The sequence below is a fragment of the Halichoerus grypus genome, chromosome 14, assembly GCF_964656455.1.
Source record: "Halichoerus grypus chromosome 14, mHalGry1.hap1.1, whole genome shotgun sequence".
Taxonomy (NCBI): Eukaryota; Metazoa; Chordata; class Mammalia; order Carnivora; family Phocidae; genus Halichoerus; species Halichoerus grypus.
The window spans coordinates 65,748,443-65,820,531 of NC_135725.1; the positions used below are offsets into that span (position 1 = coordinate 65,748,443).

The 72,089-nt window shown below is 34.5% G+C and overlaps 1 protein-coding gene and 1 non-coding gene across 2 annotated transcripts; both read left to right on the forward strand.

Annotated features, from left to right (window-relative positions):
* Window positions 1-27,057: 27,057 nt before the first annotated feature.
* Window positions 27,058-48,834, forward strand: CYLC2 (cylicin 2). Its single transcript, XM_078061295.1, has 6 exons — window positions 27,058-27,245; window positions 44,994-45,034; window positions 46,240-46,361; window positions 47,797-47,995; window positions 48,125-48,190; window positions 48,269-48,834. The coding sequence occupies exons 1-6, from the start codon at window positions 27,058-27,060 to the stop codon at window positions 48,832-48,834; spliced, it is 1,182 nt and encodes a 393-aa protein (XP_077917421.1).
* A 21,624-nt stretch (window positions 48,835-70,458) lies between these two features.
* On the forward strand, window positions 70,459-70,561 carry LOC118538151 (U6 spliceosomal RNA). The gene has a single exon (XR_004918467.1). It is a non-coding gene; the product is annotated as a U6 spliceosomal RNA (small nuclear RNA).
* Window positions 70,562-72,089: the final 1,528 nt, after the last annotated feature.

Genomic DNA, 72,089 nt, shown 5'->3' on the forward strand with positions numbered 1-72,089 from the left:
AGAAATTTAAGTCTGACACAAAGCAAGCAGAGATGAACATATTATTGTAGGGCTGAGTCATTATTGAAATATTAAAGTTTTTATGAGTATGATTACCAAGCCTCTGAGAAAACACTGTTTTCCTATTTCTCAAAAGATGCACATATCCTCAGTCAGCAGTTCATCATTCAATAATCACCCTGGACCATGGTTCATAAATCTAAAACGAAGTCATCAATACTATCCCATAAAACACCAGTGACATTTTCCCTCTATCAATTTTAGGGAGAAACAAAATATTTCCCAGATAACTAAACCCTTTATGTTATGACTATGATTTCCTAGTCTCTTCAGGTAGAAACCTATATTCTACACTTTACCTATTGGCATTCTTCTTAAACTCCTAAGTGCTTCATTTCAGTTAGCCAAAAAATAACTTCCTATCCTTCAGTGGAAAACACTTTCCTCTGATGAATTCATTTCGTCTAGCTAAATTCAAAGTAGTACACATTTGTCTCTTTTCACCTGTTTGCTGGAGCAACTCAGAGAATGAGGTATGTTATGATAACCTGTCAAGACTCATTGTCTGAAAAGGGCCAAGTTCTGGTAGTTTTGAGGATGACATGCAAGAACTCTGACAAGGTATTTCATTCATTTTGTCACTTTTGTTAATAACACTTTGTTGACTACTGATATCTAAATTGTGCCTATCATTGCTCCATTATCAAGAGATAATGTCTGCATCCTCAGTTTGTTTCTCAGAGTCCATCGTCTCTCATGGTTCATCTCCCCCTCCGATTCCCCCCTTCATTTTTTCCTTCCTACTATCTTCTTCTTCTTTCTTTCTTTCTTTTTTTAACATATAATGTATTATTTGTTTCAGAGGTACAGGTCTAAGAGGGCACATATTGAATGGAGCACTGGGTGTTATATGCAAACAATGAATCATGGAACACTACATCAAAAACTAATGATGTAATGTATGGTGATTAACATAACATAATAAAATAAAATTAAAAAAAGAGATAATGTCTGCAAAAGAACTGTTCTAGATATCTGGAATGCCTGCAATAAAGGGAGAATGACATCTCCTTCCCCAAATGGAAAATTCTAAATTACTAGATGTACTGGAAATATCCTAAAAACTAGAAACAGGAGATTTGCAATAGTTTGAAGGCAATGATGAATAAAACAAAACTGCATCTTACTTGTTCAGATCATTCAATAGACTTTTTACACTAGTGTTACAATATATTGTCATTGTCCACTCTCTTATATATCACCCCCAAAACCACTAACTGTAAGATATGGAGGGCAGGGATAATAGCTCATCCTCTCTTGAATTTGCAGAAATTGGTAAGACACTAATACCTAAACCATGGTCATTAAATAATAGTGTAATACATCCATATTGGTGTGATAAATGTATTTTCCTTTTCTTCCTCTTTTCATATCATACTTAAGGTTATGTAAAACATTCTTCCAGTCATTCTAGGAATGATTCACTCTCTGTTTCAGCCTAAGAAATTAAAACGTAAGCATTTTTAGCTATTTTGTCAGGTGATCTTCTTTGGACAAGCAGGGAAGTGCTTTTTTTTTTCCTTGTGTTCTTTTGTATATGTGTGTGTGTGCACACGTGTGTGTGTGTGTTGTTGTTGTTTTTATTCGTTTGTTTGTTGTAAGAAGGCTTAACATTGGACCTATCTTCTTGACATATTTTTAAGTTCACAATAGGGTGCTGTCAACTCTACGTACTATGCTGTATGGCAGATCTCTAGAACTTATTCATTTTGTGTAATAGAACTCTTATACCCACTGAAAAAGCAATTCTTATGAACCATGTTTAACATTTTACTTCCAAAATGCCCAACAAAATAATCCTTGAACATTTATTATATATCAAGCACTAGCTACGGACACTCTTTATATAAAATTATATTTAATTCCCACAACAGCCAAAAGCAGCAGTTATAATTAACAATTATTTAAAGTTATGATCACAGGTGTAATAAAGTTTTAAATTCTAGAGCTGTGCAAAAATAACTCAGATAAATTCTCAGATATGAAAACAGTTATAAACAGATTTCTGGCTTCATATACTTTCACACACATGTAGAAAAATATAGATCTACTGTAAACATCAACACTTGCATACATAGTAAGTATGAATCTTATTCCTTCAAGAATTAAGGAACACTCAGAATAGCAGTTGTAGAAATCTATATCCATATGTACTCTACAAAAGCCTGCATTTAATTTAAAAATTTCTCTTTCTGTATTGTTGAAGTGTTACAAAAGGAGCACTTCCGTTTTGTAGGTAATTATGTGACAAATTAATGATAGAGGCTTTATGACCATCCTCTTGGAAGAAATAAATAAATGCTACAAATAACTGCTCACATATATTTTTTGGAAATAAAACAGCTTATTTCTATCATTCAAAAATCTTTCAAGAAGGTGTGAATGGTTATTTGACATTGTTATGGGAATTATTAAGATATAATGATTTTTCATAGTCACTACAGAGTAAATCTATATCCAGGTACGTGTATTATAATAACCATTCTGTAAGGCTGCATATCATTCCCTTACAAAGAAACTTAAGATCAGTTTTAGCTAAGATTAGGAATTTTGAGCCATCATTATTAATTAATCTAATTCAATTGTCTGTCTCTCCTTATTTTTAAGATGAAGATGTTATAGTGGATCAGTGTTTTTAAGACAGCAATATATGACCTGCTTCTGGGCTACAGATTTTGATAATCTCTGACCAGTATTTTAATTTAAGTGATAAGCTAGAATGTATTGAAATTAGAATAGAATAGAATGAAAATGAAAGTATGGTTCATGTATAACAAGCATAATTTTTATAATAAACTTTTTTTCATATTCATATATTTATATGAGTATACCAGTCAAGACAAATAAAAAGTATATTGTTGTGGGTCATGATCAAAATTTTCCAAATCACTGGTTTTTGTGAAGAAATAGATTCTTTTGAGAATCAGATGAAATTTATGCATATACATTTCCATACCAATGAATTATGATTTCCCAGAGGTCTTCCATGGATTAATCCCTTTTTGAACTGAGAAATGCAGGTCAAGTCACAATAGAGTATATGTGTCCTAATTGCTTTTCTAGCTTTAAATGTTCTAACAATGGTACTTTTGAAGTTATTAAATAGCCTAAGGAGGAGACAGGTGTCAGATAAAAACCATTCATTATAATGAAAATAAAGAAGGAAAAAAACCCCTGGAATTTTAGCTGAAATGGGCTTAGGTTGACTTAAGTTGGGAGGTGATGAAAATGTAGCTGAGCTGAAGAAATAATATATCTAGGAGATGTGTAGTGAGGAGGGTATAAATGTGGGGCCAATGTAGGTTGGTAAGAAACCAGTGATCTTTATTCAATACCTATATATCAAGCTACACTATACATTAATAACATAAGAACTAAAAACTACTGATATATCAATGAAAAAAAGAGATAAAAATTCCCCTTTGTGAGGGGCGCCTGGGTGTCTCAGTCGGTTAAGTGTCTGACTTCTGCTCCGGCCCTGATCTCAGGGTCCTGGGATTGAGTCCTGTGCCAGGCTCCACGCTCAGCGGGGAGTCTGCTTGTCTCTCTGCCCCTCCCTACATTCGTACTTGCTTTTTCTCTCTCTCTCTCTCTCAAATGAATAAATAAAATCTTAAAAAAAAAATCCCCTTTGTGGAGCATGTGTTCTAGTGGGACCCGTGGAGAAAAGTTGTGTGTAAAAATAATTTTGTAGTTGAGTGCTGATAAGGCAGGCATACAGATTGTAGTAAGATAGATTTATGGAAACAGTACTATGAACCAGAGAAGTTTAAATTAATTTGGTAACTTTAACAAGAAATAAAGGAAAAGACAGAGTTTGTTTGCAAACACCTAACATAAAGGTAAGAAAACAATGAAAAAAAATTTGAAGATTTATTCATTTTTTTTAGGGAGAAAGAGAGAGAGAGAGCATGAGGAAGGGGGACAAAGGGAGAGGGAGAATTCTCAAGCAGACCCTGAGATCATGACCTGAAGCTAAATCAAGAGTCAGCTGCTCAACCAACTGAGCCACCCAAGCACCCTGAAAAATTTTTGATATAATCAAGCTATCATTTTTGTCTTACACATAACATTAAAATCTTCCCTCAGAGTGTAATTGCATTTTTATCCTACAACATTGAAAGTTAGGTGAAAAAAAAAGAGTCTTAGGGCTACCTAAATACTACTTTGGAGAAAAGACAATATAATTAATTATCTATCTGACAGAAAGACCAATAGCATATATAAATCTACATAAACCAAAGGACAAGAAAGCTGGCTAAAATAACAATGAAAAACAAAATTTTCAAGGCGCATGTCCTCAAGACTGCTGTCAAGTATGTAATTTTCAAATAATAAATGGACTTATTGATTATTTTAACCCTATATAAGACATCTCAAACATTCTGTTAATATACAGATATGCAGACAAAAAAATATTTCTTACAATTAGGATTAAGTTTTTCAATAATGCCAAAATGGTCTAGTCAGTAAGAAAAAAATTAAAAATTAGTTTTCAACTCCCAGAAAATATTGTCATGCTATATAAATGTCATGTATATTCACATATTTTAAATATTTTATGTATAGAATGGAAAATCTAGTATTTTCAGCAAAAATGAAATCATTTTACAAATATAAACTAGAAAAAAACACAACTTTGGAACAATTAGACATCTGTTGTACTGTTTGTTTTCTCATTATATTCCTTTTTAAAAAGTTAACACAAAACTTTGCATATTTGATGTAACACAATTCGTCAGATGTAATTATTTTAGCATTTTACTGACTTCTATTACAGTTTTAGAATAATGGATGTTAATATTTGCACTTGAGAACAATTTAAGTGAATCATTGATATTTTATAAAAATAAACAACTATCATTTACCCATATTCAATCTAATTTTTCATCTTTGAATAAAGATATGCTAAACACATACCCATACCAATCCTTACATTCATATCAACCCTTCTCTGCTGTGTGATACCATTTCTTACACTTCAAATTAGAAATATATTTATATATTTATTTTCATGTATAGACTATCACCTGCTAGGTGGCAAAAAACATATCTTTTAAGTCATTTTTTATTGGTTTAACTTTTATTGTTGTTCTTTTAAAATTGCTGTAAATTTGTTGTGGCATCTTTGAAAAATGAGTAACATGTTTGAGAAAACCTCAGCTATCCTCCCTTGAATCCTGGGAAACAACTGTTAAAATTTAATTAACTCTTGAAAAATATAGTTTTCTTATTTCTACTATTCCATTCTGTAAAATGAGCATGTTTAACTTTTATAAGAACAATATCATTCATTTTTATTATTTAAACTTTAATGTATTAATTTTAATATCATATTATATTTTTATAGATAACTTTTCTAAGTGAGTACAGGAAAACTCCTATTCAGCATGAATGTATTATTTTTTTTTTTGACCAGAATTCTATAGTCAATTTCTTACTCAAGGTTAATCCCCAAGAAGTTCTTAGTGCTTCTTGGATGGATAAAAAGATTTAGGAAGAGACTTCTGTTGTTTGTAAGGTAACATTATGCTAAAACTTATGCTCAAACTAATGGGCTTCTTTTACTTTTACTCAGCACTTCACCTCATGAAACTATTACTCCCCTATTATTGAGTCTTGGGCATTCTGAAGAACATTAGACAAGAAATGGGAAGGGAAACTATTACCCTTACACACTATAATGCTGTCCTTTGTAGTTTATGTCTTGCCCTACCTAATCTCAATTTAATCCATACCATAACCCCGTGAATCATGTTTCCAAATTATGAAAATATTAACTTTACAATGCCAAATATTAACTTAAAGAAGTCTAATTCTGAACCTAAATACACTCAGATGGGTAGATTTTAAATGGTCACTTCCTCTAATTCTCCTCATAAAATATCCTCAAGGCAGAGTAGTTGTGAAAGACCGACACTGGACTGTAGCACGAATGATCTTTTATAAGTCAAATGATCACACCTCTGCTTAAAATCCTCCTGTGACTCTCATTTAGCTATTGGAGGATTGCGTAAGAAATCTCTCCTGCTATCTTTATGTTACATTGGTTTCCATAATTTGTTCATCACTTACAACATCAATTGAAGCAGAAAATATCATTTAAAGTCATTAATAATATTGATAAGAGTACAAGGAACATAACCCATTTCTGCCAGTCATTATGGAGGTATGTATGTAAAACTTCAACATTCATTACTCAGGTTGCAATTATTTACTTACACACACAAAAATCTAAAGCGAAAATCACTTCCACCCATGATTTTTTGCCTCAATAAAAATGTTGATTTGGTAGAAGTGGACCTGAAAGGAACATCGTTCATTAATTTTCTTTGACACATGGGAACACTGAAACCAAGATAAGAGTCTTGTCTATGTCTCATGCAGGGTGACAGAGACACTATGTGGGAACCTATATATAACTCCTGAATCTCATCCCAACACACTATTCACACATGGCACTATTTTGTCTTGCTATACTTCTAAACTGTGCACTTGCCTCCTTCTCTACCATCACCTAAACTTTTCTTTGCATACAGACATTATCCCAAACCTACTCCTATCTCAATCCCAAACTCATCTTCCAATACCTTTTCCTTTCTTTCAGTTGTTCCACATCAAACTACTTTTTTCACTCCTTGATTGTTTATGCTTCTATGGCTTTATAAATGTTCATATACTTCTTGTCCTTTGGCAACCAGATTAAATATTAACTTTTTATAAAACATTACACTGTATTGTCTGGGCAGGGTTGGTTCTCTGTGATAACATAATCTCTCAGACTTGCTTCTGCAAATAGAAAAATTATGAGTTATATGTACAGTGGTTAAAAGAACTGATTCTGGAGCCAAATTACCTAAGTACAACTCCTCAGTCTGCAATTTAATCAAATGTTGCCCTTGGGAATCAGGATAATAATAGGAATGGCAATGGAAACTATTTAATTTAAATGAATTAATAAAAAAATGTAAAATAAATCTCTGATTTTTATTTTTACTTTTATCATATTTCTCTTAAATTTGTGTATAATTACTTGCTTCCATGTTTCTCTATATTAATATATTCAAGGAAACTTATAATTCTCATGTTTGCATGTCAAATAATACAATTCCTGATGTGCAATAGAAACTTAATAAATATGTGTTGTATGAGTGAATAACTGGGCATCTGTAACCCTATAACAAATGAGCTAGCCAAAAGTGGTTTCTCTAAAATCCCATATTCAGAAATACTATGTCTTGACATTCACAGTACAAAAGATGCTTGGATTTGACAGATATTTGCATTTGGAGAATAATCCCCAAACAAATAAAACAGATGTGTTTTAATACCAGAGTTGAATGGAGTATTTGAAAAAGAAGATTCTGCAATCAAGAGCTAAAATCAGTTCTTTTCAGGGCAATGTATTTTGTTTTATCATTGTCATTTATATCAGTTTTTCTGTACTTGGCATAGCAGAAAAAACAAAATTTGCACATATTATATCTTGCATGTTCTAAATGTCCCTTTCACTCAGTTTAATCACTGTAACTTAAGTAAGCCAAAAAAAAATTGTAACAGGAAGAAGATATGAAGATAATTAAATTTGCAGCTAAGCACAAAGGAGGGAAAGCAATCTCCTAACTATGCACTTTAGATAATTTTCCAAGCCAAAAAATGATTCATGGATAAATGTCATTGATGACAAACTGTATCCAATAGCATTTGCATTCTCTTGGTTGTAAGAGAAACATGAAATATGGTTAAAATGTATTAAAGATGAACGAAGAATTATTATCTAATAATTTTTAGTTTCCTAGATTACTCCTTATTTCAAATGTAGTATTCCAAAATTATGAATAAATTTTAAATGTAGATTTTCCTATATTTTCCTGTGTAGATTCTCATTTTAATACAGGGAGAAGAAAGAGATATTTTCATTTTTCTACAAAAAAAAAAAGACTACTAATAGATGTTTATATGTACATGTAGCAATAATGACTCACTTTATGCCAACAATCTCCTATAACAAAATTAAATAGTCATTTACAAATTTATCAGGTCATAGCATAAAGCAAGAGTTTTCAGCATGGTCCCCTGACCAGGAAGAAGCATTATATCCACTGGGAACTTGTTAGAAATTCAAATTCCCAAGCCTACCAGAGAACCATTAAATCAGAAAATCTGGAGTTGGGTCCCAACAATCAGGATTTAACAGGTCTTTTAGATGATTCAAATATATGCTAAAGAAATATTCCCAAATTAAAAGATGCATATTGATGCTAGCATTAAATGGAGGAGAGTAGATGTATGTTAATTCTCCAGTTTAATGGAGCACACTAAATCACTGGTTTAGCCATGTAAAGTTCTTAAACATAGTATGAACTTGTTGAATTGCCATAAATCATTGTGTCAACTATACTTCAATTAAAAAAAGTTCTTAGAGATAATCAATAATCATGTCTATATTTACAGATAAAATTTTGAGAAGAATGGTTAGATCTTTTATATACTGATACAAGTTAATCAATATTTTGGAATAAGCTTTTTCTATGGCAGTATCTTGATTTCTTCAATATGTCAAAATTCATCATACCTGGAAACAATCTAACTTTATTATTAAACATCTGTTTAATGAGACTACTTTGACACTTAACTTTGCAGACATTTGATCAAGGGGATGTAAGCCCAAACTAACTGCCTCTTTCAAATTCTAAGTTGTGTTTCCAGGAAGACAGTGGTGAAGATGCCGGCACTTATGTACTTGACCTCTTATTCAATAGCTTATTTGGTTTCCAATTATTAATTTATTCAACAAATGTTTTTTGAGCATTTGCTTTACTCTAGGCAGTAGGTAAGAGGCAGACCTCTCCTGATGCTTCCTAAACAGGTGACATCAGCTTAAAGAAAGGAGATTCTTGAGGGTCACAGAGAAGTCACCTGTTAAATTTCCTTAATCCCTGTGGATTATGACGAGGTAGTTTCTAAATGGATATTAGTTATCTTCAGGTTTTAAATACAGAGCATCAATATATATTGATAATTCACAAATACATAAAAAGCTATGAAGTTTGCTTTTGGCATCAGTCATTATATGAAGCAGGATAATACTTCATTTGCTTCTCACTGATAATCCCTCCTTATTTATTTATTTATTTATTTATTTATTTATTAAAGATTTTATTTATTTGACAAAGAGAGAGAGAGGGAGAGCACAAGAAGGCAGAGAGGCAAGCAGAGGGTGAGGGAGAAGCAGGCTCCCCACAGAGCAGGGAGCCCGATATGGGGCTCGATCCCAGGACTCTGGGATCATGACCTGAGCTGAAGGCAGATGCTTAATGACTGAGCCACCCAGGCACCCCTCCCTCCATATTTATATGTTCATATTTGATGTGGAAGTTCAAAGGTTACTTCAATAGTAATAGTTCAATAGTTCTACCTTCAAATCCCCAGATACCTCCTGAAACCCACAAACTGTGTGTAATAGGCAGTGAACTGAGCACATGACAAAAATCTCTAATAACTTCTCGACACATAGAAATATTAGACAAATATATTTAAATGAATACAGTCATGCTTGACACCAGAAATAGAGATTTTACCAAAAGAAAGCTACAAATGGAATTATATAGATTTCCTATAGAAGCCTGGATAGTTACATAAGAAATGAATGGGAGTTCTGTCCCTAGACAGATGTGCATCAGGATTCTGGTAATTTGGGAAAAAAAAACAAAAACAAACAAACAAAACCCTAACTAAACTAAAGGAAAAAAATAAGGACAAATAACCACAAGCGTATAGATCTGTTTGAACAAGATATTTTATTTTGTAAAAAATAATTATGGTACTAGAAAGATCTAGTTTTTTATACTCAAAACTTTGGTTTATGGATTTTTTTTTAAGATTTTATTTATTTATTTGCGAGAGCATGCACATGAAAGAGAGAGAGAGAGAGAGAGAACTTGCACAAGGCAAGGGCAGGGGCAGTGGGAGAGAGAGAAGCCGACTCCCCGCTGAGCAGAAAGCCCAACTTGGGGCTCTACCCCAGAACCCTGGGATCATGACCTGAGCCGAAGGCAGATGCTTAACTGAGCCAGCAGGTGCCCCAAAACTTCAGTTTATGTTAAGAGACATCACTCATCAGTAAATATGAGTATCTTGATTTCTTCAATATGTCAAAATTTTGACTTTATTTTTTTTTTACTTTACTTTTATCTATAGTTTTTACTTTAATCTATAATGCCTCTTCAGTTTGCTTTTCTGGGGAGTAACTTTATCCCTAGCTAAATTATGCATTTTTTTCTAGTATTCTCATTACATTTATCTTTTGCAGTTTTTACAAAATTTTTTTATTCAAATTCTAGTTAGTTAACATACAGTGTAATATTAGTTTCAGGTGTACAATACAGTGATTCAACACTGCAAACAATACCCTGTGCTCATTACAAGGGCACTCTTTAATCCCTATCACCTATTTCACCCACTTCCCCAAACACCTCCCCTCAGGTAACCATCAGATTATTTTCTACAGTTAAGAGTCTGTTTCTTGGTTTGCCTTTCTCTCTCTCTCTCTCTCTTTTTTTCTTTTTCCTGGTTTGTTTCTTAAATTCCACATATGAATGAAATCATATGGTATTTGTCTTTCTCTAACTGGTATGTTTCACTTAACATAATACTCACTAGCTCCATTCATGTTGTTGCAAATGGCAAGATTTCATTCTTTTCATGGCTGAGTAATATTCCATTGTGTATATATACCACTTCTTCTTTATCCAGTCATCATTGGATGGACACTTGGGCTGTTTCCATATTTGGCTATTGTAGGTAGTGCTGCTATAAACATCAGGGTGCACATATCCCTTTGAATTAGTATCTCTGTATTCATGGGGTAAATACCTAGTAGTGCAATTGCTAAATCATAGGATTGTTCTATTTTTAACTTTTTGAGAACTTCCATACTCTTTTCGAGTGGCTGCAGCAGTTCACATTCCCACTAACAGTGCTAGATGGTTCCCCTTTCTCCACATCCTTGCCAACATCTGTTTCTAGTGTTGTTGATTTTAGCCATTCTGACAGGTATGAGGAGGTATCTCATTGTAGTTCTGATTTGTATTTCCCTGGCGATGAGTGATCTGAGCATCTTTTTATGTGTCGGTTGGTCATCTGCATGTCTTCTTTGGAAAAATGTCTAATGTCTTCCCATTTTTTAATTGGATTATTCATTTTTGGTGTTGAGTTTTATAAATTCTTTATATATTTTGGATACTAACCCTTTAGCAGATATGTCATTTGCAAATATCCCCTCCCATTCTGCAGGTTGCCTTTTATATCTTTTGCAGTTTTATAATCACCTTTGTTTATCAGATTATATCTATGTATATATTGCTAGAATCTACATTGAATATTTGAGTTTATCTATGAGAATTTGGTGTTTAAGAGGAAAATTGAGACACTGGGCATTATTTCTGGTACCAAGAGACCATTTTTATCTTAAAGAAGCTTTCTAGTGTTGATTAGCTGATATATATGAAGGAAGCATAAGATCCCAGTATATGATACTGGTGAGCATACTTCTGAAAAAGTAGGTTTAGATAGCATTTGTAAAATCATCTCTTTTACTTTTCTTTATAATGCCCTCCCCATAAACTGTAGAATGTGGGTTGTTATAAATTTATAGAGCATAATTAAGTAAGAGAAACTGTTTATCTGATTTGTCTACAATGGGCAGGAGAAAAATAACTGCAAATGACTTATGACTAAAGAGATATGAATAGGTGCTAATGAATCACACATGGGAATATGTGATGGATATTTTCTGATAACACCTTTGCATAACAGTATCAATACATAGGAGCAAGATGGCGGAGGAGTAGGAGACCTGGATTTCGTCTCCTCTCAGGAATTCAGCTGGATAGGGATCAAACCATTCTGAACACCTACAAACTCAACAGGAGATCAAAGAAAAGAATAGCAACAACTCTCTGAACAGAAAAGCGACCACTTTCTGGAAGGTAGGACGTGCGGAGAAGTGAATCCGAGGCGACATGCGGGAGGATAGACGGCGGGGGAGGGGCCTCCGTCAGCCGCTTCTGGCAAGTGATAGAGCCACGGAGCATAAAATCGGAACTTTTAGAAGTCTGCTCCGCTGACGGACGTCACTCTGGTGGCGAAGTGGGGGGTGGAACCCTCGCGGGACAGTGTGGTCTCAGGACCCTCGGGGTCACAGAAAGACCGGGGGTGCCTGAGTGCGGCAGAGCTCCCAGGTATCGGAGCAGGGAAGCCGGCTGCAGAGACGGAGCCCAGGCGCGGGCTCTCAGCTCGGGGTTGCTATAAACCGAGATCCACAGCACAGTCGGGCCACTGCTCCTCCAGCAGGGACCCAACAAGCGGCAGATCCGGGGAGACTCACCTTCTTCCCCCAGGAGGAGAGGTGCGAGAGCGCACTGCGGGGATCTGCTGGGTTTGGAGACTCCACCCGGGGTCGGATGCCAGATAGAAAGGCGTGGTCACAGGCCGGGTGAGCGTGGAGTGCGGCCGGAGACCGGGGAGACGGGAGTGACTGACTGCTTTTCTCTGGGGGCTCGCTGAGGAGCGGGACCCCGAGTTCTCGGCTCCGCCAGGGCGGAGACTGGGAGGCCGCCATTTTCACTCTCCGCCTCCAAAGCTGTACGGAAAGCTTGCAGGGAACAAAAGCTCCGGAGAACAAATCCGAGCAGATTACTTAGCCCGGACCGGCAAGGGCGGGGCAATTTTGCCTCCGGCAAAGACATTTGGGAACCACGGCAACAGGCCCCTCCCCCAGAAGATCAGCGAGAACAGCCAGCCAAGACCAAGTTTACCGATCAATGAGAACGGCAGAACTCCAGCGCTAGGGGAATACTGCACATAGAATTCATGGCTTTTTTACCATGATTCTTTAGTCTTTCAAAGTTAATTATTTTTTTTAACTGTCTTTTTTTCTTTTTTCCTTTTTTCTTTTTTTTTGAATTTTTCTTTTTCCCTTTTTCAACCAACATCTTATCAATCCCTTTTTTAAAAAAAAACATTTTTATTTTTCATTTTTAAAGTCATATTCTATCCCTTCATAGTAGTTACCCGTATTTTTGGCATATATATATAAGTTGTTCTCTCTTTAAAATCTTGAGATAGTTTCTTCTAACAGATCAAAATATACTCTAAATCTCTAGTGTATGGTTTTTTTTTACTCCCCTGCCTGATCACATTCCCTCCCTTTTTTCTTTCTTTTTTTTTTTAATCCTATTCTTTCTTTTTTCAAACAACTTATCAAATCCTTTTTAAAAATTTTTTATAATTTCCATCTTTACAGTCATATTCCATCCCTTCATCATATCAACCCTTATTTTTGTACATATATAAGTTTTTCTTTCTTTAAAATTTTGGGAGGGACTTTCTTTTAACAGACCAAAATACACCCAAAATCTAGTGTGTGGCACTAATCTATAATCCAGCCTGATCATATTTGATCACATTCTGTTTTTGTTTTGTTTTGTTTTGTCCTGCTTTTGTTTGTTTTTATCTTTATCTTTTTCTTTTTTCTTTTTTTCTTTCTTTTTCTTTTTTCTCTTTTTCCCTTTCTTTTCCCACTGCTTCAGGTCTTTTCTTATTTGTTTAGAGTATATTTTCTGGGGACGTTGTTACCCTGCTAGCATTTTGTTCTCTCATTAATCTATTCTCCTCTGCACAAAATGACAAGACAGAAAAAATCACCTCAACAAAAAGAACAAGAGGTAGTACCGACTGCCAGGGACCTACTCAATACGGACATTAGTACGATGTCAGATCCAGAGTTCAGAATCATCACTTTAAAGATACTAGCTGGGCTTGAAAAAAACATGGAAGTTATTAGAGAAACCCTTTCTGGAGAAGTAAAAGAACTAAAATCTAACCAAGTAGAAATCAAAAAGGCTATCAATGAGGTGCAATCAAATATGGGGGCGCTAACTGCTAGGATAAATGAGGCAGAAGAAAGAATCAGTGAGATAGAAGACCAAATGATGGAAAATAAAGAAGCTGAGAAAAAGAGAGATAAACAACTACTGGATCACGGGGGCAGAATTCGAGAGATAAACGATACCATAAGACGAAACAACATTAGAATAATTGGGATCCCAGAAGAAGAAGAAAGAGAGAGAGGGGCAGAAGGTATAATGGAGCAAATTATAGCAGAGAACTTCCCTAATTTGGGGAAGGAAACAGGCATCACAATCCAGGAAGCACAGAGAACCCCTCTCAAAATCAATAAAAATAGGTCAACACCCCGACATCTCATAGTAAAACTTACAAGTCTCAGAGACAAAGAGAAAATCCTGAAAGCAGCTCGGGAGAAGAGATATGTAACCTACAATGGTAGAAACATTAGATTGGCAACAGACTTATCCACAGAGACCTGGCAGGCCAGAAAGGACTGGCAGGACATATTCAGAGCACTAAATGAGAAAAATATGCAGCCAAGAATACTATATCCAGCAAGGCTGTCATTGAAAATTGAAGGAGAGATAAAAAGCTTCCAGGACAAACAAAAACTAAAGGAATTTGCAAACACGAAACCAGCCCTACAACAAATATTGAAAGGGGTCCTCTAAGCAAAGAGAGCCTAAAAGCAACATAGACCAGAAAGGAACACAAACAATATACAGTAACAGTCACTTTACAGGCAATACAATGGCACTGAATTCCTATCTTTCAATAGTTACCCTGAATGTAAATGGGCTAAATGCCCCAATCAAAAGACACAGGCTATCAGATTGGATTAAAAAACAAGACCCATCGATATGCTGTCTGCAAGAGACTCATTTTAGACCCAAAGACACCCCCAGATTGAAAGTGAGGGGGTGGAAAACCATTTACCATGCTAATGGACACCAAAAGAAAGCTGGGGTGGCAATCCTTATATCAGACAAATTAGATTTTAAACCAAAGACTGTAATAAGAGATGAGGAAGGACACTATATCCTACTTAAAGGGTCTATCCAACAAGAAGATCTAACAGTTGTAAATATCTATGCCCCTAACATGGGAGCAGCCAATTATATAAGGCAATTAATAACAAAAGCAAAGAAACACATTGACAACAATACAATAATAGTGGGGGACTTTAACACCCCCCTCACTGAAATGGACAGATCGTCTAAGCAAAAGATCAACAAGGAAATAAAGACTTTAAATGACACACTGGACCAAATGGACTTCACAGACATATTCAGAACATTCCATCCCAAAGCAACGGAATACACATTCTTCTCTAGTGCCCATGGAACATTCTCCAGAATAGATCACATCCTAGGTCATAAATCAGGTCTCAACCGGTACCAGAAGATTGGGATCATCCCCTGCCTATTTTCAGACCACAATGCTTTGAAACTAGAACTCAATCACAAGAGGAAAGTCGGAAAGAACTCAAATACATGGAGGCTAAAGAGCATCCTACTGAAGAATGAATGGGTCAACCAGGAAATTAAAGAAGAATTAAAAAAATTCATGGAAACCAATGAAAATGAAAACACAACTATTCAAAATCTTTGGGATACAGCAAAGGCAGTCCTAAGAGGAAAGTATATAGCAATACAAGCCTTTCTCAAGAAACAAGAAAGGTCTCAAGTACACAACCTAACCCTACACCTAAAGGAGCTGGAGAAAGAACAGCAAATAAAGCCTAAACCCAGCAGGAGAAGAGAAATAATAAAGATCAGAGCAGAAATCAATGAAATAGAAACCAAAAGAACAGTAGAACAGATCAACGAAACTAGGAGCTGGTTCTTTGAAAGAATGAACAAGATTGATAAGCCCCTGGCCAGACTTATCAAAAAGAAAAGAGAAATTACCTAAATCAACAAAATCATGAATGAAAGAGGAGAAATCACAACCAACACCAAAGAAATACAAACAATTATAAGAACATATTATGAGCAACTCTATGCCAGCAAATTAGATAACCTGGAAGTAATGGATGCATTCCTAGAGATGTATCAACTACCAAAACTGAACCAGGAAGAAATAGAAAACCTGAACAGACCTATAACCACTAAGGAAATAGAAGCAGTCATCAAAAATCTCCCAAAACACAAAAGCCCAGGGCCAGATGGCTTCCCAGGGGAATTCTACCAAACATTTCAAGAAGAATTAATACCTATCCTTCTGAAACTGTTCCAAAAAATAGAAATGGAAGGAAAACTTCCAAACTCATTTTATGAGGCCAGCATTACCTTGATCCCAAAACCAGACAAAGACCCCATCAAAAAGGAGAATTACAGACCAATATCCCTGATGAACATGGATGCAAAAATTCTCACCAAAATACTAGCCAATAGGATCCAACAGTACATTAAAAGGATTATTCACCACGACCAAGTCGGATTTATCCCTGGGCTGCAAGGTTGGTTCAACATCCGCAAATCAATCAATGTGTAACAATACATTAACAAAAGAAAGAACAAGAATCATATGATCCTCTCAATAGATGCAGAAAAAGCATTTGACAAAGTACAGCATCCTTTCTTGATCAAAACTCTTCAGAGTATAGGCATAGAGGGTACATACCTCAATATCATAAAAGCCATCTATGAAAAACCTACAGCGAATATCATTCTCAATGGGGAAAAACTGAGAGCTTTCCCCCTAAGGTCAGGAACGCGGCAGGGATGTCCACTATCGCCACTGCTATTCAACATAGTATTGGAAGTCCTAGCCACAGCAATCAGACAACAAAAAGAAATCAAAGGCATCCAAATTGGCAAAGAAGAAGTCAAACTCTCACTCTTTGCAGATGATATGATACTTTATGTGGAAAATCCCAAAGACTCCACCCCAAAACTGCTAGAACTCATACAGGAATTCAGTCAAGTGGCAGGATATAAAATCAATGCACAGAAGTCAGTGGCATTCCTATACACCAACAACAAGTCAGAAGAAAGAGAAATTAAGGAGTCGATCCCATTTACAATTGCACCCAAAACCATAAGATACCTAGGAATAAATCTAACCAAAGAGGCAAAGGATCTGTACTCAGAAAACTATAAAATACTCATGAAAGAAATTGAGGAAGACACAAAGAAATGGAAAAACGTTCCATGCTCATGGATTGGAAGAACAAATATTGTGAAGATGTCAATCCTACCTAGAGCAATCTACACATTCAATGCAATCTCCATCAAAATACCATCCACTTTCTTCAAAGAAATGGAACAAATAATCCTCAAATTTGTATGGAACCAGAAAAGACCCTGCATAGCCAGAGGAATGTTGAAAAAGAAAAGCAAAGCTGGCGGCATCACAATTCCGGACTTCCAGCTCTACTACAAAGCTGTCATCATCAAGACAGTATGGTACTGGCACAAAAACAGACACATAGATCAATGGAACAGAATAGAGAGCCCAGAAATGGACCCTCAACTCTATGGTCAACTCATCTTTGACAAAGCAGGAAAGAATGTCCAATGGAAAAAAGACAGTCTCTTCAACAAATGGTGTTGGGAAAATTGGACAGCCACATGCAGAAGAATGAAACTGGACCATTTCCTTACACCACACACAAAAATAGACTCCAAATGGTTGAAAGACCTCAATGTGAGACAGGAGTCCATCAAAATCCTAAAGGAGAACACAGGCAGCAACCTCTTCGACCTCAGCCGCAGGAACTTCTTCCTAGAAACATCTCCAAAGGCAAGGGAAGCAAGGGCAAAAATGAACTATTGGGACTTCATCAAGATAAAAAGCTTTTGCAAAGCAAAGGAAACAGTCAACAAAACCAAAAGACAACTGACAGAATGGGAGAAGATATTTGCAAATGACATATCAGATAAAGGGCTAGTATCCAAAATCTATAAAGAACTCATCAAACTCAACACCAAAAGAACAAAGAATCCAATCAAGAAATGGGCAGAAGACATGAACAGACATTTTTCCAAAGAAGACATCCAAATGGCCAACAGACACATGAAAAAGTGTTCAATATCGCTCGGCATCAGGGAAATCCAAATCAAAACCTCAATGAGATACCACCTCACACCAGTCAGAATGGCTAAAATTAACAAGTCAGGAAAGGACAGATGTTGGCGGGGATGCGGAGAAAGGGGAACCCTCCTACACTGTTGGTGGGAATGCAAGCTGGTGCAGCCACTCTGGAAAACAGTATGGAGGTTCCTCAAAAAGTTGAAAATAGAGCTACCATATCATCCAGCAATTGCACTCCTGGGTATTTACCCCAAAGATACAAAAGTAGGGACCCGAAAGGGTACGTGCACCCCGATGTTTATAGCAGCAATGTCCACAATAGCCAAACTGTGGAAAGAGCCAAGATGTCCATCAACAGGTGAATGGATAAAGAAGAAGTGGTATATATATACAATGGAATATTATGCAGCCATCAAAAGGAATGAGATCTTGCCATTTGCAACGACGTGGATGGAACTGTAGGGTATTATGCTGAGCGAAATAAGTCAAACAGAGAAAGACATGTATCATATGACCTCACTGATATGAGGAATTCTTAATCTCAGGAAACAAACTGAGGGTTGCTGAAGTGGGGGGTGGGGTGGGAGGGATGGGGTGACTGGGTGATGGACACTGGGGAGGGTATGTGTTCTGGTAAGCGCTGTGAATTGTGCAAGACTGTTGAATCTCAGATCTGTACCTCTGAAACAAATAATGCAATATATGTTAAGAAAGAAAAAAAGAAGAAGAAGAATGTAGCAGGAGGGGAAGAATGAAGGGGGGGAAATCGGAGGGGGAGAAGAACCATGAGAGACAATGGACTCTGAAAAACAAACTGAGGGTTCTAGAGGGGAGGGGGTTGGGAGGATGGGTTAGCCTGGTGATGGGTATTGAGGAGGGCACGTTCTGCATGGAGCACTGGGTGTTATGCACAAACAATGAATCATGGAACACTATATCTAAAACTAATGATGTAATGTATGGGGATTAACATAACAATAAAAAAATTTTAAATAAAAAAAAACAGTAAAAAAAACAGTATCAATACATAGAATTGTTTATGTCTAATCCTTCCACATTAAATGTTAAAATCCCCTACATATATGTATAATGCAAACAATTTTCATGTGTCTTTCTAGATGTTCTCTATTTACTTTCTTAGTTCATTAATTTTTTTAACTCTCTTCTGTGAACTTTGGTGATTTATGCCAAGGTGGTACCTTTGTCTGCACTGATATGATTACTGTTGAACATTCTTATCCTCTTACTCTGCTACTACACATAGTTTATAGGTTCATAAATCAAGGCATGACATAACATGATTGACAAAAAAAGAAGACTACATAATAAAACAACTTAGCGTGGAAAAAAGAGCTAACTAAAATTACAAAAATTGTGATTTAGAGTGTACTCTCCTCTAATATCTGCAGGTGCTGGGGCAAGAATACAGATGTACGCCCACAGGCCATATGACTAATTCTATTACCTGTAAATCAAGTTAAGACCATGGCCCCACCCAGGATTCCTACTCAGGGCCAAGTTGCTCTACACTTTTGCTGATCCAAGAGCTGACTCTGATTTTTTTCATCCTTACCCCTCTCAACCTATTCCTACAAGCTCTTTGGAGAACTATGTATGTACAAGTATACACACACATACACCCACATACACACACACACACACACACAAACATACACACACTAGAGAGCTCAATCAGCCCTGATCCTCTGACCTAAGGGCAAATTTGGTTTAAGATTTCTCTCCCATGAGTTTTGTTTGATCGAACTGTCACTGAACTTTCAAAACATTCTTACAAGACCAAATTGAAAAAAATATATATATATAGAAGTTTTTGTATTTCTGCTTGTGATCCAGAGAATCCTCTAAATTCAATGATTTATTTTGAGAAGCAAAAACAAAAATATGACCAGTTTTGTAACAAAATATTAAATATACATATACAGAGTTTAAGATGATTCCACAAATGTAGACAAGAATATAGAGGTATAAAATATTTTATAGGCAGAGAAATTATTAAAGCATCACATTTGAAAAGTTGTTATATCAAAATGGTTTAAACATCTGCCATTTTAATTTGCAATGTGATTGATTTACTTATTTTTATGCAATATGACTATCTTTCTGTAGTAGTGATTTTTCTATTCAGTGTTTTAAATTCAGACTTAATTATTCATGTCATATTCTAATGACATATTCTAGGTCCCTCAATGCTCCTGCATTTATTACTTGGAATTCTTCTCTGAGGAAGTTGTCTCTTCTCTCTTCCTTAATTTATTTATCCAACTATTTATGAACTCACAGATATTTATATTATTTCATGAATTGTAGTCCAATACACATGTTATTTTGTTGTTCAAATTGTTCCAGATTTTGCTCTTGGAAGCTCTTTCAACTTAGCTTCTATGTGCTTTCAACCTATCCCAATCCTTTTCATTGAGCAATTCAGTTTTCATTTTATTTTAATCATGCAGGGGTTTCAAGTTAATGATAAGTCCAGCAAATATGTAAAACCATATTTATAAAATCATCTCAATTTAATAAGTATTTGTGTGGAATAAATTATATTCCATGATTTAAAAATCTATTGATTATAATTTAACACATATTTTTGTGATATAAACTATATATTGTGTTGTCTCTGTGAAGTGGGGAAAAAGAACAAATTCTAATGTATATGTTTGTATTTTTAAATTGCTTTCTAGCATGAGTAAGTTTTAGTTTGATACTGAGAAAGAATATTTTAAATTGAAAAGAAGTAATAACATTCTGGATAAGTGGCAGACTTTTTCTTCAGTTTTAACTTCTTAAATTTGACCTATCTATGAAACATTTTCAAAAATAAATAAATAGATATGTAAAACCAACAGCTGGCAGTGAGTTGCTATTAATATCTTGGTTTCTAAATAAAGAACCAGGGCTCCTCAGAAAAAGTGTTTGATTTTAGAGCCAGAGAAAGAAAAAATACAGATGAGCCTAGAGCAACCTGTGGAAGTAAAAAGTAAGGACATACTCAAGCAAAAGTATGGGGCATGTTGAAAGCACACATTGTGGAGAATTTTACAAAACAATAATGCAGCATGCCTCAGAAGTGCCAAAGTCATGAAAGTCAAGAAATGGTAGAGGAACTCCACAGATTTGGAGAAGGTGCCATGATAACTAAATGCAATATAAGTTCCCGGGCTTGTCCTTGAACAGAAAAACAACATTTGTGAAAAGAGTGGTAAATCTGAATAAAATTGATAGTTAATTTAATAGTATTGTACCAATATTAATTTCAGATTTGCTGTTTGTGCATGATGTTAACATAAGTTTTGGTTATGATGTAAGGCGTTAACATTAGGGGAATCTGGATGAATGTGACAGGGGAATCTGTATCATTTTATAATTTATTGGCAATTCCAAAATTAGTTAAAATAAAAAGTTAAGCAAACTTATAAATTCACTTGTAACTTCCTCTTGATCCCTGCACTATTAGAAGAATTTTGTTTAATTTCCAAATAGCTGGCGACTTTCCAGATATCTTCTTATTATTTTCTAGTTTAATTCCATTATGGTCCATGAACATACTTTGTAAGATGTAAATTTTCAAGATTTCTTTTTATGGTTCATAATATGCTCTATATTGGAGAAAGCTGTATATATTTACCTAAAAACTTGAAAAGAATAAATACTCTTCTATTGTTGAACTATTTTAAATGTAAACAAGTACATGTTGGTTGATAGTTCTTTGGGTCTTTTACATTCTTGGTGTTTTTTGTCTACTTTTTTTATTGATTATGAAAAGGAGTAAAGTGTGATAGTAGAGAAGATAGCAGAATAGGAGGATCCTAGGTTCAACTTGTCCCTTGGATACACCTAGATAACATCCACATCAGTGTAAATAATCCAGAAAATGACCTGAAGACTGGCAGAACAGACTTTCCACAGCTAAATGTAGAGAAAAGTCCACATCAAAGAGGGTAGAAAGGGCAGAAACACAGGCAAGAGTCAAACTGACGCACAGGACTATTTGAGGGAGAAAGATACACCAAAGGCACAGAGAAGAGAGAGGATCAGACCCCACACAAAGTGCACCAGATACAGGGGGCTCATACTGGAAAGATGAATCCCCATAACATTTGGCTTTGAAAACCAGAGAGGCTTAACTTCTTGAGTTCTTATAATCACTGGGGCTTACCACAAGGAATTTTAAAAATCAGTGGGCTGATTTCTGGGAGAGTCTGAGGACCATGGGAAGCTGAGAACCTGAACTTAAAGAGATAGCACAATAAATAGCCCTGCTGAGATATAGCACAGAAGCAGCAGTTTGAAAAAATGCCTCAGGTATACAGGAGGGAGATTTATTTACTAATCTTAGAGCATGTGCTGGAGGGGCAGGGATCTTAGGGAGACTTCTAAAAAAAAAAAAAAAAAAGGAGCTGGCAGGCGTCATTTCCTTCCCCTGCCCCCCAGCCTAAATACACAGATGCGAATGGGAACCTGCACACTGTGAATACTCTCTGCCTAGCTTGCTAACAGCACACCCTGCCCCACACACTTCTGCAGATCTGCTCACTCCAACCAGGCCTCCTCACACAGCAAACCAGTGTAAACCTTGCTAATACCAAGTGTCCCACCCCTGCACTCTTCGGCAGACCGAGCCCCTCAAACACACCTTCAGTAAAAGTTTATCCTAAGTGGCACCACAAGGGTGGTATATATGCAAGCAGCACAGACAGAAGTCAGCACCACCTCAAATTGACTCCTACCCCAAGGAGAGAAGAAGATAACCACACACACCAGTTCCACTGCAGCCCAGAAATGGTCTGGTCTGACTGCAGGATTTGCCCACCAACCAAAGCTTCTACAGGCAATACAGGGAGAGTGTCCTGAAGTTCAGCACTACTGCAGCTTTGGCAAATACCTGGTCTGAATCAACACAAGCCCAAGGCAGCCCCAGACTTGCCCAATAACAACACAGTGCCCAAACACTGCCCACAACAGGCAAAGAGAGCCACTGCAGAAAACTGGTCTGAAGGCAAATGCAGCTCAACCAAAACAGTAGGGTTCATGCAACACACATAGGAGACACCCCTGAAGCACCAGGTTCTGGTGAACAGGGGACATTGCATTGCAAGGCACTACAGGATCTCTTCTTCATAACACCACTGCTTTCAAAAGCAGGCAATGTGGCTGATATTCCTAACACATAGAGAAAGACACAGAGGACTAGACAAAATGAGGAGACAGAGGAATATGTCTCAAATGAAAGACAAGGACAAAAATTACAGCAAAGGAGGAAAACAAAATGAAGATAAGTAATATGCCTAATAAAAAATTTAAAATAATAGTCATAAAGATACTCACTGGACTTGAGAAAAGAGTAGAGGACCTCAGTGAGACCCTCAACATAGAGTCAGAAAACAAAAAAGAACCAATCAGAGGTGAAGAACTCAGGAAACAAACTGAGGGTTGCTGGAGTGGGGGGTGGGGTGGGAGGGATGGGGTGACTGGGTGATGGACACTGGGGAGGGTATGTGTTCTGGTAAGCGCTGTGAATTGTGCAAGACTGTTGAATCTCAGATCTGTACCTCTGAAACAAATAATGCAATATATGTTAAGAAAGAAAAAAAGAAGAAGAAGAATGTAGCAGGAGGGGAAGAATGAAGGGGGGGAAATCGGAGGGGGAGAAGAACCATGAGAGACAATGGACTCTGAAAAACAAACTGAGGGTTCTAGAGGGGAGGGGGTTGGGAGGATGGGTTAGCCTGGTGATGGGTATTGAGGAGGGCACGTTCTGCATGGAGCACTGGGTGTTATGCACAAACAATGAATCATGGAACACTATATCTAAAACTAATGATGTAATGTATGGGGATTAACATAACAATAAAAAAATTAAAAAAAAAAAGAACTCAGTTAACAAATTAAAAATACTCTAGAGGGAATAAATAATAGAGGAAGCAGAAGAATAGATCAGCAATCTGGAGGACAGAGTAATGGAAAGCAATCAAGCTGAACAGGAGACAGAACAAAGAACAATAAAAAAAGAAAATAGATCAAGGGAACTCAGAAACACCATCAAGCATGATAACATTCACATTATGGGGATCCCAGAAGGAGGAGAGAAAAGGGGGCAGAAAATTTATTTGAAGAAATAATAGCTGAAGGGGCGCCTGGGTGGCTCAGTGGGTTAAGTGTCTGCCTTCGGCTCAGGTCATGATCTTAGGGTCCTGGGATCAAACCCCACATCAGGCTCCCTGCCAGTGGGGAGTCTGCTTCTCCCTCTCCCTCTGCCTGCTGCTTCCCCTACTTGTGCTCTCTATCTCTCAAATAAATAAATAAAATCTTTAAAGAAGAAAGAGAGAGAGAGAGGGAGAGAAAGAAAGAAGAAAAAGAAAGAAGAAAGAAAAGAAAGAAAGAAAAGAAAGAAAGAAAGAAAGAAAGAAAGAAAGAAAGAAAGAAAAGAAAAAGAAAGAAAGAAAGAAAAAGAAAGAAAGAAAGAAAGAAAGAAAGAAAGAAAGAAAGAAAGAAAGAAAGAAAGAAAGAAAGAAAGAAAGAAAAAGAGAAAGAGTAGTTGAAAACTTCCTGAATCTGGGAAGGAACCAGAAATCTAGTAGGCATAGAGAACCCTCAAGAAAATCAACCCAAGGAGGTCTACACCAGGATACATAGTAATTAAAATGGCAAAAAGTAGTGATAAAGACAGAATTTTAAAAGCAAGAGAAAAGAAGTGTTATATACAACAGAAACCCCATAAGGCTATCAGAGGATTTTTCAGCAGAAACTTTGCAGGCCAGAAGAAAGTGGCATGATATATTCAAGTGCTGAAAGAAAAATACCTACAACTAAGAATAGTTTATCCAGCAAGGCTATCATTCAGAATAGGAGAGATAAAGAGTTTCCCAGACAAAAGCTAAAGGAATTCATCACCACTAAATCAGCCTTATGATAAATGTTAAAGGGGACTCTGAATACAAAGAAAAGATTTTAAGTAGGAGTGAGAAAAGTAGGAAGCATAAAAGCAGTAAAATTAAATATGTCTATAAAAATATGTCAAGGGATTCACAAAATAAAAGGATGTAAAATATGATACCGTATACCTAAAATGTGGCAGGGAGAGGAGGAAAAATTTAGTACTTTTAGAATGGGTTCAAACTTAAGCAACTATCAACTTAATATACAATGCTAAATGCAAAAGATATATATAACCACAAATCAAAAACAAGTAAGGAATAGGCAAAAAGTAAAGAGAAAGGAACCCAAGCATATTACAAAGGAAGCCAGTAACTTTAAGAGAAAAGAGCAAGAGAAGAATGGAACAGAGAACTACAAAAACAACCATAAAACAGGTAACAAAATAGTAATAAGTACATTCCTACCAGTAATTACTTTGAATGTAAATGGACTAAACTCTCCAATCAAAAGACATAGGGTAAGTATCTGGCTTTGGCTCAGGTCATGATCTCAGGGTCCTAGGATAGAGTCCTGCATCAGGCTCTGTGCTCACTGGGGAGTCTGCTTGTACCTCTGCCCCTCCCCCCTACTCATGTTCTCTCTCTTTCTCTCTCAAATAAATAAATAAAATCTTTAAAACAAAAAAAAAGTATGCCTATCAGGAGCACTGAATAATGTATAGAATTATTGAATCACCATATTGTACACTTGAAACTAATGTGTTACTCTATGTTAATTATACTGGATATTTTTTAAAAAAGGAAAAGAGTGTCCAACTATAATTCTAGATCAATTTCTCCTCCCAATTGCTTTGCTTCATGTACTGTAAACTCTGGTTTTAAGTAGAAAGTATTTAGAAATATTATGTCTTCCTGACGAATTGACTCAATTTTATCTTTATGTAATGTTCTTAGTTATATTTCTTAGTTGGTTATATTTCTTAGTTTGGTTATCCTTGGTTATATGGGTTATATTAATCCTTGGTTATATTTCTTAGTTTGATACCTACTTTGTACAATGTTAATATAGTCATTCCAGTTTCTAATTAGTATTTCCATATGTTACACATTTTCTCTTCATTTGCTTTTAATACATCTATGGCTTATGTAATTTTTTAATGAAAATTTTGTTACAATTCTTATTTTTCTTCTTTGGTATGTTACATGTTGTTGTTTTCCCTAGATCTGCCCTTTCAACAGTGTTCCTAATCATTAATAATCAGGAAAATGCAATTTAAAGCAACAGTGATATACCATCACATACCTTCAAACTAACTAACATTAAAATAATTCATAAAAACCACTGTAGTGAGGATGTGGATGAATAGGAGCTCTCATACACTGCCAGTGATACAAGCACTTTGGAAAATTGTTTGGCACTATCTAAAATTGAGCATCACTATACCCTATCACAAAATACTTTCATAAATTTTATACACCAACATAAATGTATGATCATGTCTGCCATTGTTCATAACAAAATAATTAAAAATAGTTTAAAAATTAGAGGTAAAATAAATGTTCATCAATTTTAGTATATATAAACAATGTTATATATATATATACATAAATATGTGAATCTTTGAAACCATCATAAGCTTGAAAAATCTGTTTTAGTTATATAAATATATTAATTTTATGGGGAAAATTATATGCCATACTTTTAAATTGGTAATATATTATAAAATTTTAGGAAATAGCTATGAATATCAAGGGCCAATTCCTATTTTATACTGTGTTATTTTAAGAAATAAATGAGTTAATATACACAAATTATTTCATGACCTGTAAACCATTTAAAATATATATATTTATACTTTCATATTTTTATTTCACATATATACAGTTTCTAAGTATAATATTATTTGAGGACATGCTTACTAACCTGAATGGCCTTTTAAAAAACAACAAAATGCTTGTATGTAATCACAGTGCTGCTGAATAGACACTGACAAAATCTTAGGACACAGAAATAATACATATGAGGCCAATATATTTCTCACAAACCTCAAATAAAGTAAGGCTTTAGTATAATTTTGGCTTTATGGTAGGCAGAATTTGAAGAATGACCCCCAATAGCCTTTCCTTCTGAGCATAGGTGGGACTCGTGAATATGAAGAGATATCATTCCCACGGTTATGCTACGTTACGAGGTGCAGGTAACCTTCAACAGGAGAACATCTACATAGGCCTGATCTATCCACTCGAGCTTTTTAGAAGACAAAATTTTCCTTATCTGGTCATAGTGGAGAAGAAAAAGAACACAGATGTGAACTACAAGAAGGACTTGAAACATTGCTGGTTTGAAGATGGAGGGTGTCATTGAGAAGGAATGTGGGCAGCTTCTAGAAGAAAAAGGCAACCTACAGCTGACAGTGACAACACACATCAGAACTGCAGCCACAAGGAACTGAATTCTGCCAACTGGAATGTTGCTTGGAAATAGATGTTTTTCTCAGAGCCTCCAGATAAAAGAACAGTCAACAAATTGATTTCAGCCTATGAGGCACTGAGCAAAGGAACCAAATGAACTTGCCTGAGATTTCTGAACTACATAATTATGATATTATAAATGTGTTTTTTTATAACACTAAGTTTGTGGTAATTTGTTATATGGCAATAGAAAACTAATGCAAGTTTATTAGAAAAAGATCATTAGCTCTCTGAGATCTTAATAGATCACACACACTTAAGACGACAATGAGAGCAAGAGGTCATAGTGCAGAAGGCAAGCATTGCCGGCTGCCCAGTCATGATTTGGATCTTACTACATGCTGACAGAAGAAAGGCTTTGGGTACATATACTTTCATAAATGAGGTATATATTATAAAATATTAAACAAAATATTATAGATTTAGAAATCATATGTTGTTTGCTAAGACATCACTTTGCAGGAAAACGTCAACATTAATAGTGCTAAGTCAGTGGATAATGAAGCAATTAAATCAGAGAAACCTGAATTACTAAATCACCTTAAGGAAACCTCCTACCCAACCGCTCTACAACTTACTATGGTCTGAGACCTGAGATAAAAACTTTCACTGAGTTAAACCCGCTGAGATTTTTGTAGTTGATCTCCTACAGGAGCTAAAGTTTAATGAAACTATTCCTTAAGGGAAAAAAGAAAATCAGCTAAAATTCCCAAAAGGAGCTATTAAATAATGGCAATATGTTCAAATATTACTCTGTATAGTATTTGCATTCATCTGTTAGTGGGTTGGAGTGGTGCGTGTAGTAAAAATTATCTAACTCAGATCCGTCAGTAAATTGATAATTTTAATAAGCACCTAGCCTTCTTTAAAATTTTATTATCTGTGAGCAACACATGTGCATAAGATGGGAAAAGGTAAAAGGCATAAAGTTACGCAAAGGATTTAACAGACACATGAATATCAGATTACAATTGATTTTAATAGATGCTTAGATTCATCTTTTTGTTATATCAGTCAATAAATTGTAAGTACATGAAAAAATCAAACAAGTTTTTTAGTAATATGTAAAGCCAACTGTTATTTTTAAGCCACCAGTTGTATTTTGTCAATAATAATGAATGAAAGAAAACACAAGTTTTAGACTAAATATTAGAGAACATTAAATACAAATAAAAGTGATTCCTCTTGTCTTCCCCTTTAACTCCCAGTGCTCTTGGCCTCTTTATGATGTCACCTCTCAACATCATTAATTTGAACTTACAGTGCTTAAGTCCTGGCAAATCATAGGTGGGGGAAATGTCTGTACCAAGATTGTAAGTCCTCTTGTCAAATTTTATGTTTTAAAATAACTGAAATGCTATAGCTAGCTTTATATTTACCCTCTTTAGTGTAAAGAGATGTTTGTTATATTATTATTATTCGTTATAAACAAAAGAATATGTGTTTAGCAGACGTACATTCTCAAGCAACATCAGAGGTTGTTTTGATATAAAAATTAACTAGTTTATTCACTTCAGTAAAATATAAAACATAGCTTTGGATAAGGCTTTTTCAATGTGATCCTTACTTCATTTATTTTTATCATACGGTATTTTCTTTTCTTTTTTTTTACTTTTTTAAAAATTTTATTATGTTATGTTAATCACCATACATTACATCATTAGTTTTTGATGTAGTGATCCATGATTCATTGTTTGCATATAACACCCAGTGCTCTATTCAGTATGTGCCCTCTTTAATACCCATCACCAGGATAACCCATCTCCCTCCCCCCTCCCCTCTAGAACTCTCATACTCTATTTTCTAATATACAGAAGAAAATAATTCATGGTTCTCATTCATGGGAACTACCACCTCCTTAGAGATCATTTGGAAATTTATGAGAATTTTTTTTTAAATGTCACAGTGACTGAGAAGTCTACTGACCTTTAGAGGGCATGGGTCAAGGGTGCTAAACCTTCGGTAATAATTTCTTCTTCAGAAATACTGAGTAAGCAAAATTACTTTGCAATGAAAAGCAGATTATCCAGACAAGGGAATTTTGATGATAGTAGTTTCCTAATGCTTAATTCATGTTGTGTTGAAATGAGGTAGGGAAAGAAGACCTTCAATTATGTAAGCCTTTTTACCATGTAGGCTTAGAACAACGGTGAAGGCATAGAACTGTGAAACAGAAGGGAAAGTGTCACTGGTTTTTCTTTGGACAGTACTTTTAAAGGAAAGATAAAGCACAAATCTTGAAAATAAACAAAATGGCCTTTTATAGGCACTGGTGCCTACTTCATTATAATGCAATCAGTACTTTAAAGGACAATCATCAGTAAAAGGATTCAATGCATTTGTAATGATTAAAGGCTGAAGGACTTGCTGATAATTACAAAACAATCTGTACTCTGGCATACAGCATGACAGAAGTACACTGTATACTAATTACTTTAAAATGTTTAAGCACAATAAAATATTGATGGCATTACTATTATCATGAGCACTGCACGGCTTTCAGAGAAATTCACCAAGAGTTAAAAACTTATTTTTGGTTTTATGACTATTTCTTTATGTTGTTTTCTGGTATAATTCTAAAACTCTCATTTTATCATAGAAGGAAACTGGGTTAAATTCATAATCAAATAGCCTCAAGCATACACAAAAAAATTCTAATAACAAATTCTCATATTTGGATTCAAGTGGCAACTTCCAGTTCACTTAACAGAGAATCTGAGATGAATAATTTCTTACTTTGTTTTTCCTCTGAATTCTATGACAGGACCTTAATTTTAGACTTAAATTTCTATGTCACGGCTATCAACTTAAATTTCTATGTCATGGCTATAAAGAAAATTTCCCTCTTTGAGTTCAGTTTTCCCCCTCCCCACTTATTCCTCTTTAATATCCTTGTTCATCCAGATCTCAACAACTCCATTCAAGTGTTTGACCTCTTGCCTTTTCCTCCAACTCAGGTTGTGTTAGTCAACTCAATCCTTCTTTTTCTAATAGTGAATAGATCTAAGGTTTCTGAGGAAGTGGGAGAGGTTTTCACAAAGACTGGGTTATCTAAAAATCTGAACTTTTTAAACTTCCAGTGTTAGCTTCTGGATCTCATATCCACTGTACAATTTTTTTTTTTTGTCCTTTGAGCTCATAAAGTCCTCTCTTACTATCTTGCCTAGGAATTCACCTTGATATAGAATAAGGTTTATGAACCTTAGCACTACTGACTTTTTAGAAAGGGTAACTCCTTACTGGAGTTGAGGACTGGGGAGGGGTCAGGGAAGTCCTCTGCCTTGTAAGTAGTTAGCAGCATCCCTGGTCTCTACCCACTAGATGCCACTATCAGCACTTGCGTGTGTGTACACCATCCCCTCCACACACACAAACACCCCAAAACATACACACAATTGTGATAAAATATCTCAGGCATTGCAAATGTCTACTGGGGTAAAGGATTCATAATAAACCCAGGTTGAGAAACACTGCTCTAGAAAATGTTAGAAAAAGACAGGAAATCTCACCATACTACACAGAAAGCCATCCCTCACCAAGACAATAACCATATGGCAGTTGACCTTTGCCTTAAAAAAGAGACCTCTACAGCAAATATGAATGACTCAAGCCCCAGTCAGTCCCTGGAAAATTTTCTGCCAAGTACTTTATGGCCTTATTTGCCATATATCTGATGCAGAATCCAAAAATCCAAAATCAGCTGTCAGGATACCTTGTGACACTCACATATAATGATTGTCTGTAGACATTTTAATATTAAAATTAAACTTAATTGTGGAATGTTGGCTATCTTTCCTCTATAAACCAGACAAGGCAAAAATGTTCATTATTTCTATTCAGCCTTGTACTCCAGACCCTATTTTGTTCCATAAGGCAATAAAACATTAAGATTGGAAAGGAAGAAGTAAAATTACCTTTATTCACAGAGGATATGATTGAGTGGATTATCCAGTGACATCTACAAAAAATTATTTAGAGCTATTAAGTGAATGTACTAAGATTATATGATACAGAATCTAATTATATAGATTTTATTTCTATAACTGGAAAAATTAGAAAATATAAATTTAAGAAAACAGCACAATTTTGAATAACATAAAAAACTTTAGAAATAAGTTTACTGAAATATATGCAAGACATATATAAGAAAACTAAAAATTTTCCTCAGGGAATTTTTTGAAGAAAATTGTTTTTCTTTTCTTTTCTTTTCTTAGATTTTATTTATTTATTTGACAGAGAGAGAGAGAACACAAGCAGGAGGAGTGGGAGAGGGAGCAGCAGGCTCCTGGCTGAGCAGAGAGCCTGATGATGCCGATGTGGGGCTAGATCCCAAGACCCTAGGATCATGACCTGAGCTGAAGGCAGACTCATAAACAACTGAGCCACTCAGGCGCCTTATAGGAAAGTTTTATATACATATATATAAACATACATACGTATAAACTGGTATTTTTCTTATATATAATAAATATATATACTCTGATTCAATTTATACCCTTTTATAGCTACTAAAACAGCTAATTAAAGATTAATGACACCAACAGTCAGCAACAGTGTAGGGCATCTGACATGTTCACCATTGGTGGTGGGTGTAAAATGGTACAACCACATTAGATTATCACTTGATATTTTAAAAATAAAGAAACACATACATATGGTATATGTATGATTCAGCATTTCCACTATAGCTTATCCAAGAGAAGTTCACAAAAAGACTGGATAAGGGGGGCGGAGCAAGATGGCGGAGGTGTAGGAGACCTGGATTTCGTCTGGTCTCAGGAATTCAACTGGATAGGGATCAAACCATTCTGAACACCTACAAACTCAACAGGAGATCGAAGAAAAAAATAGCAACAACTCTCTGAACAGAAAAGCGACCACTTTCTGGAAGGTAGGACGTGCGGAGAAGTGAATCTGAGGCGATATTTGGGAAGATAGACGGCGGGGGAGGGGGCCTTCATTCGCATCTTCTGGCAAGTGGTAGAGCTGCGGAGCACAAAATCATAACTTTTAGAAGTTGGCTCCGCTGAGGGACATCGCTCCAGTGGCTAAGCAGGGGGTGGAACCCTCACTGGGACAGTGTGGTCTCAGGACCCTCAGGGTCACAGAAAGACTGGGGGTGCCTGAGTGCAGCAGAGCTCCCAGGTATCGGAGCAGGAAAGCCGGCTGCAGAGACGGAGCGGAGGCCTGGGCTCTCAGCTCAGGGTTGCCATAAACCGTGATCCGTGGCACAGTCGGGCCACTGCTCTTCCAGCAGGGACCAAACAGGTGGCAGATTCGGGGAGACTCCCCTCCCTCCCCCGGGAGGAGCGGCGCGGGAGCGCACCGCAGGGATCTGCTGGGTTTGGAGACTCCACACGGGGTCGTGTGCCAAAGATAGAAACGCTCGGTCACAGGCCAGGTGAGCACGGAGTGCAGCCGGAGATTGGAGAGATGGGAGTGACTGACTGCTTTTCTCTGGGGGCGCACTGAGGAGTGGGGCCCTGAGTTCTTGGCTCCTCTGGGGCGGAGATTGGGAGGCCACCATTTTCACTCTCGTCCTCCAAAGCTGTTCAGAAAGCTTGCAGGGAACAAAAGTTCCCAAGAGCAAACCCGAGCAGATTACTTAGCCCGGACTGGGCAAGGGCGGAGCAATTCTGCCTCTGGCAAAGACATTTCGGAACCACGGCAACAGGCCCCTCCCCCAGAAGAGCAGCAAGAACAGCCAGCCAAGACCAAGTTTACCGATCAAGGAAAACGGCAGAACTCCAGCTCTAGGGGAATACTGCACATAGAATTAATGGCTTTTTTACCATGATTCTTTAGTCTTTCAAAGTTAATTTTTTTTAACTGTCTTTTTTTTTTTTTTGAATTTTTCTTTTTCCCTTTTCAACCAACATCTTACCAATCCCTTTTTTAAAAAACATTTTTATTTTTCATTTTAAGAGTCATATTCTACCCCTTCATAGTAGTTAACCTTATTTTTGGATTATATATATAAGTTGTTCTCTCTTTAAAATTTTGAGATAACAGATCAAAATATACCCTAAATCTCTAGTGTATGGCTTTGTTCTAGTCTCCTGCCTGATCACATTCTCTCCCTTTTTTTTTCTTTTTTTTTTTTAAATCCTTTCTTTTTTCAAACTTCTTATCTTACCAATTCCTTTTATAAAATCTTTTATAATTTTCATCTTTACAGTCATATTCCATCCCATCATCATATTAACCCTTATTTTTGTACATATATAAGGTTTTCTTTCTTTAAAATTTTGGGAGGCACTTTCTTCTAACAGACCAAAATACACCCAAAATCTAGTGTGTGGCACTGCTCTATGCACCAGCCTCATTATATTAGATCACATTCTGTTTTTTTTTTTTTTTGGTTTTGTTCTGTTTTTGTTTTTTATCTTTTTCTTTTTCTCTTTTTTTTTCTTTTTCTTTTTTCTTTCTTTCCCTTTCTTTCCCCCCGGTTTCAGGTCTTTTCTGATTTGTTTACAGTACATTTTCTGAGGAGGTTGTTACACTGTTAGCATTTTGTTCTCTCATTCATCTATTCTCCTCTGGACAAAATGACAATATGGAAAAAATCACCTCAACAAAAACATCAAGAGGCAGTAACAACTGCCAGGGACCTACACAATACGGACATTAGTATGATGTCAGAACTAGAGTTCAGAATGATGATTTTAAAGATACTAGCTGGGCTTGAAAAAAACATGGAAGTTATTGGAGAAACCCTTTCTGGAGAAATAAAAGAACTAAAATTTAACCAAGTCGAAATCAAAAAGGCTATTAATAAGGTGCAATCAAAAATGGGGGCTCAGGAGCGCCTGGGTGGCTCAGATGGTTAACGGTCTGCCTTTGGCTCAGGTCATGATCCCAGGGTCCTGGGATCGAGCCCCACATCGGGCTCCTGAATCAGCGGGGAGTCTGCTTCTTCCTCTCCCTCTCCCTCTGCCTCTCCCACTGCTCATGCTCTCTCTCTCTATCTCTGTGTCTCAAATGAATAAATAAAACCTTTAAAAAAAAATAAAAAAAACGGGGGCTCTAACTGCTAAGATAAATGAAGCAGAAGAAAGAATTAGTGATATAGAAGACCAAATGATGGAAAATAAAGAAGCTGAGAAAAAGAGAGATAAACAACTACTGGACCACGAAGGCAGAATTCGAGAGATAAGCAATACCATAAGACGAAACAACATTAGAATAATTGGGATCCCAGAAGAAGAAGAAAGAGAGGGGCAGAAGGTATATTGGAGCAAATCAGAGCAGAGAACTTCCCTAATTTGGGGAAGGAAACAGGCATCAAAATCCAGAAGGCACAGAGAACCCCTCTCAAAATCAATAAAAATAGGTCAACACCCCAACATCTCATAGTAAAACTTACGAGTCTCAGAGACAAAGAGAAAATCCTGAAAGCAGCTCAGGAGAAGAGATATGTAACCTACAATGGTAGAAACATTAGATTGGCAACAGACCTATCCACAGGGACCTGGCAGGCCAGAAAGGACTGGCATGATATATTCAGAGCACTAAACGAGAAAAATATGCAGTCAAGAATACTATATCCAGCTAGGCTGTCATTGAAAATTGAAGGAGAGATAAAAAGCTTCCAGGACAAACAAAAACTAAAGGAATTTGCAAACACGAAACAAGCCCTACAAGAAATCTTGAAAGGGGTCCTCTAAGCAAAGAGAGAGCCTAAAAGCAACACAGACCAGAAAGGAACACAGACAATATACAGTAACAGTCACCTTACAGGCAATACAATGGCACTAAATTCCTATCTTTCAAGAGTTACCCTGAATGTAAATGGGCTAAATGCCCTAATCAAAAGACACAGGCTATCAGATTGGATAAAAAAACAAGACCCATTGATATGCTGTCTGCAAGAGACTCATTTTAGACTCAAAGATACCCCCAGATTTAAAGTGAGGGGGTGGAAAACTATTTAGCATGCTAATGGACACCAAAAGAAAGCTGGGGTGGCAATCCTTATATCAGACAAATTAGATTTTAAACCAAAGACTGTAATAAGAGATGAGGAAGGACACTATATCCTACTTAAAGGGTCTATCCAACAAGAAGATCTAACAATTGTAAATATCTATGCCCCTAACATGGGAGCAGCCAATTACATAAGGCAATTAATAACAAAAGCAAAGAAACACATGAACAACAATACAATAATAGTTGGGGACTTTAACACCCCCCTCAGTGAAATGGACAGATCATCTAAGCAAAAGATCAACAAGGAAATAAAGACTTTAAATGACACACTGGACCAAATGGACTTCACAGACATATTCAGAACATTCCATCCCAAAGCAACGGAATACACATTCTTCTCCAGTGCCCATGGAACATTCTCCAGAATCGATCACATCCTAGGTCACATATCAGGTCTCAACCAGTACCAAAAGATTAGGATCATTCCCTGTCTATTTTCAGAATACAATGCTTTGATACTAGAACTCAATCACAAGAGGAAAGTTGGAAAGAACTCAAATACATGGAGGCTAAAGAGCATCCTACTAAAGAATGAATGGGTCAACCAGGAAATTAAAGAAGAATTAAAAAATTCATGGAAACCAATGAAAATGAAAACACAACTGTTCAAAATCTTTGGGATACAGCAAAAGCAGTCCTAAGAGGAAAGTATATAGCAATACAAGCCTTTCTCAAGAAACAAGAAAGGTCTCAAATACACAACCTAACCCTACACAAAAGGAGCTGGAGAGAAAACAGCAAATAAAGTCTAAACCCAGCAGGAGAAGAGAAATAATAAAAATCAGAGCAGAAGTCAATGAAATAGAAACCTAAAGGACAGTAGAACAGATCCACGAAACTAGGAGCTGGTTCTTTGAAAGAATTAACAAGATTCATAAATCTCTGGCCAGACTTATCAAAAAGAAAAGAGAAATGACCCAAATCAACAAAATCATGAATGAAAGAGGAGAGATCACAACCAACACCAAAGAAATACAAACAATTATAAGAACATGTTATGAGCAACTATATGCCAGCAAATTAGATAATCTGGAATAAATGGATGCATTCCTAGAGATGTATCAACTACCAAAACTGAACCAGGAAGAAATAGAAAACCTAACAGACCTATAACCACTAAGGAAATTGAAGCAGTCATCAAAAATCTCCCAACAAACAAAAGCCCAGGACCAGACGGCTTCCCAGGGGAATTCTACCAAACATTTAAAGAATACCTATTCTTCTGAAACTGTTCCAAAAAATAGAAATGGAAGGAAAACTTCCAAACTCGTTTTATGAGGCCAGCATTACCTTGATCCCCAAACCAGACAAAGACCCCATCAAAAAGGAGAATTACAGACCAATATCCCTTGATGAACATGGATGCAAAAATTCTCACCAAAATACTAGCCAATAGGATCCAACAGTACATTAAAAGGATTATGCACCACGACCAATTGGGATTTATCCCTGGGCTGCAAGGTTGGTTCAACATCCTCAAGTCAATCGATGTGATACAATACATTAATGAAAGAAAGAACAAGAACCATATGATCCTCTCAATAGATGCAGAAAAAGCATTTGACAAAGTACAGCATCCTTTCTTGATCAAAACTCTTCAGAGTATAGGCGTAGAGGGTACATACCTCAATATCATAAAAGCCATCTATGGAAAACCCATAGCGAATATCATTCTCAATGGGGAAAGACTGAGAGCTTTCCCCCTAAGGTCAGGAACATGGCAGGGATGTCCACTATCACCACTGCTATTCAACATAGTATTAGAAGTCCTAGCCACAGCAATCAGACAACAAAAAGAAATAAAAGGCATCCAAATTGGCAAAGAAGTAGTCAAACTCTCACTGTTTGCAGATGATATGATACTTTATGTGGAAAACCCAAAAGACTCCACCCCAAAACTGCTAGAACTCATACAGGAATTCAGTAAAGTGGCAGGATATAAAATCAATGCACAGAAATCAGTGGCATTCCTATACACCAACAACAAGACAGAAGAAAGAGAAATTAAGGAGTCGATCCCATTTACAATTGCACACCCAAAACCCTAAGATACCTAGGAATAAATCTAATGAAAGAGGCGAAGAATCTATCCTCAGGAAACTATAAAATACTCATGAAAGAAATTGAGGAAGACACAAAGAAATGGAAAAACGTTCCATGCTCATGGATTGGAAGAACAAATATTGTGAAGATGTCAATGCTACCTAGAGCAATCTACACATTCAATGCAATCCCCATCAAAATACCATCCACTTTCTTCAAAGAAATGGAACAAATAATCCTAAAATTTGTACGGATCCAGAAAAGACCCCGAATAGTCAGAGGAATGTTGAAGAAGAAAAGCAAAGCTGGCAGCATCACAATTCCAGACTTCCAGCTCTACTACAAAGCTGTCATCATCAAGACAGTATGGTACTGGCACAAAAACAGACACATACATCAATGGAACAGAATAGAGAGCCCAGAAATGGACCCTCAACTCTATGGTCAAGTAATCTTCGACAAAGCAGGAAAGAATGTCCAATGGAAAAAAGACAGTCTCTTCAACAAATGGTGTTGGGAAAACTGGACAGCCACATGCAGAAGAATGAAACTGGACCATTTCCTTACAACACACACAAAAATAGACTCAAAATGGCTGAAAGACCTCAATGTGAGACAGGAGTCCATCAACATCCTAAAGGAGAACACAGGCAGCAACCTCTTCGACCTCAGCCGCAGCAACTTCTTCCTAGAAACATCGCCAAAGGCAAGGGAAGCAAGGGTAAAAATGAAGTATTGCACAGCAAAAGAAACAGTCAACAAAACCAAAAGACAACCGACAGAACGGGCGAAGGTATTTGCAAATGACATATCAGATAAAGGGCTAGTATCCAAAATCTATAAAGAACTCATCAAACTCAACACCCAAAGAACAAAGGATCCAATCAAGAAATGGGCAGAAGACATAAACAGACATTTTTCCAAAGAAGACATCCAAATGGCCAACAGACACATGAAAAAGTGCTCAACATCACTCGGCATCAGGGAAATCCAAATCAAAACCTCAGTGAGATATCACCTCACACCAGTCAGAATGGCTAAAATTAACAAGTCACGAAATGCCAGATGTTGGCCGCGATGCAGGGAAAGGGGAACCCTCCTACACTGTTGGTGGGAATGCAAGCTGGTGCAGCCACTCTGGAAAACGGTATGGAGGTTCTTTAAAAAGTTGAAAATAGAGCTACCATATGACCCCAGCAATTGCACTACTGGGTACTTACTCCAAAGATACAAATGTAGGGATCCAAAGGGGTATGTGCACCCGAAGTTTATAGCAGCAATGTCCACAATAGCCAAACCGTGGAAAGAGCCAAGATGTCCATCAACAGATGAATGGATAAAGAAGAAGTGGTATATATATACAATGGAATATTATGCAGCCATCAAATGAATGAAATCTTGCCATTTGCAACGACTTGGATGGAACTGGAGGGTATTATGCTGAGCAAAATAAGTCAATCAGAGAAAGACAAGTATCATATGACCTCACTGATATGAGGAATTCTTAATCCCAGGAAACAAACTGAGGGTTGCTGGAGTGGTCGGGGGTGGGAGGGATGGGGTGGCTGGGTGATAGACATTGGGGAGGGTATGTGCTATGGTGAACGCTGTGAAGTCTGCAAGACTGCTGAATCACAGATCTGTACCTCTGAAGCAAATAATACATTAGATGTTAAAAAAAAAGAAGAAGAAGAAGATAGCAGGAGGGGAAGAATGAAAGGGGGGAAATCGGAGGGGGAGACGAACCATGAGAGACGATGGACTCTGAAAAACAAACTGAGGGTTCTAGAGGGGAGGGGGGTGGGAGGGTGAGTTAGCCTGGTGATGGGTATTAAAGAGGGCACGTTCTGCATGGAGCACTGGGTGTTATACACAAACAATGAATCATGGAACACTACATCAAAAACTAATGATGTAATGTATGGTGATTAACATAACATAAAAAAAAACTCAAGATGAAAAAAAGAAAAAAAAGACTGGACAAAATGTGTATAGCAGCTTTATTCACAATAATGCAAAACTAAAATAACTCAAATGTCCATCAACAGGAGGATGGAAAAACTCAGTGTAGTGTATATCATGTAAAGGAATACTGCTCTCCAATCTAAAGGAATGAACTTTTCATATATGTAACATGGATGAATAAAAAAAATCATAGTGAAAAAATCCAGAAACACAAAAGCATATACTGTATGATGTAATTTGTATGAATTTCAAGCATAGGCAAGGCTGTCTGTTGTAACTTAACAGTCCTTTTTGGGGGATGGGCAGAGTGGATTGCCTGGAAACTGGTACAATGTAACCTATTGCTGTGGTTGAAAATTCCTGTACTTCTTAAGGTTGGTTAGGTTAGGGTTAAAGACAAATAAATTTAGTTCTCTTTCATTTTTACTGGGAAGAGTTTATAGGACCCCAAAATAGCCATGATCTGAATACTCTAGTTCTCACTCCCTATGTATATTTACATGTCATAAGCAATTCAATACATTTAACCTTTTGGGAACAGATGGCATTTTTCCACTCTTTCACCTAAATCTGGTTCTGCTGGTGACAGACCTTTACCTCTCCGGGACAATCAAGAAATTTTCCAGACCAGGCTACATTCAGATTCAATTTTTGAAGTTTCTCATTAAAAATAACAACAACAACAACAAAAACATTGTCAGCATATGTTTTATTTTTTCTTTTGAGACTATTCTCTAATTATCTAAAAAAAAAAACTGCAACAAGTCAAAAAGGTCGTTCTTTCTTGATATAACTAGTTTTTGAATTAAGGTCTCTGGATATATATATATAAGGAAACATAATAACTAATACCTCATCTTAACCAAGGTGAAATGGAAAACAGATGCCACAGAATCTGCCTTCACTTCAGGTGCAGTGCACACATCCAGTCATTTCAATATCAATCTCAATATCTCTGAGCCTTTTTTTTTATCTCAGGATTCCTTTCTATTCTTTTAAAAATTTATTTTATTTGAGCATAGTTGTCACACAATGTTACACTAGTTTCAGGTGTACAACATAATGACTGGACAAGCTTATACATTAAGCTTTGCCCCCAACAAGTATAGCTGCCATCTGTCACCATACAATGAATGGTATTATAGCACCAACTATATTTCCTATGCTCTGCCTTTTATTCCATGACTTATTTATTCCTTAACTGGCTTGTAAGTTCCACTCCCCTTCACCCATTTTGCCCATCCCCTCAATCCTCCTCCCCTCTGACAGTATCAGTTTGTGCCCTGTATTTATAGGTCTGATTCTCTATTTTGTTTTAGATTCCACATATGTGTGAGCTTTAAGTAAAGAAGTACCCATTGTTAACATTGTGGAATGTCATGTATTCATGATGTAGAAAGGGAGCTGGGTTTAGGTTTCCCTAAATAAAAAGTTGAGATCCTAATGTAGGGAGACATGGGGGACTTTATTTTTTAGGACAAAAATCTATTTTTATATGACCACTGGAAAAGATTTTTTTCCTTTAAAGGAGTAAACATATAACTGCATTTGTGGGTTTTTTTTCTTCTTAGTCTGAAAAAATTTAATCTTATTACAGAATACATCTGCCCTTACTCTTGCCTTTAACTATATCTCTGGTACATTTTAAAATGTATAATAAATTCAAAGGATAAAGACTCTCAACAATGTGGTATCTCCTTCAGTTTCACTTGAAATGGAGCAAGTATTGCCTGAAGACATTTTATCCATTTGAGGAAGATGTCTTTTATCCCTAGTTTTCTGAGTTTTTAATTATGAATGTTATTTTTTCAAAAATTCTTCTGCATATCTTGAAATGATCAGATGAATTTTATTTGTTATTTGGAATGATTACATGGGTTGATTTTCATATGTTAAACTAATCTTACATTCCAGAAAGTAAATCTCAATAACCATGATGTCTTTGCCATTTTATATTATTGTTCAGTAAGATTACTTAAAAAGTTGTTAAGGAATTTTTGTGTCTGTGTTAATGCAAGGTATTGGTCTATAATACTCATTTCTGGTAATGTCTTTAAGAAGTTTTGGTGTCAGGGTTATTTATATTGGTCTCAAAAATGAGTTGAAACATCCTCCTCTTCCTTGTTTCTGAAAAATTTGTGTAGAGTTAGTAATTTTCCTTAATTTTTAAAAATTTATCAGTAAAACTATCTGGGTCTATGCTTTTCTTTCTGGGAAGGTTTTTGATAATGGATTCATTTTATTTAATAATTATGAGTCTAGTCACATATTTATTATTTAATCATGTGTCTGTTTTGCTAAATTAGTTTTACATGGAGCTCATCTATTTCACTTAAATAAATGCTGAATTTATTGCCATAAAATTGTTAATAATATTCCCCATTATCCTTTAAAATCTATATAATTATAAAACTTGCATCAGTCCTGATAATGGTAATTTGTGTTTTCTCTTTATCTATCAGTCCTTCTAGGAGTTAATCAATTTTAATAATCTTTACAAAAAATCAAATTTGGGATTTTTTGCTCTAATTTATTTAAACTTTGATTCTGTCTTAAAGCTTTATTATTTATTCTTTGAATTTATTTTGATATTTTCCTAATTTTAAAGCAAGGATTTAAAACACTGTTTTAGTGGCTCAGTTGGTTAAGTATCTGCCTTTGGCTCAGGTCATGATCTGGGGGTCCTAGAATCAAACCCCACCTCGGGCTCCCTGCTCAGCCGGGAGTGTGCTTCTCCCTCTCTCCCTACCCCTAGCCCCTGCTCGTCCTCTCTCTTTTTCTCAAATAAGTAAAATAAAAAAAAACTTTTAATTTTTTTTCTAATATAAGACATTAAAGTTATAAATTCTCCTCTGAACTTTTTGCAGTATTCCATAATTTTAAATACTATGTTATTGTTTAGTTGCTTCTTTTTTATAAGTGTGAATTGTGATTTCTTTTTGACCATTGGTTATTTAGAAAGAACTATTTTAAAAAATATTTGTGTATTTTCTATATAATTTTGTTTTTGATTTCTAATTCAACTGTTTGGTGATTAAAGAACATGCCCTAGGGATTATGCAAGGAATTAATGGATCATGCCTATGTACAATTTTTTAAATCTCAAATTTAATAATATTGTTTCATGAACCTGAAATATTTCCTCTTTCAGAGTATTTAAAACAGAAATGTTCATAACCATGGTTGAACATCAAAATTTCTTCAGGAGTGTATAAATGTACATTGGCTAGATCCAAACCTAGAGATTCAGATATGGTGAGGCAAGTAATTTTAATTAATATTCTCAGTTAAAAAAGAACAACTATGTGGACGGAGCTAGAAAGTATTATGCTAAGTGAAATGAGTTACTCAGAGAAAGACAAATACCATTATGATTTCACTCATATGTGGAATTTAAGGGAAAAAAAACCAAATAAGTAAAGGTTAAAAAAAATGAGAGAGAGAAAGAGAGGCAAACCAAGAAACAGACACTTAACTACAGGGAACAAACTGATGGTTACCAGAGGTGAGATGGGTGGGGGAATGGGTTAAATAGGTGATGGGGATTAAGGAGGGCACTTGTAATGAGCACTGGGTGTTATATGGAAGTGTGGAATCATCATATTGTACACATGAAACTAATATTACACTGTATGTTAACTAACTGGAATTTAAATAAAAACTTTTTTTTAAAAGATTTTATTTATTTATTTGACAGAGAGAGAGAGAGGGAGAGAGGGAACACAAGCAGGGGGAGCGGGAGAGGGTGAAGCAGGCTTCCCGCTGAGCAGGTAGCCCAATGCAGGGCTCGATCCCAGGACCCTAGGACCATGACCTGAGCCGAAGGCAGACGCTTAACCAACTGAGCCACCCAGGCGCCCCTTAGATAAAAACTTTTTAAAAAACCACTGGACTAGACAACTTTTTAATCAACATATCCTAAATTTTATTCAATTAAAATCATTTAATTTTTTTAAAAGATTTATTTATTTGAGAGAGAAAGAAAGAGAAAATGAGTTGGGGGCGGGGGTTGAGGGTTGAGCCGGGAGCCCAACACAGGGCTTGATGCCAGGATCCCAAGATCATGACCCCAGCCGAAATCAAGAGCCAGATGCTCAACTGACTGAGTCATCCAGACACTCCTATTTTTTTAAAGATTTATTTATTTGTTTGAGAGAGAGAGAGAGGGCAGGGGCAGAGGGAAATGGACATAGAGTCCTAAGCAGTCTCTGCACTGAGCGTGGAGCCTGATATGGGGCTGGATCCCATGACCCTGAGATCACTACCTTAGCTGAAACCAAGAGTCAGGAGGCCTAACCAACAGTGCCACCCAGGTGCCCCAAAATCATTTAAATTTTTATAGAGTGACAAAAATGTGCCAAGTTTTGTGCTGGGAAATAGAGCCTAAATAATCAACATATTTATTTTAATGTACTTTATTCCTCAATTTTTTTTCAACAAGTATAGTTGACATACAATGTTACATTAATTTCAGGTGTACAACATAGTGATTAGACTTCTCTATACATTATGCTATGCTCATCACAAGTGTAGCTACCATTTGTCACCATACAACACTATTACAGTGTCATTGCCTATACTCCCTATGCTGTGCCTTTTATTCTCATGCCTTAGTCATTCCATAACTGCAAGCCTCTATCTTTCACTCCCCTTCACATAATTTGCACCCCCCCAAGCAACCATCACTTCTCTCTGTTTATGGATCTGGTTCTGTTTTTTGTTTGTTTATTCACCTGGGTTTTGTTTGTTTGTTTGTTTAGATTCTACAATGTACTTCTTTCTTAATAATTATGTAATGTCAAAATAAGTGAAATATGATGTGAGCATGTGTGTTTGTATGTGTGTATAAGCCCAAAACTCACATGTGATCAACAATGGCTTTATTTGTGTAATGTAACAGGATGTTGTAAAATAATATTTCTCTATCAGATCTTAATATATGTCTCCATTACAAATAAATAAAATAGGATTATAAAATTCCTCTTTGTGAGAATAAACATGTTCACATAGTACTCAAACAAATGGAAACTTTTAAATGAAAAATACTTTACAACACAGTTTTCTCAGATGTTCTTAAAGAACAAAAAATTTAAAAAAATTAAAATCCATATCAATACTTACAGTGCACACTGACACACACACACACACACACACACACACACACACACACACTCATTCACAGACATACAAGTATGCCATTGAATGATTTGGACTTGCTTAAGTTTGAGAATATTTTGAGGATCTGATTTTGCTTAAGCAGTGCTTTTAAAGTGATGTCTTTGCTAAAATTCAATTGCAAGAGAATTTGGAGCATGAGATAGAGAAAAATAATTCAACCATGAATTCACAATTTTTTAAAAACTCTATTTCAGATATGGCAATTGGGTAATTTTTAAAATGTTTCTATCTACTTTGTTTAGTTATGCTGAAGTTTGTGCTAAAAGCACATTTACTCATCTCTATTTTTTCTAGGATGAAGTAATCTTACATAATAGTAGAGAACTGAGAATGCAAAATATTTCTCTAGTTGGTGATGGCAAGTGCTTACACATAATAATGATCATTAAATACAGTGATTTTATATAAATTAATTAAAACCTTTCCCTCTTATTTTAATAGCCAAAAAATAAACTTTGGAACATATGATAATTACATTCCAGGTAAGAAAGAATTCAATATTTATTTTTGAAACATGATTAATTTTAGGATTATGATTACTTTTAAGGATAAATGATTATTATCCTCTATTCAAGGTGATAAAGCAGTAGCTCATGGAATATCATTAAAAATTAACTTTCTCATGGACTTAGCAAACACTTTCTAAAGATACTTTGTTTTTGAACCCAACAAAGTTTAAGCAAATATGTCCAGCAACATAAAGGTGTTATGTTAGAAATCATACATGTTAGAAATCATACAATCAGATAATCTTACAGTTGAAAAGTAGTGTAGAAACTGGATAAACAATTCACCCATGTCCACAATGACTTCTACTACATTCGTGATAGACTATACCCACCTTATAAATGGCCAAAAATTCACCAATCTGATATTGAAGGACTTCATATATCGAAGGATTTTCCCTCAAATATTGAACTTAAATATGCCTTTCTGTATATTTTCTCATTGATCCTGACTGTTTTAGGAGATACACAAGAAAGTGTATTTTCTCTTACATGAAGTATTATACTGCACATGTTTAAATGAAATGAAAATCTCTCTCACTCCCACTGGTACCCCAAACATCTTTAAATATTTCTCATAGTTTCCAGGTAACCTTTCCCTCACAGTCACAATTCTGTAGGTACTCTTTATTTGTAGTTTACTTCATTAATATGCCACTTATAACAACAATGCAGTTCTTATGTGTATAACATTTACTCTTGTAGCTTGGAAAATTATTACTGACTAAATGAACCTTAAGCATTAGCATTTAGATTCAATCATATATTTACTGAATATTTTATAACAAGTACTGTCTGTGCTAAGTACTTTGGAGGCTACAGAAGTCGTTATCATATTTTCTGATCTCAAAAGAATTGTATTCTAACCAAAAGAATCTAAAGCAAAAATCTAGACTGGGAGAGATAGAAGATTAAAAGAAAGTAGTAAAGATCTTTTTTGCATTTATATTACAGACCATATTAGTTTCACAATGACTGTATAGTTTTCGGTAAAACTGATCAAAATAGAAAAAAATTTTTATTTTATTTTCATATAATGATAGCAGAGAATTTCAAACATAACTAAATAAATGAAGCCATAATTTGTATCATTTGTTCATTCATGAAATCTATTATCTTACTGCCATTTAAGTTCTGATGAAATATTACTTACTCTAAAACATTTAATGTCTTCTTATTAGTCAGTGAATTAAGCAAAAAATCATGGAATCAGCAACACTTTGCCCTGAGATTTCCCAAACCACCAAGGCCAGGAAAAAAAAGGAGATCAAAACCATCCCAACTGCGAGACAATGCAATTCCTGTGAGTACTGAAAAGATCATCTAATTTTACTAGTGCTAAACTTGTGAAATCATGTATAGTTATATGTGTTACAGATCAGCGCTGACCAGTGGGATTTCTGTGATGATGGAAATATTTTATGTCTTTGCATTCCAATGTGGCTATTGAACATTTAAAATGAGGCTAGTGCAACTGAGGAATTGAATTTTACATCTCTATTCAATTCAGTTCAATTCACTTGTGGCTTTTAAATACCATATTGGACAGCACAGTTAAAAGGTAATTCAAATTCTACTACATGAAGGAAGTAGATCGTTTTATTTGCATTTCACTGTATAAATATTGTTCCCTTATTTCATATTAACTATTTCTTTAGTAACCCCACACTATAGAAAATATGTGTCCAAGAAGCACAAAAATCTGGAGCTCCTAATGCTACAGTTTGTATGAACATTCAGAAAATGTCCTCCAGCTGGGGAAAATCCCTCATTAGAATCATGGGATTATATTATACCTTGATAAAGTGCTTCCTCATTTTCTGTAATGTAGCATTCAGGATTCTAAAAATTAGAAGATAAGTATTTCTCAATGTTTCTAGAGTCATCATGGGATATGAAATGTTTTTTAAAAAGTTTTACAAGATAAAAGTATCATCAACTCTTGTTTACTTTAGGGAGTGTTTCCAATCAGTAGTGATCCTAGCTTATTCTGTCATCTCGCACTCTTTGCCTTTCCTTTCTTTCTTTATTCTATTTATTTTTCCATTGTTTGTTAACATCACTTCCAAAGTTTGCTACTTTTGCAATTAAGATTTTGCAAATACTTGGTTAGGAGTTGAAAACAAAATGCATCATTCTGCACAAATTTATGTGCATCGAATGTTACAGCTTTTATTATTGTAGTTTCCTATCTGATAATACTCAATTTACATCTTGCTAAGCAAGAGTTTCAGGTTTTTACTTTTAACTACAGTTGGCATTCCAAATTCCAGAGACTTTGAATGTGATAATAGAGACCAGGATATGCCTGAACATGAAACTATTACATATTAGAGAACAATTAGTTTCTGTGTTAGCCTAGGAATGGAAAGTGGGGAAGATATTCTAAGAATTCTTGAGAACATTGAGGGGGGCGGAAAAAAGCCCTCTCCTGATTGTGAAGAGAGATTCTGATATGTCATTAGTCAGTGAGGTCTCTACCAATTTTAACATACTATCTTGAGGGAATTATGAAGATCCTCTATATTGAAATAAGGCTCACAATGAGACATGACTATCCATTTGTCCAAAAAAGAATTAAATTGGAAAAACAGAATAAATTATGACATCTACAATTTATCCACTATTTATCAAAACCTAAAATCTTTTAATGGTTGAAGTTAAAATGCATTTGGTATGTGGTAATAAAAGCTGTGTAACATACAAATTATTCATTATTATTCTAACCAATATTCCAGATATATGATTCAGACAAAATAAAAGAAGGTCATAAACAACCGTTATGGATGCACAGTTCTTTAATGAGAATTTCTGAGAGACCATCCGAATATTTAGCTGCCAGGAGGCAGCCTCAATATAAAGCAACCCATCGCCGAAAGGAAGATGCTAAAGTAGCAGATGTAGAAAAACGTTTATCTCCAGAAACAGGTAAGAAAGGTAAAGAAGACAAGCAAGCAGACAAGAAGGACATATCAGAATCAGAAATAGAACCCACAGTTTTAAAGGAGCCAAAAATAACTAAGAGAGAGCCAAAGAAAGATAAGGATATAGAAACAGGAACTAAAGATGAAAAAGATGCAAAAACAGATGCCAAAAAAGAAAGAAAAGATTCAAAGAAGGGCAAGGAGTCAGGTACAGAATCTGAAGATGAAAAAAAAGATACCAAGAAAGAGAAGAAAGCTTTAAAGAAGGGCAAGGGGTCAGGTACAGAATCTGAAGATGAAAAGAAAGATGCCAAGAAAGATGCCAAGAAAGAGAAGAAAGCTTCAAAGAAAGGCAAGGAGTCAGGTACAGAATCTGAAGACGAAAAGAAAGACACCAAGAAAGAGAAGAAAGCTTCAAAGAAGGGCAAGGAGTCAGGTATAGAATCTGAAGATGAAAAGAAAGACACCAAGAAAGATGCCAAAAAGGACAAGAAAGCTTCAAAGAAGGGCAAGGAATCTACTACAGAATCTGAAGATGCCAAGAAAGATGCCAAAAAGGACAAGAAAGGTTCAAAGAAGGGCAAAGGGTCTACAGAATCTGAAGATGCAAAGAAGGATAAGGATGGGAAAAAAGATACAAAGAAACCAGGAGAGAATGATGATCAATCAAAAGACAAGAAAGATGCAAAGAGAAAGGGGAGTAAAAAAGGTAAGAAAGAAGAAAAGAAGGCCAGTGGGACAGATATTGAATCAAAGGATGATGCTAAGAAGGATGGCAAGAAGGATGCCAAGAAGGATGGCAAGAAGGATGCCAAGAAGGATGCCAAGAAGGATGCCAAGAAGGGCAAGTAAGCCTTGAATAATAATTTGAAAGCATGTGATAAACAATTTTAGGAGTCTGAAACTGAATATGAGTGACAAGGGGATTCAAAGAATTAATCAAATAATTTTTAAAATGGGGCAAAGAGTACAAAGAAAGATTCAGAAAAGCATCATAAAAATATAAGAAAGTTATGAAAAATTAAGAGAGAATTCATTGAAGGACTTGGAGGATATTTATGCTAAGTTTGGGGATATGAAAGATTCAATGAAAGATCCTTAGAAAGATTCAAAGAAGAATATTCGAATCAGGATGTAGAAATTAATGACACTGGATCTGTGGATACAAAAAAATAATAATAAATAAATAAATAAATAAAGGCTTAAAAAAAAAAGATCCAAGGAGGCAGATGTTCAATCTATATAATCAAACAGTCTGAAGCTGCATCCACAGATTTAAATAAAGAACCACAGGAGTAATCAGAGGTAGTCAAAAAAATTTCAGAAACTGTACTTTCAAATAAATACAAATACAAATACAAATTAAAGGTAGCATTCCTTAAAAAAGAAGAAAGAAAGAAAGGAAGAGAAAGAAAGAAAATAAGAAAATATGATTTCCTTGTGAAACTATACCACCATCCCTGAAGTGTAAATAGCCACAACCAGGTTGATGGGTGTTGAATGTTCCACTTCCGAGCCAAGATAAACACACTTGGTAAGTTAGTTTTGTTTTATATTAAGTCAAATTGGATTAAACAATAATTGAGTCAATTTAAAGTTTGAAATGAAATCTATAATTCTTATAAAAATTTGTGTAATCTGCTGACTATGTTTTTATTGGAATTTGGCAGAATTTAGTAGCATTTACTTTGGGCTTTCTCATTAATAAGAAATTACTGATGAATTTGGCAAGAATACCACAGAATGAAGACTTTAAAAGTATCAATGAAAAAGTTAAGTAGAGTTATGAGAGAGGAGACTGGCTTATGATACATGATAACTTTAACAATTACTTATCAAGAGGTTTTTTTTCTTCAAACAGAAAATAGTAGCCAGCTTCTCTCCATTTAAGATAAGATGAAAATCAAAATTTTCCAAACTACCAACATACATAAATTTAAATAAGGCATATTAAAGTGATGCCTGATAAATTGCTAATACATATACAAAACCAGATTCACCAGAATTCAACAGTCTAACAAAGTGATAGCATCTATATATTATTTAGATGTGAAAACAATTAATTTTATATCTTTACAACAATATTAAACTCCCTTGTGATCCTTAGGTCCTATTAATGTGAAGAAAAATAAAGAGCAACATAAAGCAAAATGCAAAACTCTTCAAATATCCAACTAATAGCAATTAAGTCTCTTTGACCTTCTCTCAGGTAAACTCAAAATTGTTGCAGAACCTGCTACATGATTTTCTCTCCTTTTTATCCCTTCCAATATAAATTCTGGATGCAAAATAAAGCTTCTCCTTGATACTCCTAGTTCCACATGTTTTCAAGAACTAGCTTTCTATGAATAATGAGGTACTGTCTTACCTGCTCTTTAAACATTGGCCCCTGTTACCCTACATCAACTACTGAAGGATTCATGGCCATTTGTAACTTGTGGTCTTTCAGGTGGCCTTATCTTGCATATCTGAATTGGCTGTAATGACGAAGAGTCAAATCCTGCCCCAATTTTCTCTCCCTCTTCCAAGAACTCATTCTTCCTCTCCCTCTGCTTGTAAGTAAAATTCTATATTCAGATTTTCAAAATTTTCTGGCAATGTTAGCATCTCTCTGAGGATTTAGGGAATCATTTAAAATCCCCTATTCCTCTAAAACAAAGCCCTTAGATTATTTTCTAACATGGTATTCAAAAATCATGTTTGAGAATAAAATTTAATGTATAGTGTAAGAATAATTGAGCTCCTACCTTTACCATTCTACTGAAATGCACGAAGGTCCCCCAACCTCTTGGAGTTCCAATTGCAGTGCCTTTTTATCCTAACCCCTCTTTTCTGTCTATATATTTCTTTAAAATTATTCCATTCCATTCCCATGGCTTTATACATCATTCGTATTCTGTTGAAACCCACATTTTAAATCCAGTACTGATTTTTCCACTCAGTTCCAAAATCATGTGTCCAAATACTAAGTTAAAGCATCTGCTTGACTGTCTTCCAGACATCTCAAAATTAACATGTCCCAAAGAAAACTCAATACTTCTCCACCCAAACCTTTTTCCCCAGGTTTTCACCAACTCAGTAATGATGATGACATCTAACTTGTGATTCAATCAGAAATTGGTGGGTCATTCATAATTCTCCTCTCTTTTTTCTTTTTCACCATGCTTATCTATTATTAAGTCCTGCCTGGCTACCACCAAAATATTTGAATTGGTCTACTTCACTCCATTTCTATCACTTCTACACTAGAAGTCTAATCAGCCATTATATTTCACTTGGAAATCCCAAAGCCCCCTAAATGCAGGGAAAGCCGCCTACTTCATCTCTCACCACCACCCAACATCCCATTCTCACCACAGAAATCATCATGTTCCTCTATTATTCTAAATCTTCTAAGGTACTGAGTTACATTTAACATAAGCTTTTCTTTGGCTCTAGCTTTAATAATCTGGCTTCTGACTACTTACCTGCCTTCATGTGGTAGCAAAATTGTCTACCATGCTCTTGTCACACTGGATTTCTTTCTATATTTAACTATACAGATCATAACAGTTTCAAGGCTTCAAACTTGTTTCCTCTGCCTATAACCCAGTTCTAGAACTTCATATTGCTGACTCCAAATTATTTATTTTCAGCTTAAATTTTGCCTTTCCAGACATATTTTATATTTAGAGCATTTTTAGGTTCACAGAAAAATTGATGAGAAGGTGCAGAGATTTCCCACTTATGGCATGTATAGCCACACATGCATAGCTTTCCTCCCATTTGTCAACATCTGCCACCAGAGTAGTGTATTTGTTATAATTAATAAGCCTGCATTGATGTATCATTATCACCCAAAACACATAATTTAAATTAGGTTTCACTCTTGGTGGTGTACATTCTATGTTTTTTTTAAATGTATGATGACATATATCAATCCTTACAGTATCATACAGAGTAATTTCATTGCCCTAAAAATCCTCTGTGCTTTACTGTTTCATTCTATCCTTCCCTTTTATGTCTGGCAACCACTCATCTTTTTACTATCTCCAGAGTCATAGAGCTGAAATCATAGAATAGGTAGCTTTTTCAGGCAGGCTTCTTTCATTTAGTTATATGCATTTAATAGTCCTCTATGTCTTTTCATGTCTTGATAGCTCATTTCTTTTTAGCGCTGAATAATATTACATTGTCTAGATGTACCATAGATTATTTATCCATTCACCTACCAAAAGACACCTTAGTTGACTGTAAATTTTGGCAATAATGAATAAAGATGCTATAAATATTCATGTGCAGCTTTTTGCAAGGACATATGTTTTCAACTTATTTGAGAAAATACCATGGAGTGCAATGGCTGGATTATATGATAAGAATATGTTTAGTTTTCTGACAAGTATTTTATGCTTAAAAAATCGCTAAGAGGGGATCTTATGTTAAGTTTTTATCACGCAAATGATGATAATACATTAAAAGGGTGGAAGGAAACTTTTGGAGGTTATGGATATGTTTATAGTATAGATTGTGGGGATGCTTTCACAGGTGTATATGTGTATACTTATCTCCAAAATCATCAGGTCATCAGGTTGCATACATTAAATTTGCACAGCTTTTTGAGTGTCATATAATTATAGATATAGATATAGCACACACATATAAAAGACACTTCTAAACTGTCTTTTATAATGGCTCTACCATTTTGTATTCCCACTAGCAATGAATGAGAGTTCCTATAGCTCCATACCCTCCCCCAGCATTTTGTGTTGCCACTGTTTCAGATTTTGGTCATTCTAATAGGCATGTAGTGGTATCTCATTGTTGTTTTGATTTGCATTTCCCTGATGGCATATAATGTGGAACATTTTTTCATATGCTTATTTGCCAGCTATCTTCTTTGGTGAGGTATCTGTTAAGGTCTTTGGTTTATTTTTTATCAGGTGGCTTGTTTCCCTGATTATTGAATTTTAAGAGCTCTTCATATATTTTAGATAACAGTCCTTTATCAGGTATGTCTTTTCCAAATATTTTCTCCCAGTGTGTGGCTTGTCTTTTGTTCTCTAAACAGTGTCTTTCACAGAGCAGATTTTTTATTTTAATGAAGTTTAGCTAATCATTTTTTTTTCTTTCACGGATTGTGCATTTGGTACTGTATCTAAAAAGTCATCAGCAAACCCACAGTCATATAGATTTTCTCCTATATTCTAGGAATTTTATAGTTTTGCATTTTACATTTAGGTCTGTAGTCCTTTTGATATAGACATATTTCACTGCCCGCTCTCTCATTATTCATTTCCCTATTACCGGTAACTTCTATCTTCTAACATGCTTTATTCTATGTAACATACACAACCACCTGTCTGTGTGTCTGTATCTATCTATTTATCTATCATCTAAATCATGTATTGCATATTGCCTCTCTTTCCCACATGAATAAAAGCTCCACTAGGAAAGGAAAATTATGTGACTTATTTACTGCTTGTACCTTCAGTATACAGAACTATCGCAAGCATGTAGGACACAGTCATTAACTATAGATTAGGTAAATGAATAAATACAATTTGGAGTATCTAGTGAAAAGTATGACTTAGTTGGATTGAGCCTTTCCAAAATCCCAAACTGAAACATACCAGTCTCAGTAAAGTCAAACTAAAATAATCATCAGTGTCCTTTCAAAAAGGGGAAAGTCCCAAAGAAGGTAATTTTGATGGTTAGTGGCAATTTGGACAGCAGGCTGCAGTGTTCTCTTAATGTGATGATGTATGGGAAATTTTATGAATTATGTAGTGATTTTATGAACTATATGTATATATAAGCTACCAGAACTTCTTGTTGTTTTTTTATTTGTTTGTTTTTATCCCTGATCAATCATGCTTGCTTGTTTTTGCACAGTGTGACTTCTGAACATTGCAAGATTTCTAATCATGGGATGAGGATTTATTTATATTCTTTATTAAGGTGAGAACATGGATTTCTACATGCTATACGGTTTTGTTTTCTTTAGAAAACTTATTGTGGTTTTTTCAAATTTTTATAATTTGTAATGAGGACTTTTATAGTACTCATGCTGATGGATTTGAATACTTTTTAAGAACTCTGTTTTATGTAGGGGGAACAAACATCACTTTATGCCCAATATAAAATAGACACTGATTTTGTAAAATTGTAAGAATCTTTAGTTTTATCAGTTTCATTACTTCTAATAAAACCACTATCAACAATAATACAAATAATACAAATAATAAATTTGTACAAATAATAAATACTAATGTTAATAACAATTTGTTTTGCACTCAAAACAGTATTTCCTACCTGTGTTTCACAGAGATAAAAGTGCCACTACTCTATTTTATAGATGGGAATAGTTCAAGCCTTGTCCTAGACTTTTGCTACTCCAGTTGAAAAAAATCAGCGATGGCCTAAATGGGTGATGGGTATTAAGGAGGGCACTTGTTGTGATGAGCACTAGGTGTTGTATGTAAGTGATGAATCATTGGATTCTACTCCTAAAACCAATATTGTACTGTGTGTTGACCAACTAGAATTTCAGTAAAAGTTTGAAGAAGAAAAAAAAATATACTCATGGCTCTATTACAATCCACACTACAGCATGAAGTAGATATCTGGAGACTTACATGATCTCTTATGCCATTCACTATCTCCTTTCAGTTGTTAGTATTCATGAGATTCTTTCAAAGGGTCACATGTTATCGTTCTACCTCCTCAGTGATATCCACATTGCAGTATACATATTAGCTCCTTAAGAAAGGTTACTTTAAAAACTAATTGGATTATAAGCATTTTCTCCCATTCCATAAATCGCCTTTCACTCTGTTGATTGTTTTCTTTGCTGTAAAAGTATCTTTTGAAGTAGTACCACTGGTCTATTTTTGCTTTTATTGCTTGTTCTTTTGTTGTTAGACTCAAGAAAAGCATTGTCTACACCGGTCATAAATATTTTCCCCTAAATTTTCTTCTAGGTTTACAGTTTTAGGTCTTACATTTTAGGCTTTAATCCATCTTAAGTTGATTTTTGTGTACAGGGTAAGATAAGGTAATTGCCCACTTTCATTCTTTTGCATGTGAATATTGTTTTTCTAATACCATTTGTTGAAGAGACCATTTTTTTTCCCAGTTGTGTACTCCTGACACCCCTTTCAAAGCTCAGTTGACTATATATGTTTGGATTTATTTCTGGGCTCTCTATTCTGTTCTAATTGTCTATATGTCTGTTTCTAAGCAAGTACCATATTGTTTTAATTACTGTAGCTTTGTAATATATTTTGAAATTAGAAGGTTGATTTCTTTAGGTTTGTTCTTCATTAAAATGGTTTTGGCTCTTTGGGGTCTTTTATGGTTACATATAAATATTAAAATTGTTTTTTCTATTTTAGTAAACAATGTCATTGAAATTTTGGTAGGGGTTGCACTGAATCTGGAGACTGCTTTGGGTAGTATAGACATTTTAACAATATTAAGTCTTCTAATCCATGAACACAGAATGATTTCCATTTGTTTTTTAAATTTCTTTCATCAGTGTTTTATAGCTTTCAGTATACATAATCTTTCACCTCCTTGGTTATGTTTATTTTTAAGTATTTTATTTTTTGATGCTATTGTAAAGAGGATCATTTTCTTCATTTCCTTTTTCAGATAGTTTGCTATTACAGAACACAACTGATTTTTTTTTTTTAACTGAAGTATAATTGACATACAATGTTATATTAGTTTCAGGTGTACAACATATTGATTCAACAATTCTCTACATCACTCAGTGCTCACCATGATAAATGTAGTTACTATCTGTCACCAAACATTATTATAATATTATTGACCAAATTTCCTACACTGTACTTCTCATCTCCATAACTATTTGTTTTATAATTGCAAGTTACATCTCTTAATCCTCTTTATCTAGTTCACCCATCCTCCTACCCACCTCCCTTTGGACAACCATCAGTTTGTTCTCTGTATTAAAGGGCCTGTGTGATATATCTAAATATCTCATATAAATTTCACTTATATGTGGAATTTAAAAAAAACAAATGAAGAAGAAACAAAACAAAGTAACACAACTGATTTTTATATGCTCATTTTATATCTCATGAATTTACTGAATTTGTTCATTAGTTCTTTTTTTCTGAGTTTACAATAAGTTTACAATAATAATGTAGTGTATTTATTATTACATGTAAATTGTGTGGTACACATTATATATGTAAAATTTATAATAACTTTATGTGTAGAACACATTTTTTTTTCCAGAGAGACAGTTATTAAACATTTATCAGCAAACCACTCCCTGTGCCTCACTCATATAGGGAGAGCAGGGGATTGGTCCTTTTTTTTGTTAGTTTTGTTTTTACTCTTAGCACAGTTATCTCCTTTTATTGAAAAATAACCAATTTCAGAACTCTGCCTATTGGGCCTTTATTGTTATCTACAGTGCAAAGGAGCTTGGCTTAAGGGCTACTGAAAGGAAAAGAAGGCAGTGATTACCTCTTTTCTTTACAATTAAAAGTGGCCTTTAAAGATGAATATAGTTGATGCTTGAACAACACAGGTTTGAACTATGTGGTCCACTTATATGCAGATTTTTTACAACACAGTTCTGTAAGTATATTTTCGCTTCCTTATATTTTTTTTCTAGCTTACTTTAAGAATACAGTATGTAACACAAATAACATACAAAAATATGTTATAATTGACTGGTTTATGTTACTGGTAAGGTTTCCAGTCAACAGTAAGCTACTACTAGGTAAGTTTTGGGGAAGTCAAAAGTTATACGCAGATTTTCAACTGTGCAGGGGGGTCAGTGCCCCTACCCCCTATGTTGTTCAAGGGTCAACTATATGTATACACTGCATTATCTGTGCTAATAATCAAGCTGACCCAAAACATATTAGTTGTGCCTTTGAAATTGCTTTTATGAGTTTAAAAACGATTTATGTTTGTGATGTTTGAAAGAAAATGACAACTTAATTTTTTTTTCACTTTTTAAGAAACCAGTATGTACTCTGAGAACCAGAGTACCTACATTTTAAATCCAGATCTGCAACCTACGAACTTTGTTATTTGCTTAGATAACCTCTCTACTTCGGCTTCCCCATCTGTGAAATGAACATTATAATAGAATTTACTGCATAGGGTTGTTGTGATAAATAGATTAGTTAATGTGTATAAAGTATTTAAAACAGAAGGCTTGCCATTATCATTTCCACTGCTTTTACTACTACAGTTGCTGCTGCTGCACAAAGGAGTCAACATGTTTCAGGTTCTAATACTACAAGTTGTATGATCTTTAGTAAGTCACTTTTTCTGCACCAGCATGAATCTAAGGTCAGGACTGTTTTTACAGTTTACGTTTAATATCTGTAAGTCAGTGAATTGACTACTTTGTTCATTAGTTCTATTAATATTTTTGTGGAGTCTTTTAGGTTTTCTACTTAAAAGTGCATACTATCTACAAAGATAATTTTGTTTCTTCCATTCTGACTTAAATGCCTTTTATTTTTCTTGCCTAATTTCTCTAGACTTGTAGTACAATGTTGAATAGGAGTTGTTACAGTGGGCATCCTTGCCTTGATAGAGATCTTAGAGGAAAAGCTTTAGGTTTTCAAGGTTGAGTAGGATGTCAGCCACGGGCTTTTCATATATGGCTTTTATTACATTGAGGTAAATTCCTTCTATATCCAGTTTGTTAAGAGTTTTTATCATGAAAACATGTTTAATGTTGTCAGAGGATATTTCTGCAGCTATAGAATTGATATGATTTTCGTCATTCATTCTGTTAGTGTATCACATTACTTGTTTGTATATGTTGAACTATCCTTGCATTAAACCCACTTAATCATGGTGTATGATCCTTTTAATGTGTTGTTGAATTTAGTTTACTAGCATTTTGTTGAGGAATTTTTCATCAATACCCATCAGGGATAGTGGCCTGTAGTTTTCTCTTTTTGTAGTGTTTTTACCTGGTTTTGGTATCAAGAGTAATGGTGGCCTCATAAAATGAGTTTGCAAGTGTTCCTTCCTTTCCTAATTTTTGGGAAGACTTTGGGAAGAATTGGTGTTAATTCTTCTTTAAGTGTTTGTTATAATTTACCAGACAAGCCATCTGGTCCTGGACTTTCTTTGCTGGGAGGTTTTTGATTACTGATTCAAACTCCTAACTCATTATTCATCCCTTCAGATTTTCTATTTCTTCATGATGTAGTCTTGGTAGGCTGTATATTTCTAGGAATATATCCATTCTTTGGGGTTATCTAATATGTTGATGTATAACTGTTCATAGTAGGCCCTTATGATCCTTTCTTATTTCTGAAGCATCCCTTGTAAATGTCTCTTGTTCCATTTCTTACTTTGTTTGTGATTTGTTTTCTTAGTCTAGTAAAAGGTTTTTCAAGTTTGTTTATCTTTTCAAAAAGCAAGTCAGTTTTGATTTTTTCTACTGTACTTTTTGTTCTATATTTCATTTATTTCTGCTCTAATCTTTATCATTTCTTCCTTCTGCTAGCTTTGGGCTTAGAATGTTCTTTTTCTAATTCCTTGAGTTGTAAAGTTAGGTTGTTTATTTAAGATCTTTCACCTTTTCTAATGTACGTGTTTACTGCTACAAGCTTTCCTCTTAGTACTGCTTTTACTCCATCCCATACGTTCTGGTATTTTGTGTTTTTGTTTATCTTGAGACATTTTCTAATTTCCCTTTTGATTTCTTCTTCGACCCACTGGCTGTTTAAGAGTGTGTTGTTAAATTTCCACACATTTGTGAATAAACCCATGCATGTACAGTCAACTGATCTTTAACAAAGGTACCAAAAATACACATTAGGAAATGACAGATTCTCCAATTGTGTTTTAAAAACTGGATATCCACATTCAAAAGAATGAAATTAGATACCTATTTTATACCATATACAAAAATGAGCTCAAAATGGATTAAAGACCTAAATATAAGACCTGAAAGTATGAAACTCCTAAAAGAAAATACAGGGAAAAACATCATGACATTATTCTTGACAGTAATTCCTTAGATTTATCATCAAAACAGTCAACAAAAGCAAAAACAAACAAAAAACAAACAAACAAAAATCCAGACTACATCAAAAACTCCTACAACTCAGCAACAAAATGGTCCAAGGACTTGAATAGGCATTTCTCCAAAGAAAATATATAATGGCCAACAAACATATGAAAATATGCTTGGCAACCCTGATCATTATCCCTAATCTCCTCATGCGTGTTATCAGAAAAACAAAAGATAGTAACTGTGAGTGAGAATGTGGGGAAATTGGAACCCGTGTATATTGTTGATTTGAATGTAAGACAGTGCTAGCACTATGGAAAACAGTATGGAGATTCCTCAAAAAATTAAAAATAGAACTACCAAATGATCTAGTCTTCCCACTCCTGGGTATATATCCAAAAGAACTGATAACAGGATCTCAAAGAGACAGCTGTACTCTCACATTCACTCTAGAATTATTTGAATAGCCAAAATATGAAAACAACCTAAATGTCCATCAACAAGTGAATGGATGAAGAAAATGTGATAAATGCATACAGTGGAACACTATTTGACCTTAAAAAAGAAGGAAATCCTATCACATCCAACTACATGATTGAATCTGGAGATCATGCTAAGTGAAATAAATATGTCACAGGACAAATACTACATGATTCCACTTATCTGAGACATCTAAAGTAGTCAAGCTCATAGAAACAGAGAGTATAATAGTGGTTTCGGGGATAGAGGGAGGGAGAAATGGGGATTTGCTCTTCAACAGGTACTAAGTTTCAGTTATACAAGATTAACAAGTTAGAGAGATCTGCTGTACATCATGTATTAGTTAACAATACTGTACTGTGTACCTAAAAAGTTTTTAAGACCACAGATCTCATGTTAAGTGTTCTTACCATAATGAAAAAAAATAATTAGTATCTAGGATTAGATGGCTAGCCTTGGAAGTGTTACCTACTCTACTAAAGAATCTCTCATTTGTACCTTTTTCTTGGAAAAGTACTTTTCTTGGCTTTTCAATCTTATAATACCTTTTTTAGATGTATCAAATTTTCTAAACTTTCTAAAATTTGTATTTCCACACTATGTAGATATTTTAACAGGTGAAATCTGATTATCCCTAATACCCCTTAATGAAGAGACTGAGGTCAAATGAGATTAAGTAATATTTCAAGGTTTTATTATATCTCAATGACAGAATTTGGGTGAGAATGCTGGTCTTCAAAGTCCCATTCCACTGCTTCTGCTTATGCCTACTAAGCAAAAATTTTGATTACTAAATTTATGTCTCTATTCACCCTTCTAACAAAGTTATCTCCAATCTAAATTTTCTTTGGTGGCTCTACTTAAAAGGAGAAATGGAATCAGTATTATCAGGCTTTATTGGAGATAGAAAAAAAATTAATGTTCTAATCAAACCCATAGAAATATACATATTTTAATTATCAGGAAAAATATATTTGACATGTAAAATATAGAATTTCCTGGTAACAATGTTTTTTAATTTCATCATTAACACGGGTTTAAATGTCCAATAAAAATGAACTTATTCTTTTTTTGCTTCATATACAGCTCATTTTTAGACCTAAATATAAAAATTCTCATGAATATACTTAGAGATAGGGTCAGTATATTTTCATGTAGACTGTAAACAAAATGTATAAATTTAAATGAAGATTAAAACAATTTTAATTATAATAAATTGATCTCTAAATTTCAAGAGAAATAAGATTTTCTTGCAACAAATATGGATGAATGATACTTTCTTGTTACCTGCATTTAAAATTTCTAGTTTTAAGGTAAAATGTTTAGGTAATTAGGTTTGATAGGGGTTATTTGCTACCAAAGAAGTAAGAAAAATTAAATCTATTATTGTAACACTTCTGAAGACTGTAATTATGACAAAATAAAAAGGTTAATATAAGCTACAGAAAACTAAAATATTCTAACTTAGGCATCATCACTACTAAAATATTACATTCTTTGTATTTGAAAAAAAATCTTGACAAAATTAAGCACTATCTATATATACATATAATCTCAGATATATCTATGTGCTAATGTATACGTATATGTGTGTGCAAATTAATTCTTTCATCATCATTTTTATGAATTTTTGCAGATGTACTTCATAAAATATTCACGATGCATGGATATCCTATGACAAGGCCCTTAATTAAAAAAATTAAAAGTATTGTTATTGGTCCATATAGATCCAGGAACTTTCATTATATATTTATATATAAAACAATCATATAGAATAATTATTGGAATAAAATTGGCTTCAAATTCCTAAGTTCTAGAGTCAATAAATTATTTTCTTTTCACTAAATTGAAATGATTTTTGTATTACATAGACACTACTGTGAAAGAAAACATTTGCAGTAGAGACATTGTTTAGAAAGAGTGAAGTAATAGTCAATACCCAAGGTATATCAAGTTCTAAATTTAGAAATAGAGGTGTAGTTCTGGAGTTATAAATTTTTATTCCATTAACACTGGCTATAAACTCATCCCCAAAGGCAATCCTTAATTCCATCTCTATAATGCTCTATCATGTAGAGAATGTTATAAGAAAAGAAGATGCTAAACAGCATAGAGATAATTGAAAACATGAGCATGGGAAAACTAAAAAGGAAAGACATACAACAAAAGGAAATCTTAAATGTCCTACTGGAAGTACAACAGAACCTTGTCATTGAAGACTATTCAAGGTTTTATTATTTAAGGTCTTATGATACGTACTGAATTTTAATTTTGATGAATTTTTATAATGTTTAATAGCAGGAGGGTATATGAGAAACTATCATTTAGCTCATATGTGGTCCTTGTCTGCTGGGCATTCAAATTTCATCAAAATATTCTCCGTCCAATCTTTGTGGACTATGCATTAGCTTTTGCAGTAAGTTAAAATGTCTTTAAATTATCATCAATTCAGTCTTCTAGATTTAGAAACATTTCTTATTATTGGTACTACAAATATTAATTTAAAATGGTGAACTTATTTGCATGGAAAATTTAATAGATTTTCCATTCTGGCTGTAATTAATTCATGTAACTATGCAGAGTAGAGATGGTCACATCATCTACCCCATAAATATCTTATATATTCTACAGAAAGTAGAAGTAGCAGAGATATTAATAAATCTAGATTTTATTACTAGACAATTGTCAGAATTTATGTTCCACTAATGAAAGGGGATTGACTCATATTTTCAGCCATTCTTCAATTGCATATATAATTACATTTCCTAAAAAAAAAAAAAATGCATGAGTTCCCTTTATCCACCCAAGTACTAATTAAACTTTATTTATGCTTTTTGGTAGGATATATGTCACATGGAGAAAAACAGAATTATTTAGATTCTAATTGTTATTCTATATTTTAATATTTCTATTTCTCACATTATTATACCATACAATAAGTATTAAATTATCAAAAGACTGCATTTAGTAATAAAACAAAATATTTTTTCTCTATTTATTCAATGTTGAACTTAATGTGAATCATTAAAAAATATTATTATGTATGAAAACAAAATTTCACATTCTGGAGGTGTAAATAAACGTCATAATCTAGTTATTTGAAAAGCCCATTTATTTGTGCATTATTAATTGAGTGGTAGTAAAAATTTAGGAAATCTGTTTTTATATCTATGATCCTAATTCCATAACAGAAACAAATAATAATAATAAAATAAAGTTTAAAAATTAAAAAAACTATTAGATATATTTAAAATATAAATCACTACTTGTGCATGTATTCAATTTTATTTCTAGGAGGTATCAAGTACTATTAATGAAAAAGGCAAATAGCAATCACTGAAAAGAGACAGAAAAGTTAGAAGTCATCTACTAAGTGAGAAGTCATAGATCACATTACCGTACAACCAGGAAAATTCTGTAAAAGCAATGGCAAAATCCAAAAAATATTTCAATATTATAATCATATTTCAAATCACTAATCAAATGCTTAATCTAAAAAATCTTTCTAAATTGAAATAACAGCAATAGCAAAATCAACTATTTATTGGTCACTATTTGCTAAACACTTTTCTTGCATTGTCATTTAATCTTCATAAAAATCCAAATATGTCATCTCTGTTTAACTAAAGCACAGAGAGGTTAAGTAACAGAAGTAAATTTTCACACTTAATGGTAAAACCAAGATTTCAATCTGAATTCAATCTGAATTTAAATCTCACTGGACACGAGGATTTAGACCATGATTTTGTGGCTTAATTGTTCTGAGATTTGGGGGAATTTTCTTTAACACCTCAGCCTCAGTTTCTTCATAGCATCATTTCTGTTATCTGCAAAAATGTATAGTTATGTTAAAATTACATCATATGTGTAAAGTTCCCACTATATAATTTCTTAAGAAAGGCAATTGTTCAATGCATAGTTGCTTGGCTCCATTAGTCTCAAAGGAACCTGTCCTGCATACTCTTCCCACTCCCTATATCCTTTAGTGTGTCTCTTCATAAATATTGCACTCTAATTAGTAAGTTACATGAAGTGTATTTGCAGGAATATACTACAGAGAACAAAAATATGGAAACTGAAAACTTGTATTTGAATCCTAGCTCATCCATTATGTAATCATGAAGGAGGGACAAGAAAAAGAATATAAAACACTGAACCCAAAGCAGAATGGAAAAATACCATCTCACATCCAAATACCACTGATTCTAAAAAGCATGATAAAAAAATGAATTATGACTGAAGAAAAGGTAAAGGTAAAGATTCATCTATTTATCTCTCTACAATATTATTAAGGAGTCAGCTCTAACAGGATATTTTCCAGAATATCTCATGTTTTCCCCTTATCTTTATATGTCATCAAGAAGTACTTCTATAATTCCTATTTTTTTTACATTTCAATTAATCAGTTTACATTGCCTTAAATTCTACTAAGAATTGAATAGAATAAGGGAAAACTTACTTATCTAGTGTCATATAAATCATATAATGGTGAGTATAGATATAAAAGCCACTAGAAGACTGTTTCATGTATGATTTCTGAAAGTAGTGAATATTAGTAACAGGCTAAATTGTTTTTGCATTTTTTACTTTAACACTGATATATTTTTTAAAGATTTATTTATTTTAGAGAGAGAGCACACCCGTACACGCAGACAAGGGGAAGGGCAGAGGGAGAGGGGAGAGAATGCCAAGCAGACTTCCCACTGAGCCCAGAGCCCCACCTGAGGCTCAATCCAAGGACCCTGAGATTATGACCTGAACCAAAATCAAGAGTCCGCCACTCAACTGAGCCACCCAGGTGCCCCAGCATTGATACTTTTCAAAACAGTCACGCTCATATCCATAAAAGGAGATTTCAATGAATGACAGTTGGAGGTCAAATGATATATACTTATAAATCCACATAAATTCATGCTGATACATTATTGAAATACCCTAGTCTAAATTAGAGGGACTTTAGGCTGGTTAACTAGTCATCAGGAGAGTGGAGTTTAAGTCTAAAGTTAATCTAGACAAGTAATTTGAATATTATTGGACTTCGGTTTTCTTTTTTTTTTCCTTTTTCTTTAAGATTTTATTTATTTGAGAGAGAGAGTGAGAGAGAGAGAGAGAGAGCGTGAGCAAGCATGAGCAGGGGGGAGGGGCAGAGGGAGAAGCAGACTCCCTGCTGAGCAGAGAGCCCAATGCGGGGCTCCATCCCAGGACCCAGGGATCACAACCTGAGGTGAAGGCAGACGCTTAACCAACTGAGCCACCCAGGCGCCTCTGGGCTTCAGGTTTTCTTAGTAGTATAAAGGCACTGAAAGAAATTTTAATTTCCCAATAAATTAAATTGTATGGTTTTAAAACTCATTAATAAACTGAAAACAAATATTTTTAATAAATGGCAAGTCATATAGACCAAAGTCAATCCTGCACTGTATGTGCTATTTTAATCCATAGTAATATAAAATATTACATGCCAGAGATATAAACAAAGAAAGAAAAGTGCTTGTAATTCTTCATAATATCCATGTCAAACACTGGGAATTATAAAACAGTAAGAAACACATTATTTCTGAAAAAGAAATGTTTCAAATACCAGATACTCAGATACTCTGCTGCTCTGACATTTTAGAAAACTGATACCCAAGATTTTATTTTTATTTATTTTTATTTATTTTTTTTTTTAAAGATTTTATTTATTTATTTGAGAGAGAGAGAATGAGAGACAGCGAGCACGAGAGGGAAGAGGGTCAGAGGGAGAAGCAGACCCCCAGCTGAGCAGGGAGCCCGATGTGGGACTCGATCCCGGGACTCCAGGATCATGACCTGAGCCGAAGGCAGTTGCTTAAGCACTGAGCCACCCAGGCGCCCCAAGATTTTATTTTTAAATGCCAGCATGCTATGTGAACCAGTTACATGCATTCAAAAAAAAAAAAAAAAAGGAATTTAGCTTATCTTAAAGCAGAGCATAATGAAATAACTGCAAGTTAAAATTAAATTAAGAGGAGCCTATGATTGTCTCATTTTACTACAAATATAGGGAAATATATTTTTCATCCGTAATAATTTTATTACTTTAAAATATTTTCTAATCAGATGGTTTTACTCTTATTCAAATACATGTTTTTTAATGCACTTTGCCTTCTCATTGTGAAGGCTATACATTTGAGGGCAATAGAAAGAAAGTCAGAAGTCAGGTGTTACATTATAGAAAAATAACTAATAAACTAAATTTCCTGTAGTAAATTCAACTATTTACAATGAGAAATATGAACAATTCTAAGAAATTTTAATGATAGTCACTAAAATCTCAATCTAAAAAATTGTATATTTGATTTGAAAAATAAACTGTAGATTTCAATATTATGCTTCTAAAATTTTATGAAATTAAGATAAAATTTATGATGGATTTAACACACAGGAGTCTTTATACACAGAAATACTTACTAAATAATTACTACATTGAACTTTTATTGTAAAAGGATATGAAACTAGTATTTTGTTCCACTTATGCAATGTAACTTTCATTAAAACTGATGGCATATGCAATGAAAAACATGCAAAATTTAGATGATTCTATGTAAATACAGAGTATGTATGTAAGTATGTTTGTGTATGTATATGTGAATGCATGTGTACATATATGTGTTCCATTTCAGAAATGCTACATTAGAATTTTAGGTTGATTCCTTGGAATTCTTTATTCTAGACATATATAAGCTTCTCTAAAAATTTAAAAGCATATTTAAATCGACTTCTGAATGTGGGAGTAAACCCTGGCAGTAAGCTAGTAAGCTCTTACAGAGTAGATAAACCCATCACTCCAATATAAGATAGAATTACTCAGAATAAATTGTGTTTAAGTACTGTCCATAACTTCTTTAGAAAACCATGATGTAACAAGTTTAACCTCATTCATTTCTGCAGTCTAGTTACTTTTCTCAGGATACGTGTGTTGAAATAATTCAAGACAAATTGACAAACTAGGAAGTCTAACAAACTTTAAAAATACTTGATGTAAAATTCTCTCTCCCTCTGTGTGTGTGTGTGTGTGTGTTTCTAGCTCTCTCTCCAACCCCCACTGTTCTTTCTATATTTATAATAGTTGTTATGGAATTATGGATTGGTTAAGACAGGGCAATGTCTTTGGGTAGTTTGCTATACTTAGCAAATTAGAATCTTGAACTCCAAAAGAATGAGGGTGACACATCTGAATCCCAGGAGCACATTCTGGTTTTCCCTACAATTATCAAATATAGTTTGATGTAAACAAATAATCCAAAACTCATGAAAAATAGACACATTATATACCTCCATATTATTTCATATAAATGTTATGTTTCACACTAAACAATAAGCAGCCTATTATAAGTATTTTCCATATCAATAAAAACATATCATAAAATTTTATGAATAAAAATTAAAAATAATTATACAATAACAGATTTTAAAAACTGTAGATTAATACCAAAAATCATTGGTATTGACATTTTGAAATAAATCAAAAGAATCAGTAATGGAGAAATAAAAGTTTGAAATGAAAGGAGAGTCACTACCAATAACATATGTTTCAGTTCACCAGGGAAATATGATTCTACTCTTTTATGCAACTAATAAAAGTATCTTAAAAATATAAAGCAAAAATTGACTGAATTAAAAGGAGGCAGATCCAACATCCTATTGGGAAAATTTAATTCATCTCTCTCTGGAAATGATAGACAATAAATATCAGTAAGAATTTTGAAAATTCAATATAATGAACACCTAAATATACTAGATAAATATATAACTTTATACCTAATAACTAAGAAAATATATGCCTTTTTCTCTAGTTTGCAAGGTCCACTTATGAAAACTGATCTCATTCAAAGCTCTAAAGCAAGACTCAAAAAATGAAAAAAAAAATCTGGTCACAAATTAAGTTAAAAATCAAGAGTACATATAATTTAGGAAGATTCTAATTGTTTGGAAATTAATAACTATACTTATATAAACCAAGGAATAACATATTTTTAATAAAAGCAGAAAGAAAAAGTAATGACAAAACTGTATAATAAAACTTGCAGTAGAGGGGCGCCTGGGTGGCTCAGTCAGTTAAGCATCTGACTTTGGCTCAGGTCATGATCTCAGGGTCCTGGGATGGAGCCCAGTGTTGGGCTCTGCTATTGGCAGGGATTCTGCTTCTCCCTCTCCCTCTGCACCGCCCCCCACTCCCCACCCCCCCGCCCCCCTTGCTCATGCTCTTTCTCTCTCTCAAATAAATAAATAAAATAAAACCTTTTAAAAAATTGCAGTAGAGACTTTTTTAAAAAAAGATTTGAGACTTTCTACAGTGCAACTTAACAAATTAGAAAAACTGAAACATACTGTAATTAAATATCAAAGAATAAAAAGAAATTACAAATACATTTAAAAATATAGATTCAACTTATCAACAAAAGTGAGCTTCTTAAAAATATAAGATTCATAAGGCTTTAAGATTTACAAACTAACATTGATGAAGAAAGAGAGAAGGCAAAAAACAGACCATATTAGGAAAGTAAAACATGTATGAAAACAATGGACACCAGTATTTTAAAACTGTGAAATCTTCTTCCCAATAAATTGGAAAACTTTTACTTCTCAAGAAGATAAAATATTTGTCAAAGCTGACTCAAAACAAAAAAACCTTAATATTACTCTAATCATGACAAAACCTGATATGATTTTTAAAAATCATCCTACAAAAAAGGGCAGGTCCAAGTAGTATCACCTACTAACATTCAAGGAACAAATAAATTTACCACAATTATTATAACGTCCAGAAAAAGAACATATCTATATTACTTTACCAAATCTCCTAAACTTGGTACCAACTCTAATAAAGACAATATTATAAATAGAATTATAAGCAAATCTCACATTAAACATAGATGCAAATATCTTAAATATCCTAAGCCTAATTAAGAACAAATTAAGGTGATAATACACCTTGAATAATTTAAACTTTAAACCTTCCACAGGAATTTATTTTTTAGTATTTTTTAGTATTACAAAAAATTAATATAAACTAACTTGTGTATGAGAAAATCAAGTAATCATCCCAATCATCCCAAAAGTTACAAAAATGGGGATTAAGGAATCACAATCTGTTTATTATTGTCAAAAAAAATCTTACCAAGAAAAGCAGAAAATAAAATGTTCTTAACCTGACAATCCTTAACTATTGTAAAACTTGAAACAAATACAAACCATGAAATATTTAAAGTATTTATTTTATGACCAGAAACAAGTAAAAGGCATCCATTCTTACTGATGTTATTTCATATTCTTCTGGAGACAATGTCTAGTGCAATAAATCAAGTAAAGAAAATAGATAAGGAGATAGGAAAAATAAGTCAGATCCTTTATTTTTATAGATGATATAGAAAAAAGAATCTTCAAGTAGACTGTAAAAATTGTAGATTATACAAAATTATTAAAATTAACAATGGAACTTTTTTTTAAAGATTTTATTTATTTATTTATTTGACACAGAGAGAGAGAGACAGCGAGAGAGGGAACACAAGCAGGGGGAGCGGGAGAGGGAGTAGCAGGCTTCCTGCTGAGCAAGGAGACCAATGCGGGTGCTTGATCCAGGACCCTGGGATCACGACCTGAGCCGAAGGCAGACACTTAACGACTGAGCCACCCAGGCGCCCTGACAATGGAACATTTGTATACAAATTAATATTTGAAATTTTACTACACTTTCATATTAAAACTACAAGCATTTCTAATAACTAATTAAAATATATCACTTAACATAGCACCAAAAATTCTAATGTACCTAAGGAGTAAAATCTAAGAAAATGTGGGCAAAATTTCTACAGGAAAAAAAAGCATTTATAATATTTATATATAATTTATACATTTTATGTATAATTTATATTTAGTATATATAAAACTAACTGATATGTATTGAAAGAGATATTAATAAATCAAGAGATATCACATACTCATAAATTAGAAAACAGTACCACAAGATCCCACATTTATCAAAAATGATATATAAAATCAATTTAATTCTGGGGCGCCTGGGTGGCTCAGTCGGCTAAGCGACTGCCTTTGGCTCAGGTCATGATCCCAGGGTCCTGGGATCGAGCCCCGCATCGGGCTCCCTGCTCGGTGGGAAGCCTGCTCCTCCCTTTCCCACTCTCCCTGCTTGTGTTCCCTCTCTCGCTTTCTCTCTGTCAAATAAATACATAAAATCTTTAAAAAAAAAAAAAATCAATTTAATTCTAATCAAAATCCCAATAGGATTTGGTGGAAATTAATAAACATATTATAAATTTTAAGTGGTAAAAGGCCAAGAATAGTCAAGGAATTCCCAAAGAGCAAGATTTACCTGCCAGATAACTATCAAGTATTATTTCCAAAGATGCCATAATTATCACAGTGTCCTATGACAGGGCTTTAAACTAATCAATATTTCCAACACATATGACTGCACAATTTAGGACTGAGATTATATATAGGATTCCTATAAACTTACAAAAAACCAAAGTATCCAGAAGATAAATGGACATACATAGAGGCAATTTACAGAAAAATATGAAAGCCCAAAAATTACAGTATATCATGTATTTAGATGTCAAACACATATAACTTAAAATATAGTTTTCAGGAATTCACACATATTGATGACATTCTAAACACAGACAAAAGATAAAACAAAATTGAGGCTAGCAGTCCTTTAGAAGAGAGAAGAGGGAAAAAAACATAGGAGAGAGAAGAGGGGATTGGTTTTTGTCATGGAAAGTCCACTGGGGACTCTATGAAGACCGGAAAATTTTATATTGAAGCTGATTTGTGGGCTCAGAGATATTTTTTTCTTTTTCCTTATGTGTCACATACATGTTTCATATATGTTTTAATGATATATTTCATATAAAACTGCACAATTTAAGGAACACCATGGTAAATTATATATATATTAAAAAAGTTAAAAAGATGAAAATGCAATATAAAAAGTTCCCAGAGAGAGCTTGCTTCAGCAGCACATAACACTAAAACTGGAACGGCACAGAGATTAGCATGGCCCCTGCACAAGGATGACAAAAAATGTTTCCAGAGAGAATAAACATCTTCACTCGTAGCAAACACAATAGTATCACAAGATTATCTAAAAAGGAATAAAAATCTGACTGACATCAGACTTCTCTAGAGGTCAATAAATCAGTATTAACCAAAATAGTCAGAACCTAGATTCATACTCAACCACAGTAGTATATACTACTAAGAGCTAAATAAAAACATTTTCAGAAATGTAAGCACTCAAAGTCTACTACCCAATGACCTTCTAAGAGTGAATTACTATTAAATGTATTCTTGCACACTAATAAATTCATCAATGAAGAATCATGAAATATAATAATGATGAGAAAGAAAGCTGGCAAAATGTATAGTTAATTCTAATAATTATTAACGAAAAACAAAATCCAACAAAACAAAATTGAGCCTTTCTCTGATTTTTTGTTCTGAATGGCAATAAGTTTGATTCAAGAAAGAGTTAGGTGATCCCATTTTAGTCTATGGCACAAGATGTATTTTTCACTTCAGGTTCTACCAGAGTCTTTCACTGGTGATATAGGACTATTGTTCAAATTAAACACACACATCTCTATGTAGATACCAACTGTGTGTGTGTGTCTGTGTGCATACACTGTACATCCAACAAATCCTAAAGAGAAGAGAGCATAAGTTGAACACACTGTATACTTTACACAAACGTGCTCTGGTTAAGCTTCAGTAAGTATATGCAATATTTTTAATATTTGGTATCTAAATGCCACATGGGAAGATGAAGGGCTCTGTTGATCAAATTCTATACCATCATTTTAATCATCCTCTCTCCTGCTTGGCTTTAGTATACAAAGGTAGATTATTAACATAGTTTTGACTGTTGTGCTCACACATAAGATCACAACTGCGGTTAAAAAGAATAAGAATCATTGTGGGAATCAAAATGTGCACATCTGGAACCTCAGAGGGCAAAGATCTATTTATGGGTAGAGGTACATAGATTACTATCCTAAGATGAAGAAATTTTCTCCTCGAGGAATTAGAATAAAGAACTTTATTTTTTTCAGAAATTTCGAAGTATTATTTTGAGAATTCAGGCCTTTTCTAGGGCCAAGTAAGATGTATCTCACATCAAACTTATCTCACATTTGGCTTTCAGCATTAAGGGGAAGATAAAGTCTAGCAAGTCCACTGTGTGAGATTTCCTTTGAAGTATTAGGTATCAATAAATGGAAACCTGAATTATATTTCTAGATGGTTTTTCTTTAATTCTTTCCCTCATGAAATGCTAGGGGTCTGTTATTTAAGACTGCAACATGAAAATAAGAGCCGAAAATATATTCTGGTTGTTTTTGGAGCAATGAAGTTTAACTAAGACCCAGTTTATGAAAAATTTGATGGATAAAAATGGTGAGAAAGAACATAAAGCACACTTTTCATTGAAATTCTGAAGGCTGAGGGAATGTGCCAACTAGAAGCGAATTCATACCATAGAATAAATGTTGCTGAATATCTGCTTATATATGTGTATCTTGTAAATATAATATTGCTGCCATGCAACTATGGAGATGTTTAATAAAAAATCATTTCACCT

Excerpts from the sequence above, each read along its gene's own strand:
- CYLC2 (XM_078061295.1), top strand. The coding sequence starts at position 27,058 with ATGAAGAGATATCATTCCCACGGTTATGCTACGTTACGAGGTGCAGGT. Across the intron at positions 46,362-47,796 it reads TGCGAGACAATGCAATTCCT|ATATATGATTCAGACAAAAT; the intron begins GTGAGTACTGAA and ends CCAATATTCCAG. Across the intron at positions 48,191-48,268 it reads AAAGAAGGGCAAGGAGTCAG|AATCTGAAGATGAAAAGAAA; the intron begins GTACAGAATCTG and ends GGTCAGGTACAG.